General features: G+C 36.1%; 6 protein-coding genes across 6 annotated transcripts in view; 5 read left to right on the top strand and 1 right to left on the bottom strand.

Moving 5' to 3' along the window:
- The first annotated feature begins 12,456 nt into the window (after positions 1-12,456).
- LOC114352861 (myb-like protein AA) lies at positions 12,457-31,550 on the top strand. Its single transcript, XM_028304604.1, has 2 exons — positions 12,457-12,585; positions 27,549-31,550. Exons 1-2 carry the CDS (start codon positions 12,565-12,567, stop codon positions 30,918-30,920), a joined length of 3,393 nt encoding a protein of 1,130 aa, XP_028160405.1. The 5' UTR covers positions 12,457-12,564; the 3' UTR covers positions 30,921-31,550.
- A 310-nt stretch (positions 31,551-31,860) lies between these two features.
- CPG7 (cuticular protein glycine-rich 7) lies at positions 31,861-34,533 on the top strand. Its single transcript, XM_028304608.1, has 2 exons — positions 31,861-32,728; positions 32,817-34,533. The coding sequence occupies exons 1-2, from the start codon at positions 32,717-32,719 to the stop codon at positions 34,335-34,337; spliced, it is 1,533 nt and encodes a 510-aa protein (XP_028160409.1). The 5' UTR covers positions 31,861-32,716; the 3' UTR covers positions 34,338-34,533.
- Positions 34,534-39,056: 4,523 nt separating this feature from the next.
- CPG8 (cuticular protein glycine-rich 8) lies at positions 39,057-40,174 on the top strand. Its single transcript, XM_028304600.1, has 2 exons — positions 39,057-39,126; positions 39,203-40,174. Exons 1-2 carry the CDS (start codon positions 39,115-39,117, stop codon positions 40,082-40,084), a joined length of 894 nt encoding a protein of 297 aa, XP_028160401.1. The 5' UTR covers positions 39,057-39,114; the 3' UTR covers positions 40,085-40,174.
- A 4,137-nt stretch (positions 40,175-44,311) lies between these two features.
- Positions 44,312-45,662, top strand: LOC114352849 (uncharacterized). Its single transcript, XM_028304588.1, has 2 exons — positions 44,312-44,355; positions 44,583-45,662. The coding sequence occupies exons 1-2, from the start codon at positions 44,344-44,346 to the stop codon at positions 45,660-45,662; spliced, it is 1,092 nt and encodes a 363-aa protein (XP_028160389.1). The 5' UTR covers positions 44,312-44,343.
- Positions 45,663-51,370: 5,708 nt separating this feature from the next.
- On the bottom strand, positions 51,371-53,202 carry CPG9 (cuticular protein glycine-rich 9). Its single transcript, XM_028304594.1, has 2 exons — positions 53,110-53,202; positions 51,371-52,291 (listed from the first exon to the last, which is right to left on the bottom strand). The coding sequence occupies exons 1-2, from the start codon at positions 53,119-53,121 to the stop codon at positions 51,734-51,736; spliced, it is 570 nt and encodes a 189-aa protein (XP_028160395.1). The 5' UTR covers positions 53,122-53,202; the 3' UTR covers positions 51,371-51,733.
- Positions 53,203-67,539: 14,337 nt separating this feature from the next.
- LOC114352848 (uncharacterized) overlaps positions 67,540-68,350 on the top strand; it is a 13,424-nt gene continuing 12,613 nt past the window's right edge. Inside the window, exons 1-2 of the mRNA XM_028304587.1 lie at positions 67,540-67,737; positions 68,052-68,251. Of these exons, the coding sequence (XP_028160388.1) occupies positions 67,703-67,737; positions 68,052-68,251 (235 nt within the window). The 5' untranslated portion in view covers positions 67,540-67,702. The remainder of the gene's footprint in view (positions 67,738-68,051; positions 68,252-68,350) is intronic.

Genomic DNA, 68,350 nt, shown 5'->3' with positions numbered 1-68,350 from the left:
GCTATATAAATAGAACAACAAGCTGGAATAAACTGGATGCTAGTGGCCAGGGACAGAAATTGGTGGAAGGTTGAAGAGGAGGCCTACGTTCCAAGACGAACCCCAAAGGCTGTTATAGATAGATAGACATAATATGGATGGACCTGGTAAAGACGGCAGTAGCTATGTAGGTACGTTATTAGGGAATTTAATATTATTATTTTATAAGAGAATTTAATATTTTTGTTACTGTTATTTCATTTGTCAACCGATTTCAAAAAAGGAGGAGGTTCTCAATTCGACCCGTATGTTTTTTTTCTATGTTTGTTACGCGATAACTCCGCCAATTATGAACCGATTTGAACAAATCTTTTTTCGGCGTATAGGCACAGAATAATAATAAGTACTACGTACAGAAGTTTTACTTCGCGAAGGTATTTAAAAAAATGTATGCTCAATGTCATTAACAATATGGTGTAATTTAGCTTGTCTCAAGAGTCAAGCAAGTTTGTCAGAAGTTTTGAGGACAAACGTCAGTGATCGGTACTGCGCCGAAGCTATAGGGCTGACTTCGGTAAAATGATGTGACGTGAGGTGCCAATCTGCAGAAAATGGCGGAGGAAATACATGATTTATAGCCTGACCAGGAACATAAAAANGCCTGGTATAGGTAATACCTCAAGGGTGGTCCCATTTAAATTTAATAATAGAAAAAACAACCCCCAAGGGTGGAAAATTGGGGATGAACTTTTTTATACGCAATATTTTTAATTTTTGTTTTTTTTTTGTGTTCACGCATTTGTAGTCGGTTTTAATTTTTTTTAAAGTTAATTATCTATTTTAATGCTCAATTTGACCCCAATGTTTACAAAACGGAAGACCTGGCGAAGGTCACGGGGAATACAAATAGGGTCCTAGCATAACTACGGCATTTTGGCGCTTATAGCATGTGGCAGAGCGACCCATTCTTAAGCTCTACCTATGTGGCTAAGACCAATATGATGTGAAATGTAAGAGCCAAAGATAGGGATTGTTTTGGGTTCCCCTTATAAAGAATGTACACTAAGAAATCATTATTTAAGATAGATAATGAATAACGAGCCGATAGAGACATTATAGGGTCGATAGTGAAAAGTTTAACTACCTTATTAGAAAAGCTTTCACAAGTTCTCTTGCCAAGAAACTTTGCTTGTAATAGTCTTCTAGGTTGATAATTTGCGACCGTATTCACAAACGATGCTTGCTTAAGTGAAGCAGCAATCGAACACACAGCGTTGAATAGAGCTCTGTGATTGGTTCGTGTGTCACCCTGTGCGGCCACGCGCACTGTGTGACCTCCTCCTTCTATTTCTGAATACTTATTCAGATTTACATTTAAACGGGCATTATGAGTATTTTGAAAACAACACGCATTTTTCATACATATTTACCATGTTTTACAATTAGTGAGGCAATGCAAGTAAAAATTACTGGATCAATAGAGAAGGTGTCTACTAACATTTACAATTAAACATCCATCTCACTCCACAATCAACAAGCCCGACGACATTATTGTATAATTAAAAAATTGTATTTATATATTTTTTGTTTCCCCGAAGTGTTTTTCTCTAAACAACCATATAGTAATTAACACTGTACTGTAATTGTCTTCGCACGTGAAACTCCTTACAGTGAGCTGTAAAAAGAAATGGAGTCACAGTCCACTGGCCGTAATGCTATGCGCACAAAAAACTAATAATCCATTGTTCTCTGTTATGAAAGATGTGGTGTTGAGTATCGATCGGTTATGATAATCTGTTTCCTCTTTAAAGAATGTGGTGTTGTTTTACAAGTTTAGTCCATATAGGTTTGTGGAAGCAAAGGTGCTTCATGGTGGCATGCGGCGATAGATTGTTTAGGCGTTGAATGTCCACGGTTAATGTAGAGCCCTTGTTATTTCAGTCTCGTTTTCTTCTTTGAGGCGAAGTGAAAAGTGAAAGTTAGGAATTTAAGCCAATAAATGCAAGTTAGTAGCAGAAACCCATTTTTTTCTGAAATACGAAAAACAAAAAATCTAAATCAGAAAGGCAATCGAGTAACTCTCAATAAATTATGATAGACTATAGTTTATGCTACTAAATAATAGTAGGAAAATTATGATAAGTAGCTCTCACATCAACGATCATACAATTTAATAAACGCACAGAAACTGATTTTATAGAAGGTTAAAATTATATCACACATTTCTATGATTTTAGTAAGTTAGAGTTTAGTATAACTTGCTATTAAAAGCATAAACCATCACTAAGCTTTTGTAACACACAACCTTCACTAGTTAATTGAACTCTGTGCCACCAGAGAGCGTCACTGTATGTTCTACTGCAAAAGCTTGCTAAAGTTCAACAGTGACAATCAAATGAGGGTTTTCGCGAATGAAAAATCCGCCAGATGGCAATACGTAGACGCGAGGTCCAAATGCTGCATGATTGTCGGCCGTTTGGTGTAGTGGTTCAGAACGGACTACTATGCCGAGAGGTCCCGGGTTCGATTCCCGGCCGGGCAGAAATTGAAATGATGAATTTTAATTTCTGTGACGGGTCTGGGTGTAAATATGTATAATATGTATGTATTTAATAAAAAAAAAGTATATAAGTAGTATATCCGTTAAGCTAGCACCCATAACACAAGCATTGAGTTGCTTACTTTGGGGCCAGCTGGCGCTGTGTGAAATTGTCCAAAGATTTATTTATTTATTTATTTATTTATATGTCAAAATCCACCAATCACGCAGCAGTCAGACCCCACATCCACGTCCCGCCATCTAGCGGATCTTTCATTCGCGAAAACCCTCATTGTGATTGAATTTGGCTCTGCACAGTATGATAAGTTCATATTATTATTTACGGAATTACGAAGATGACTTTAAAAAAAAATGTGCTAGTGATTTAGATTTTTTAACATACATTATATTTGATTTTTACATGACTAGAAAAAAAGAAACCTTAATAGATTTTAAAGTATTTAGACTTTACTCATAAATCATTCATAGCCACACGTATTTATTCTTTGGTTATTATTAACCAACCAACAAGAAATTTGTCTGCTTATAAATTCATGTCCGCAAAATATTAGAATTTATTTATTATTCAAAATATTAGAATCGAACCCAAAACCTTTAACTTAAGACAATCCTTATCATTAACCACATCACTGGACTACAGTCGTGTAGATTACACCTTATATAGCTATTTAACATTATCATAGGAAGTAATTAGTATCGTCGATGTACATTTTATAGACAATCTCTATACATAATGCTCTCACTGGTAAGTTTTTATTGGCGGTCAAGCTGTAAAACCTAGCCACAGGAATTAGAACTTACGTGCTATAAAGTAACTTAAGTAACCCTTGTAATAAACATGGCGATGAGGATCAGTACTGTTGTAGAAAATTNATGATCTTCATAGCAATGTCTTGTAGCCTACGCAGAGTGTATCTGCCTCAGCTATACTTATTGTTACAAGTAAATAAATTAATATTTATACATTTTTATATTTTACTTGGACGAAGATATGACTCTACTAACAACACTTATGAACACTTTATTTGAATAAATCGCCAAATATACCACAGCGGAGACCCTAATCGCGTCTCCGCGTTCCATTGAATCGTATGAGCGTATGGATTTTTTGCGATATTTTTCACAATTTCTATTTAAAAAAAATACCTATCGATAGCTTACTTTATTCTGATGAATAAATGTCATAACAAGTTTTTCTCTATAACTGATAGTTTGGCTAGAAAAAAATATTTTCTATCCACGCAGTACGCCGGCAGCGTTCGGATCGGATATAGTGACGTCATCGGTCCCGCGCCGGGCGGTCAGTGAACTTTTTTAGTAATTTGGCCATAACTTCGTCAATTTTTATCGTAGAACAAAAATTTTTGGACTGTATATTAAGGATTTCTTAGACCTATAAATCTGCATTCACAGCTAAAAATCGAAATGATCCTCATTGAACCCACGATCTTACACTTAAGAAATGCTAAGTTAACGAATATTTCAAGTAATTATCTAGCCACTAGTGAGCCGCTTAAAAGCTAGTTTAGATATGTATAATGCTCAGCTTTGAAGAGGATAGAAAGGTATTTTCGGAACTGGATTATTTTTATTGTAGCTAGGCAGATGTTAACCCCTTTCCTTAAAGGATTAGAGATATCTAATCATCGAGATACTAATGCCCGTTTTCACCATCAATCCCTAATTTTTAAGTGACCCCTACGTAAACAAAATTCCTGATAAGTGTTACCATAGGGGTAACATAAAAATTAGGGATTGAGCCATAAAACAACTAAATTACTCATAACTCTGAAGTTAATTCGTTGTTTAGAAAACGGAACTATAGAGCCAGGATTTCCTCTCAATTTGTCATCAATCCAGATCCCAGGATATAAAATCTTCACGCATAATTTGTAATAATCGGTTCAACAATCGTTATTGCTAACGATTTTCCTAGTAATTACCGGTATTACCCACTAATTCACGGTGATAAAGGCCGCCCACAAGGGAGCAGCCTGGGCGGGTTGGTTTCACTCTCGGCGCTTCCGCGTTTTCCTGACCGACCCTACACCGGTTATGAGGAATCAGGAAGAGTGAGCTTGGCTGGTGAGCTATCATTAGGTGAGCGACATACGGCTGGATTGTGCAGCGAGCAAGAAAACCTACCTCTTGCCATAACTACATAACTTTTTGTTTGTTACTTTATGGGAATAAAATATAATATCCGTCAGAGGATTAGCTAGGTTGATGTGAGCTATTGTGAAACATCTACCGCAGCTCACAGAGTTTGAAATCAAAGGTGAGATTGTTAAACAGGCTGCCGATAGAAGAATAACGATTAAACAAAAACTGTTTTTTTATATGAAGCACCGCGTCGCACCGGCCTAATATTTTAAATAATCCCCACAATAAAAAGTGATATGAATCAAACTAATCGGGATATGTTCATAAAATATATGCTGACATTCTTAGACAGGAGACCCAGGGTTACAGCGATTGTAAGCAGTAAAGTATGTAGACCGCTTAATAATGACACATTTCTTCTTTATCTACATCGTAAAACAATGTTCGCTGAACGCACCGGCCGTGTGTCGCGCGGCGGGAAACGCCGTGGAAATCGCATGTTGTCCAATCAATTGTGCAACACTACAGGACGTATCGCGCTAATTGTGTTCCTGATACTTTAAGTTATCTCAACGTGTCATTGGGAGTGTGGTAAGTATAACAGTTTTTGTGCCGCAACAAGCAGGTTTGCATACTACTTTTTCAGATGATGTCGGTTTTTTTGGGCTCTATTCAGATAGTGCGTCAACTCAATAATACGATTATAGAAAGAAAGAAAGAAAGAAAAAATATTTATTTACTATTGCTTTTCTGAATATAGGTACTCACTGCTGTAAGTATCGACATCGCTCCGCATTTTACCACTTCATATAATCATAGTATTTAGAACATACCTAGGAAGTATTTTTTTTTAAGTGTAAGAGACCCTAGTTGTAGCATAAAAAATCGTGATAATCGTTCATTTTGCAATGAAAAAGAAATAATATGTGAAAAAAAAAAATAGAAAGTAAATGCAATGAATAAACATAAGTTTTTCACTTATTACCAATTTCAAAATACAAAAAACCGTGTTTTTCCTGCAATATGACGGCATGATTTAGTCATTATTGTATTTATTACACGCTTTAATGATGAAAAAATACTTCCGATCAGAAAAAAACAGATTTTTATGCCTCGCACTTGCTATTGAAATAAATAAAAGTACTAGAAAGCCTTACAACAACACTTCAATTCCATACGATTAGTAAAATTGGTAGACACTTAATTAGCAATTTTCCCTTCAATGAGAAAGGATATAGAGCATCATAATAGCATATCTAGATGTCAAATATTGATTCTATAAAATCGGACTAAATAAGTTTTGTAACAGTGCGAGTACCTACAGGAAAATATCTTCCTATGTATCTACACTTTAACAAAAGAAAATACGAGTATAATTTGTAAAAAGTACCACACAGAACAAAAAAGATGTTCATAAGGGCCGATTTTTTCAATCGTCAGATAACGTTTAACTGTAGAATAACTTTATCGTTCGTTCGTTCGTTCATTCGTTCATTTCAGCCGAAAGACGTCCACTGCTGGACAAAAGCCTGCCCCAACTTTATCATTTTGACTTATTTCCCATACCATAACTGTCAATGAGCCATTCAGTTAAAAGTTATCCGATGATTGAAAAATCAGCACAAAAGACAAAACGTGTCTAATGTTATAACATATTATGAAGGTAAAGACGTTCCAAAAAGGATTGAGTATCTTCCGCTGCTTCTTCTCAGCACAGACCCAAATTCCTGTTGCAATACCGAAGCAGTAGCAGTTAAATGTTACTGGGACATTGTAAAAGCGCTTCTTAGAAGCCTAATTCATCATTTCAGCTACAGGACGTCCACTGCTGAACATAGGCCTCCCCTAATAATTTCCACTTTTTTTAAATCATAATTACAAAAGAAAAATACAAATGCCAATGCCACTATCCAAGTAATTGTCAACACAGTGTGCATTGTTGTATGACAAAAACCAAATTATAGACGCATTTATTACCATGATATATGAATGTTCCGGTGAACACTGTGATGGATGGGTCTCAACAGTCGCTTCGGCAGGTATAATCAATGACGTACGTTATTGACCAACTAGGGACATACATTCATACATTCTGCTTCATGCATATACATTTGATACTAATTCACGGAGTAACGCATTGAGTAGGTAGCAATGTTGCAACTGGCCATATAGCTTAAGGAAGATATAATTATTGATAATTTCGATTTTTCTACAGGTTTTGGTGTTAACGCCTTAATAATACACCTGTTTCCTAATATTTTGTATGGGTGAAATTCAAAACTTTAATTTCACGAGTCATTAAATTTCAGTTATTTCATGAGTGAAAACCATTTACCTACAAAATCCACATCATCCTCACGTTTTTCACTGATATCCTATCTGAAGTCGTTATTACTTCCAAAAATTCATTTAATACTTATGTGTGACCTTTTATAAAATGCGTTATCTGCATTATTATTCAACGTCACGTTTGTCATTCAGTAATTAAGCCTTAACCAAGGGTTACAGATAGGCTCGCTCTTTATAAGGCAAGACTTTCTTCTAAAACTGGCCTACACAGTATTTATGCGGAATTTATTCCATTAGTTACCGCAGATACACCTTTTAAAAGCATAAACAAGTTTAATATCTGACTTTTAATTATGCAACGGATTTCTCCAGATGTAAATACTGGTCCTTAAGAGCGTTCGTTTGCCTTGTAGGATCATTGTTAGTGATGTTCGAATACTTACTGAAAACATACAAGGTTGTATTATTATAATTTCTATACATACTCGTAATATTAAAAAACTGAAGAGTTTGTTTGCTAGAACGTGCTATCTCAGGAACTAGGTATCCGATTAAAAAAAATATGTTGGATAGCCCATTTATCGAGGAAGGCTTTAGGCTATAATGACATCACCCTATAGCTAATAGAGATGGAACAGTAAAGAAAAATGTTGCAAATACGGGAAATATTTTCACGCGTACGAAGTCGCGGGCACAGCTAGTGTATCATAATCATCTTTATATTATATTGTGTGGGTTATAACTTCAAGAATGTGATCATATGAGTATGGTTTTATTAAAAATCTGTATTCTCGTATGAAACAATCTAGTCTCGATAAGATCACAAATCAATGGTAATCAGCTGTCGACCTGTTTAAATTTACTTTATCTAATGCTTCTGTAAATCACTGTATGTACAGCCTGTCGAATGAATTAGAATTACATTAGAATAACTTGCAATTACATGTCAAACTCAATATTGTGCGGAGTTAAGTATTGGCTCTGTGCACGATTACAGCGCCAACTAGCGTCCACAACTTTGTGGGCTCTGTCACATTGACATTTAGGTCGTATATTTGTGAAAAAATATCGAAATGAAAAAATAACAAATATTTTCAACTAATAAATTGTTGTGATACCACGATTTGGGTGGAAAAAAGGTTTTGAAATCATTTTGGTCATTCAAATCAAATGAGGTAAGTCCAAAAAGTGTGTTTAATTTTGATTGTGTCAGGGTTTGTTTACTTCATTTATAGTTGTAGTTTTACAGTAAAACAAAAAGAAAAAGCTACTTTAACGGTTTCATTATATAACAGTAAATATATTTAAATGTTCCTGTATCGCTAGTAATAAATTAAATATCGTTTTCAGATCGAAATGAGTATTGTTTTGAAGACCGGGTTTGTGAGTGTTACAATATCAAATTCCAACCACAAACCGTATTTAAAGGAAAGTTGTTGGTATTGGCTGGACAAGTCCGAGATGTAGAAGAATTAAGAACAAAACAAGGGCAGAGTTCAATAATTCACGCTCTCATCATAAGGCAAACATCTGTGCACAACAACTACTGTGACTCATTTTTGTACTACCACGTTGTATAGTGTAGTTATTTCCAAATTGTAAACGGCTATTAAACCAGCCCTATCGAAATACAGTCCACTCTTTTATTTTAGTTCCCAGTAGGACCCTTTTCATGCGATTAATTAATGATATTAAAATGTATTATGTAGAATCGCTTTGCCATTGACAGATACATCTGATGACAGAGCTTACATTATTTCTACTTTTGACCACCATGAGCGCTGCGATAGATTATGTTACCCCCACCTAGTACTTCGCACCCAGCGAATTGAGATGTCATTGATCAACATATCAATCACAATAGGATTATACGAGTAATTAATGATTACTTGATGTCAAAAACATATCTGAGTATGCCATTTTTGTCTAGACACGCGGTAGCGTGTCAAGCCAAGATCAAGTAATTATAATTAAAATTTTCATTTTCTTCAATCCTACAATATCCTTACAAAACTGGGAACAAAATTATGCAAAGTAATTTTTATTTTTACGTGTTTTTACTAACATAAAAGTTGTGAAATATCAAACACAATGTATATTAGCGCAATGGACAAATCCCAATCCCAACTTAATATTATAAATGCGAAAGTAACTCTGTCTGTCTGTCTGTCTGTTACGCTTTCCCGCTTAAACCTCGCAACCGATTTTGATGAAATTTGGCATAGAGATAGTTTGAGTCCCGGGAAAGAACATAGGATAGTTTTTATCCCGGTTTTTGAAACAGGGACGCGCGCGATAAAGTTTTTCTGTGACAGACAAAATTCCACGCGGGCGAAGCCGCGGGCGGAAAGCTAGTATACAATATGCTCGTACTTACAAAGGATGATGTTGCCAGTACTAACTATACCTATCGAAATACTCGTAATATATTCGAAATCAATTTTGAATCGTGTACATTCTCCTTTCTGTTAAATAAAACTATGACAGGGAACATCCCTAACAACGACTGTTTGTAAAGTTTAGTATTATTACAGCCCTTCAAGCTTACTTTCTACTTTGTTTATGCAAATATTAATAACAAAACGACGCCTCAAGGATAACTCCTCCCATTCACAATAAAGTTTGAATTCATTGTTGTGCTTCGTAATTTAGTGCTTAGATTTGGACGCGATAGTGATGTGAGGAAGATACTAGTTTGTAATTAATTTATCGAAATGAGAAATTGTACTTAATTTATTGTTTTAAGATACCCACGGGTCCATCCAAGGTTCAAGTGGGGCAGCAAGGTTCTGGATTGGAGGCCGCGTACCGGAAAACGCAGCGTGGGACGTCCACCCACAAGGTGGCTCGACGACACCATAAAGGTAGCAGGGAAGCGCTGGACGCAGGCCGCTACCAATCGATCAACATGGAAAGCATTGGGGGAGGCCTATGTTCAGCAGTGGACGTCCTATGGCTGAAATGATGATGATGATGATGACGGGTCCATCCTGCACTTGTAAGATTAATACAATAATGTAAATGTGAAATCATTGTGGCACGATTAACTAGAAGTCGATTGTCGATTGCAGAGATAAACGTCAAATATTCCAATTATTTCCAATTTTCTTTCTCACATGCTAATGTGAAACCTTTAGAGTAGACAGGGATTTAAGTAATATTAGGGATTTTATCAGCCAAGGCACACATTTATCCCAAACTATCGGATCGGATTGCCGATTCGAGATTCAAGGAACACCCACTACTAATATTTCATGATCTTTTTTATTAAATATTAATTTTTCTAGACGTGTAGAGTGTAATAGATCGTTTCATCCAAGAAGACGCGCCCCACCATTCTTCCGCTAATATTTGAGTGTTATCGGCACACGCTAAATTATCCATGAGTGCACACGCACACTTTATAATATTCTATCAAAAATTTGTGGTGCGCGTCTTCGTGGATAAAACGAACTATAGCAGCAAGCATGTACATTCTACATACATAGATATATCGTAGCAGATCGTACAATTTGCCCGATGCTAAAATTTTATCGTACAGTCAGGATTTACAGCTTGACGCCAATAAAACCTGCCCAATAAAATCAATTTTCCCACAATGCTATCGCTATCAAGTCTTGCTTGTGATTGCGGATCACCAATGAGTCTGTCACGAACTCACGACATACCTACCTACTCTTAATATTTATCCCTTTACTTCCAGTTTGACCCCATGTCACATGAGTTGTTTGCCCTGTCAACATAACTCTGACTCTACATCTAACCTCAGAAATTACTGTTATCGTAGAGACAGGCACAAGAGAGATATTTGTTTATACACTAGGTCTGGTCTACGTGGTTTGGACTACGAAGAGCTCGAGGGCTCGAATCTTGTATGGAACAAATGTTAAATTAATAAGTGGGATTTGATATATATAGTTTTTTAAAAGGCTCACGGTTCAATTAACGCTTAAATTAATAAACTTATACTTTTTAATAGATTTTTTTTAGTTTTTAATATTTGCATGACTTAAGTCAACCCTTATTGTCCTGATTCAATATCCGGCTTATTTTGTACTTTGAATAGTTGTCAGCACATCAGACTACACATTGTTTCAAAGTCACATTTATTACGACAACATACGAGTAGATACCACAGCTAATGAGCCACCTTCTGCAACTTAAACCCATGAATTAAGTCTAGATAATTGATACAATAATACTTAGATTGGTGGCTTAGTACGAGTACAATTAATAAATATAGAGCATTATTCTACTCCACTACTCTACAGGTTACTGTTACATGATTCAATAACGAGTATGTAGGTAATGAGGAAAATTAGGTTATTAGAATAAGATAATGGAAATAATCATCAGAAAATAGCGTTAAAATACCAAGAGTCTGCGGGACATACTTCATTTTTGGAATCTTATAAAAAAAGCAGATGTAAAAATAATATTCAGGTCCTTGTAATGGTGTAGGTAATTTCTGTTTCAGTGTTAAAATTAAAAGTAAATATTAATAGTGATAATGTCTAAAGGCGCACCAATAAAGACATTCTAAAAGACAGATGAAAAAATTAGTAAATTAATTCGTAAAGCAAGAAATTATAATAATTATTTGTTTCCGCGAGATGCAGTTTTAATTTACCATCTATTTATGAACTCTGGCCTAGTATAAACCTATTACGTAACGTGCACTATGGTCTAAGATCACTTTCATCACAACATGGCGTCATCGGAAAGCGCGTGCAATTATGTAATACATTTTCTCGCTGTAGATGCTGGACCCTCGCGGGGAAATGACAGCGATCCCCGCTGGGTGGATCAGTGGGCAGTAGTTCCCAAACTGTGTGTGCTGCTGCCCACGGTTTTAGATGGGCAGACAAACGCATTGGGCTACTAAAACGGCCATTCAAAGTGAAGTCTTTTTTTAAGTAAATTTTATTGAATGTTTGTTATTTTTATAAGGTTAGGAAAATATTCATTATGTTTTTTTCAATTGTTAGGCATTGTAAACATTTCGGTTCTCTTAATACTGTCGAAAGAGAACTAACATGCTTATAAAATAATTTGTGTAGTCAAAAATGTTGTAGGCACTATCTTATGACTGTCTGATAGCCGTTCAGAAATAAGCATCTTCCTACATTTAAAACATCTCAATTGAATCACAAGAAATGTTTATGTTGAAATTCTAGCAAAACAGAACCCAGGGGAAGCATCTTTAAAAATACCTTAAATTCTTTTCATACTTTGGATAAAGCTCTCAGAGACGCTTACAGCCACTCTCGTGTTATAATTACACCAGTATAAAAATAAATAAGTTGTTTTTTCTACGTTCAAGATCATTGCATTCTACTTTACATAACTCTTGTTTTCGAACGCGCTTAACTTCCTTACCGCCCCATCCCAGTCAACTCCTCCAGTTTGACAACCACCGGTTTTTCTTGCAAGTGTGCAACGGTGCATCTGAGCTGCACTCACACATTCCCGGCTTCACGGTCCACCACCCCCCTATATAAGCCTAGACTTGAGTCACCTTGAACTTCACTCAGCTCTGCACTGCGAACCACCCCGGGACGTTACTACGTTGGTGTGCTGTGAAATGTTGTGTTGGTTAGTTCAATGAACTGTGTGGTGAAATAAATATAAAGATGAAGGCCGTACTACAAACGGTGAGTTGTGTTTTGTTTTGGTTATTAGTTTAGGTTCTCCCTCTAAGGGCGGGTAGGGCGGAAATTGTGAGAGATGAAAACGTTTGGGTACGAAAATTTGTGAGAGATGTAGTCAAGTAGGACTCTTCAGGACAATATTGAATGTTTAGTTATTTAATTTTTAACGTTAAGAGTCGCATCTCAAACTAATTTAATTAAATAAACAAATTGAATGTTAGTATTGTAACAACTGAATTTTAGTTTACGAAATAATAAATTTTAGACTTTAGATAAATAGACAGTAATGCATATTATGAAATGCATGTCAATTGACTGTAAAAAAGATCTCGTAAGTAACTGAAAGAAAATACATTTCAGCATGTGATGATTAAACATCGAAAGTTTTCAAAACATTTGCTCAAACACGTTTTCAGCATTCCTGTAATGTAAACTGGCAATGACGTCATCGTTATCTCAAATATTTGATTTATGTTCTGTTGACAAGATCTGAGTAATTAAGCAATTATGTAGTATTTTGTACTTTCATTCGTTGATACAAAGAATGGTGATGTTTCTCTGTAAGAAGAATTCGTTTGTTCACACAATCATCCATCTCAATTTATAGAGCGTTGTCCTTATTCCATTTGTGTATTTAGTGCTCACTTAATAAAGCAATAATAAAATACTTATAATAAAGTAATAATAAAATATTTATTACTTGTTTATTTAATTCTAGTGAATGAACAAAAGATATTTTATTACTAATTAGAAATTATTACGAACGCAATCAGTGCACATCGGTAGACAATAAAAATTGTGTTAAACATAATAATATTCAAAGATTTTAAATCTTCGCAAACATGACATTTCGTTTACTTATTTCTTCATAGAGCTAATGTTTGTGACGAAAATTATTCTAAAGTTATTGGGTACGTTTGAAAATTATTACTATCTTAGTTTCTCTACAACATTCCACCAGCTCGCACTAAGCGTTTCGATGACTCTTTTATAATGCTAACAGCTAGGGACTGGAATTCGCTGCCTGCTGCTGTCTTTCCCGAAGACTATAATCCGGGCATTTTCAAGGCGAGAGTGAATAGGCACTTTATACATGGCAGATATGTACCATCCTAGACTGCATCCCACTTAACATCAGGTGGGATTGTGGTCAAATAACTACCATGTTATGCATTTAAAAAAACAACAAGAGTATTTATAGTTCTACACTTTCCCAATTAAAGCACATTTTTGTCATGAAATCAAACAATTTTTTCTGAAGTCTATGTAAAAGGCTTTATTTCAAAATTAGGACTATGTCATACTCGTAAGAGCTGGTGGGAAAGTTAATTTGAAATACGGCAGATGGGTTATGACGTAATAATTAATACAGATTGGTAGCAATAAATGTGTCCAACATCGTTGTAATTTATGTAATATCAAAGGTGTAAGATCCAAGCAATAAACTTTTCTTATCATGTTAAGTATACATCATATTATCACCGAGAGACTAAACTAGTAGTAGTAGTAGTAAAGTCAATTAGATTTATTTAATACCTAATGTTTTCACTTATTGATTATCAAATTATGATAATTACTTGTGTAAGTAATTGAGTGGACTTTAAGATGTGGCATTATCCTTAATAATAATTTGAGCTACGAGTATTTGACAGATTTACGAGTATAGTTCCAAAATACTGGACTGTCCTGTCGATGACATTGACAGTGGGGCGCCACCGTCAATACCGGATCGCTGGTTCAGATTTTTGCCATGTTGGAAACCATATAGTTGAACGATGGTAGCGCCCCCCTGTCATTGAGTTTGGCGGGACAGTTCAGCATGGGTCATCTATATTAGAGTTGGCAAGAAAGAGTAATAACTCATTTTGTTTAATTCGGGATCATGATCAGCTTAATTGGGATAGAGTTTGTTTAGAGTATGTTTAGATTTCTGTATTATTTTGTTTACTTAAGAGTAAACAAAATAATACAGAAATCTAAACATGTTTGGCAAAATGTGACAAAATTATGTATGTAAACCCCTTTGCTTGAATTTGTGTCTGTCTTGTTGGTCCTTAAATAAATAAAAATAAAAATAAATGTTAAAAACTATGTTTATTTTTTTCCCAAAAGCGCTTTATTTCTTAACTAAACGATTTCTGCTTCTTTACATTAAGTAGGTATTGTCTTTCTTTCAAAATATTTTTTTAATAAATATAAGTTAACGAGCTCATTCTGAATAATATTAAATATGAAACATGACATGTTTTAGCAATAAAAATCAATAAATTGTTTAAAACAAAAAAACACGTGGATAAGTTAATATGATATAAAGGAAGTTTCTACTTATAGTCGTACAACCTACTTCATTATGATTATCATTTCTAATGACTGTCACTTGTCTTGATGTCCGCTAACAGTCGCTGCTTCCTACCTTATTTATGGGAAACGATCATATCACCTTTTTAATAGACGACCCTATTGTTATTGTCTACCATTGTCACAGAAATTATCATTAATTCCAACTTTCACGTATTTATTATAATTGCTCATTAATTTAATTCACTTTAGTTAGCTTTGACAGTTGTACAAGTACGTTTTGTTTTTAAATAGTGTTGATATTATTTATTGGCGTTCCAGATTTATAAGCTCTTACATTATTCATGTTTATGATTATATTAATAATCTCTTTTTTTGGATCGATTTCTGATATACACGCATGTATGAGTATATGCATAGACCTATTAATACCAATTATATTGTCGCGCAAAAACTAATGTAACCCGGCCTATAGAATCAACTTCTGATACAGCAATTACATTGATTTACGTTAACAAGATGTGATTATTCGATTGTCACTCGAGTCGGTAATCAATCGGGTATAAATCATCGATTGTTGAACTCTAGTAATTGATCGTTCGGTCATCGAGATGCGATGCTTGAGTGGACACGATAGTGTCATTAAAATCACCCCTTTTATGTAAGATTGATAGCTGTCAATTAGAGGTGGGTTGGATGGGTCGAGAAATTTATTGCTGCTTGTTTGATTTGAGCTATCGTATCTATGAGAATAGTAGTATTTAACCATAAATGTCTGATCAGCCTGTTCTATTGTGAGGGTTGTGAGAGCTACAATTAGCGCTCCTGCACACGACGCCGGCGGCGGTTTTACTCGGCGCGTATGAACAGTGCAGGAGCGCTTAGCGATATCCGACGCCTAGGTATCGTCATAAATTATGACACTGGGTTTGTTACCTGATTTACAACTTACACGATGTAACAAGAATACTCTCAAAGCGATTTTTGTCCTTTGTTTGAAATATAATTTCAATTTTCCTATTCTTAATCCGACGATCTGGTGAGGGTCGCGGGAGGTGCAGGATGCAGGCGGCGCAGGACCGGTCTTTGTGGAAATCTTTGGTGGAGGTCTTTGTCCAGCAGTGGACGTCATTTGGCTGGAACGAACGAGTTCCTAATTACTTTAGATTATTATTATTATTGAAAGTCGAAGGTAGAGTCGAAATCATATCAAATAGTACGACAATGAGTGACATTTATTAATTCGAATGCTATAAATCAGAGTATTTAACTAAATTCACAATTTTTTTAATGTTGTGTCCAATTATTAGTGACAGGGAAAACGCTTAAAATTAAATCAAAACATTTAGTTAAAGAAAAAGAAATATTTTTTAGCATGTCATGGCCGTCAGTCCGATTTAGCCATTACATTACTTATAGCAGTTGTTGAAGTAGAATTTTGTCAGTAGGTAACAGTTTACTTTTTAACTTGTTTTGATTTACTGTAAGTTGAAATTTATTTTTCTATTTCTGACACACACAAATAACACACTAATAATTACTGATAGTCGGAGGGAAATTTTGACGTATCTTCCGAGATTTCATACTTAGCTAAGGATATGATCAGTAACCAGTAGTGATAATATTTTATATTTTTATATTCTATTAAATATTAAATTTAGCCTGGGTTGCACCATCTTACTTTAACAAACATCAATAATCTGTCAAACTCCATACAAATTAAATCGGTTTGTACTTATTGTTACTTTCGGTCAAAGTTAAGTAGTGCAACTCAGCCTTGCCTTAGCGTTACAAATTCGTATTAAATATTTTTTTATACATATTTGTTAAATTGTTTGTCATCATAACACACTAATAAAGCATGTCACAAACATAATTTATACTAGGCCTACTTCTGAACGCATTACGTCACTGTCCCTGTTTATTCTGGTGTTCCAGTTTGGCCCACACTAATAGAAATTACGTAATATTGCCTAAACGGGAAATATCCCATAGTAAGAGTGAAACCACCTAATGATATAACAGAACGAGTTGATTGATGGAAATAGTTTTTCCTTTTGAGTACAAGATTAAGAAGTATTTTAATAATACGAATTTCAATTCGCATACACATTACGATATGCACAAATCCTATATACGAAATTATGTATGATTGCTACTAATCCCATTTTATTATAATACCCGTGCTACTCGGAGCGAGAAGAATCAGCAAGAAGGCAAATAACAAAGAAGTAAAGTGTACTTACCTCGTAAGTGCATGGGATTGGGCAGTGGCTTCCGAGCGCGAGTTGTACCTAAGTATATTCACTTGATCCACACTTTTCAACAGCTTCACTACACACCGTTAAAACAAAAAACGTTCTATAAAGCAAATCACAATGATAAAATCCATCGAAATCCGAAAGAAAAACTCAAATTTTAAGGGAGCGTCGCGCGACCCGACCGAAGACATTTGACAACTCTCGATATCACAACAGATAACCTCCCAAGTTTTTGACAATTACTTACTACCAACTTTTAAACATTTATTATCGCAGAAATAATAATTTCTATAACAAAATAGGTCAAACTACGTTCTTTTCTTTTTCATGTATTCTTTTCGAGATCAGGTTACTAAAGACAAAAAATATTATTATTAAATATAGTCCCATGATTGATTGCTTATCTATTCTAAGTTACGAGATATCATTGTTACGAAGGTGCGTGGTTTATCGTAACTTTCTTTTCGTTATGTATTTAAAATAGCTGCGTTAGATGATAAGTTAAAAAAAAAATTGTGTACAATAGCAAAAGCAGAAGTTATGTTAGACAAAAGCTCTGCACGTAGAGTCTAATAAAACTTTAATAAATAAAATTTATTTAATGAAATCTTTAATATCTCAGGTTTTTAAATTATTAAATGTCTTATGGATAATAAGTAAATAAAAGTAATATTGCAAGATTTGCTACAGAAATATACTCTTTCCAACCTGAATACAAATTATTTAAGGCAAAAATAAAGTAAACAAGTAGGTAAAAGTGGGCGCTAACTTATCCTACTGTTGACTTAAACTACTTTTCTAAGGCACGTTAATTACCATTTATCAGTTGCCCTAACAATATTGGAGAGAGCAATGCATATAATTATAAAACTCAAAAGCTGTACCTGTTAACAGACGTACCTAATGCATACAGCTTTCAGCTTGACTGTCGTCTGTAAATGGCTTAATTGATAAGGTCTAAAAGCAGTTCAGAATTCAATCAGTTATCAGTTACGGCTAGAAGTTGTAGGTTTTACTTTTAGTTCCCACGGTGGCTGGTCAGTAACTTGGTTAAGAGCGACAGTGGTTTATGACAACTGTTTACCGTCTTATATCATCCTTACTATGTACACACTTCCTTATTATTTAAATAATAGTATTTAACTGTCTCTCGCTTTTGATTTTCGTTTTGTTATCTATATTGGATTGAGTTTAAAGCTTGTTTACAGAGCGGTTATTCAATATTAAGTTATTTTTATTACGATGATAAAAAGCTTCAAACCAATCATTTAGTTAGTTACGTAGCGGATATTATAAATTTATTCATTAACATTTTATGATTACGCGGATTAATCATGTATTTCATTGTGCATGTTTTACTTGTACTTGCAATACACAATTTCTAAATTTTTTCAGTGATAACCTGCGATTACTTCCTACTCTTTTCTGTTCATTTAAGCATTTACAAAAAATATAATTTATATGTACTTTTATTGAAACAGGTACACGTTATTTTTTTGTACCTTTTTTACTAACAATCGAAAAAAACTCTTTGTGACATACAAAAATATCTTTGCGAATAGGTATAGTTACTGGACTATTAGTTCCGATTTTTGCCACGTTGGACAACCATATAATTATGATATTTACAGGAGGGCGCTACTATCAATACTGGGTTATTATAATTGATTTTTGCCACCTTGACGTTTCAGAATCGTGGGACTATACATTTACATTATTATTCACGCGCGTATAGAGTTCGCGAGGTAGATTATTGTAAAGTTAAGTTCTTTATTTAGGCTTTGTTTACATTATAATATTCTATGAAATAATGCATAGTTTCCCACGGGTCGAGCCGGTAGTTAAAAGCGACAGTCTTCGGAAGCGCTTTCGCTGTGCGCATGGTCTCCGCTAAAGGGCAGAGAAATGGCGCGCCAGCGCATCCTAGGGCCGTAGGGCGTCAGGGCTGGCGAGGGCTTCAACTTATTTTAGTAAATCTGAAAATTAATTGAAGGTTGCGGAAAGCAATTGGATGTGGCCAGCGGACCGGACTTTGTGGAATTTCTTGGGGGTCGCATTTGTTCAGTAGTGGATGTCATAAAATGGCAAAAACGACCGAAAAAAGTACATTTTATCCCATTATTTTATTCTATTAACGAACGGTTTTCTAATCTCGGATATTTATTTATTAAATACACATTAAATCATCCATTTCCGGAAAAAAACATACAGTCGAATTGAGAACCTCTTCCTTTTTTTAAGTCTGTTAAAAATATTTTTCTAACTTTTGAAACTTTTACGAGTATAATAATTGCTAAGTATAAACCAAAACGATCGAGAAGATATTTTAGATGCCTATCTAAAAATGACATTACAGCTTCACGCTTCGCCAGCCCTACCAAAGTTAGCAAGCTTGTCACCACGAGCTATCGGCGGGGTACATCGCAACACGCACGCTCAGGGTACAAAATACAAGGTACCCTTAGAGAGCTGACCTTTAGCGAGCTTTTCTAGCGGGTGTGGCTGATACATTACTTAACTCCTTGGCGGAGCAGTGGAAAGTTATTATATTTATAATTATATAATTTATTTAGTTTAGGAGGATCAACGAATTCATACATTCTTAATATGCTGAGCTCTTTCGTTGAGCGTATTAATTTAGTTCAATTAATAGTTTAACTTAAGCAGCGTAGTAGTTATTGAAAAAGGAAGTTAGAGTAGTTCATGTCATATATAATGGAAATTGTCACATGCATGCCGATTGTTTCTTGCGAGATTGTTGAAAGTAATCTATTAAAGTTATTACAGGAAATATACATAAATTGTGCCTAAAAATTTCGAAAAAAAAGTTACGAAAAATCTTCTGGACTTGCGATTAAAAACACTTTGTATGTATCTTACCGAAAGCAAATAAAATAAATTTCTGTGACATCAGATAGTTTCTTCAACCGCTGTTTTAGCTCTACAACTAATAAATACGAAAACTCTAAAAAAGAAGGTTCAGTGGTTCATTCCGCGGCTTGAACGTTTCCACTTTCATTTAAATCTTCGTATTTACAATTTATAAATCGTTAAACTATGTACACAGCCTTGCCCATAACCCCTAGATGGTGATTATGTACTTGATCCATGACATCTAACACACGCTTTAGCTTAAGCTCATTATAATATCAGTATGGCATGGCAGGACGAGTTCACAAGCTTTCGCGAGCTGACCTTTGGAAAGGGCTCGGGATGATAGCTATTAAATTACATTAGGTAAGCTGCATTGAATAATTTGCATGCAATGGTGGGAAGTTACCGCAGTGGTTAATATTTTACGTTGTTTACTTTAACTTTATGACTTCCTGAGCAAAGTAAAAGTTTATATAGACTTCATTGCAGTTAAATGAAATGATATAATATTATTTATTTACTCAGGACCTTGGTGTGGTCATTTATAGTATTTACTTATTCGTGAATAGAACAGTAGTACCAATTACACTATTCAAATAAGACGTAACAAAGTTCAGAATAACATTTAAGTACCTACTTATAAACAATTTAACTTAGGAAAGCTACATAAATCAGATGCGATTATTTTCACAGTAACCCAGACATTCTGCTAGTAACGTACTCCACCCCTCTGCAAATACGTCACATTTTGGGTTTTGGTCCAGGAAACGATTGAGAGCACTTAATGTACGTGGTATGGGTGATTTCGATCTTGAAACCGTATGGTGATATAGAAAGATAGCTAGCCAAAGTAACCCTTGACTGTTTATTCTCGCCTAAGCCTCTGCACCAGTTTTAGTACATAGAGGTAGATAGGACTCTTTGAGATGAACAGGGGCTAAATTGAGTCCCACAAAAAACTTTTACGGGGTTTGGTAAATTCATAATATGTATGTTATTAAAAAGTAATTTTGATTATGGACAAGAGATGAATAATTTCTGTGACAGACTAAATTTCTGCGAAGCTGCGGGCATGACTTATTGAATACGTAATAAATAATTTCCATGGTTAAGTAAAAACTTAAAGTACAGGTAATTAATAATATAAATTATGGTTATGAATCTTCTCTCAACTGTTCACTTATGATTGCTTGATGAGAACTGCGTCAACTTATCATTACAGTGAAATGTTATGACTGATTGAAAACAACAAGACATCTATTTGTGTAATTCTAAATGATTTCCGATCGAAATCATGTAGGTGTGGTGGCTAGTAAATATTAGGAATTTACCAATAAATAAAAATAAAATGCATAATACAGTTTATTACTTCCGTTTGTAGACTGAACATTTGAAACTGATATTTTGATGTATTTGTGGGGTATTTTTACCTACTTTAAGTAAGATTTTAAATGCAGAAGTAAGCACATTATCAATAACTTTATTATCGATATGTAATTGAGATTTGGATGAGTCAATGAACTTTTACAATTAATCTAAACGTCATCAAAGTCAGAACGAGAATCAATTACGTAAATGCCAATCTAGTTAGAACAATGAGCTCCTCTCCAGCACTAACAAGGCCCGGTAGCACGACTGGCCCGTAACGCCTCAAAGCGAGTAAATCTATCGAGTGCTCACGATGATTTAGCGTGCGGGCGAATACTCGATGTATCGATAGCTGGAAACGGTGAGAGGTCACAGACCATTAAACATTGTTGGTGAAACAGACAATAGATTTTGAGAGACTAGGACGGCTATTTTTGATAAAATCTAACAAGACGACTTTTAATACCAGAATGTTTTTCTTTAGAATAGGTAGGGGAGAGTTCGGTATATTGTACCGCCGGGTAAATTGTACCACCCTCATATTTCGTTAAGTATTTATTGAATGTCTGTAATTGCAACACTCAGCGATACACAACTAAATTCAATTGATATCGGCCATGTGGTTTTTGCCGTGACAACGAACACGTGTGTTTTATTTTGAAAAGTATTTTTTCATTCTTTTCAAGTAACTTTTGACAATGCATGTTTAGTTTGTAATTTTGTTAAATTTAATCACAGGGTGTTTCTAATATGTTATTTAGAAACGTAAATTAGTGTGGATTACAATTATTTAAAACATTTTGCGGTATTTATAAGCTATATTTTTTTGCGATTTTTTAAAAGCACTATCACCTAGTCGGCTAAATTGTACCACATCAAGTTGTATGGAACTTTACCAAAGGATTTTGAAATTTTTTTTAGTAAATCATATTTTGAAGTTATAATAGCGTAGTTATGTTTGATTAACAATAAATGAAAGCAAAAGACTGGCAAAGTAGATTAGATACAAGTGTGCGTTACGATAATTGGAATTACAAAACTTTTACTCAAAATCGCGATAACGTGTAAAACAATATCAATTGTCTATGTTATTAAGTACTGTTCCTTTTCGTTACCTAATTTGTTAAGAATGTATCGTATAATATTTTGCCATAGTTTTTTTATAGGCTTGAAATTTATTGAAATCCATATTAGTAACCCTGTGGTACAAATTATCGAACCGGTTGGCTAAATTGGACCGAAGCTCTGAACTCGTAGTTTGTTGATTTGTGCTAAATATACAACAATTGTGTTGATTAATACCTACGAAATAGTAAGTTCAATAATTTCTCTTTAATTATATACCATGAACATTAGCAAAAACAAAAGAAAACTATGTGTAAAATGGGATTGAAAAAAACTGGTCCAAATTAGCGGACTCTCCCTTATAATTCAGACTTTTCTTTATAATTGCCAAGTTATTTGTAACATTTTCATGTAAAATGTTGCAAAGATGAGACCATAAATATGATTCTCACTGTGAAAAAGTTATCAAATATTATGTCTTGACTCTACTACTACTAAGTTTTAATTAGTTAGTGCTAAGTTAAGTAATTTTATTGAATAATCAAAATTTTGTTTAATGTTCAACGTACGGTTTACCACACAAAATTGTTGTTCCACGACACACGACTTGCTTCCGTAATTTCAAGTTTACACGCCCTGAAGATCACGAAGGCCTCAGATCCCGACTACTGAGTTTCTAAACCTGCTCGTCGAAGTATTGTAAGGTATAAATAACGTATGTTTCAACAGTATCAAGCCTACAATATACCTTTTACCGGGCATCGGGCGAAGACAATAAATCTCACGGCTCACCATACATCGTGAAGGGCGACCTAATATGTACAATCGACAGCACATACGGCTATCCATTTTCGTTGTGTTTCTCATGACATGCTGTAGCCGGTCGAGATGGCTAAGGGTTATGAAGTAAGTTATTACACTGATCGTAGAGAACAGACGATAAGACCTTCAATTTTCCATCTAATGCGATCTTATTAGAATTTATGACACACTAGCTTTCCGCCCGCGGCTTCGCCCGCGTGGAATTTTGTCTGTCACAGAAAAACTTTATCGCGCGCGTCCCTGTTTCAAAAACCGGGATAAAAACTATCCTATGTTCTTTCCCGGGACTCAAACTATCTCTATGCCAAATTTCATCAAAATCGGTTGCGAGGTTTAAGCGGGAAAGCGTAACAGACAGACAGACAGACAGACAGACAGACAGACAGACAGACAGACAGACAGACAGACAGACAGACAGNTATCCTATGTTCTTTCCCGGGACTCAAACTATCTCTATGCCAAATTTCATCAAAATCGGTTGCGAGGTTTAAGCGGGAAAGCGTAACAGACAGACAGACAGACAGACAGACAGACAGACAGACAGACAGACAGACAGACAGACAGACAGACAGACAGAGTTACTTTCGCATTTATAATATTAGTTGGGATTAGTTGGGATTACGTCTGTCCATTTAAATCGTATATCTAAGACATTTTATTAATCACTAGCTGACCCGGCGAACTTTGTACCTACTGCCTATGTTCATCAGAAATAATGGAAGAATCTCATGATTATGGTGAAAAATTTTTTCAAATCGGTCCAGTAGTTTTGGAGCTTATTCAATACAAACAAAATACCAATCATTCTCTTTAAAATATTGATGTAGTAGTGTAGTGTAAAATATGTATAGTTAACAAAGAATATAACAAATTAATTAATTCAAATCGTTATTATATTTTAAGTTTCAGTCAGAAAGCCAGAAAAACAAAACAGGAAAGCTTTCATAAAGCTTGAAAATACTTCTCCTGCTGCAGTTAAATAAAAACATGACTCGGAAAATCCGGAAGCAAGACAATAAATAAATGTTACCTTATAGAAATCATCAATTCATCAATGTGGCGAATTCACTTTCTCTCGATTCACGAAGAAGCATTGTTGGTGTGGGCGTCACGAAATCCTCGCTTGCCCTTTCGCCCCGGGTTCGCATGCATAATGCGCACGATGCACTTTCTATTGCAGATATCCTAGCTCAGATTACAGTCATTTAGCTCTAATAGCTAGTCGTTGATTTAGTAAGGTGTCGGTTGTCAGCTAAAGGCTTTATTTGATAGATGGGTTTGATACTTTGAACTTGGTTGGGATCGGTGCGAACAGATGAGCAATGTGCTTGCGGTTATGGGTTCTCAATATGTATTGTACAGTCGTATACAAAAGCTTTTTTCTTTTTGATAAATTAGCTACTTAAAATATTTATTGCTTTCATGAAAATGGGCTAACATTATAATAGCATTGTCACTATGTTTGTTGGAAAGATGTCAGCATAAATTCATCTTTAATTGATTTAATTTCAGTGTGATTGAGTTTTAAATCATGTGGGAGTATTACTATACTTTATAGCTTTTCTTGATCTCTCTAAATGAGTTACTGAAGATGAGTAAAAATAATAAAACAAACATTATTTTCTCTCACTAGAATTTCAACAACTTCAAGACGTATGTTAATAATAATCGGTAATTGACTGTCTAACTGTTCTACTATTTTAATTTAAATCTTTGAATAGATGATTTGATTATTGGATTTAACTTGCAGCAATTAATCGCACATTCTAAATCTCTTAGAGCCAAATCACACGGTGCGTTGCGGCGCCGCACCGTAAAGACATTTCGATTTCGCGACGCCGCACCACTCGTGTGCCTGCCACAGATATTTCTATGTAAGACGACGCAGCGACACCGCTTCGTGTTCGCACCGCAGCCGCAACGCATCGTGTGCTTTGGCTCTCAGGCTAAACCACATGCTAAATGCAAGATTTATTGCATAGAAATGCAATTTACGGTGTTAATTATACAATACTTGACTACCGATCGGTAGATATGGTCTGGTAATCACTATAATAATAAACAGTATGGGCGTGGAACAACGACACCTTGCTATGCATCAGTGTGATTTACGATATTTACTTATATGGTATATCATGCAGATCAGTATGAAGATTTAATAATTACTTATTTTGTGTTTGCTTGTTATATTCATGTAGCTTATAGTGTCGTAAATAGCTAAGATACTTTTAAAAAGACTGATTTCATTTCTTTATTTACTTTTCGGTTCAAAAATGTATCTCAAAAAGAACATTACGTGAGTAATATGTACCTAGTGCACTTAATGTATTATGTTAGTAAGTACAAAAATAATTGCACCCTCAATCACTTTTAATTTTATAATATTGTAAATTAATCAAAGTCTATCTTTCTTTTTGAGACTCATTCATGCAAGAGGAAGCATAGAGTCGTATTATATTCTAAAAATCTGTTGCATAACGTGATTTTTCGCGCTCTATCGCGAAATCAAACCCGATACTTCTAGATTGAAGATTCTAATTTAATCCAGTAGACCGTGGAGGCTTTAGTAAAGTTTAGATAACATCGAAGAGCTCGAATGAATGACTTACTTGACTTATGGTCCTATGTCCCCTAGATGGATAGGGCAGAGGGCGTCCACAACAGTCCTCCATCGCGTTCGGTCTTGAGCTATGTGTTTGATCTCGCTCCAAGTCTTGCCGATCTTCCGATCTTCTTCGCCTCGTCTGCCACAGTGCGCCGCCAAGTTTGCTTGGGGCGACTACGTTTGCGAAGGCAGCGGTTGACGAAGACCTGCAGCTGGTGCTAGATGACCTTGGTGACCTTCCACGTTTCACACCCATAGAGCAGCACGGATTTAAATGGCTCGAATGAATGGCGTAACGTATATCGCAGTCGTAGGAAAACTGTAAATGCAGTGCGTATACTCGTAGTCTACGCTTCACGGCTGTCGCGTATGCTGTCATAATGTCACCATTCGCTTTCTATAGAGCACTGTTATGTCGAATACACTGTTGTTTTAATTTTAAGTATAAATCAATCAAAATCAAAAATATTTATTCAGTTTAGACCACAAGTGGCACATATGAACGTCAATAGAAAATAATAAAAATAGAAAAGGTAGCCCTTATGGGGCACTTTACATGTCTCCTTATCTTTTGGGCCCTACCAGCGCTTCGAGACAAACATAATTATGGCAAGTGCTGAGAAGCTATTCGTGATAATCGCAGTATGTAATAATATAAAAAGGGAAAGAATTAGTAATGGATCGTAGGGTGACTAATACTCGTTTTCACCATCAATCTCTAATTTTTAAGTGACCCCTATGAAAACAAAATTCATATTAAGTGTTACCATAGGGGTCACTTAAAATTAGGGATTGATGGTGAAAACGGATATAAGTGACTCTACTTGCTACTTTTTATTTCCCATTTAGTCAAATAATGGGAAATTAGATGTTTCATTTTTTTTCAAAATGTTTATTTGTTACAATATTTTATTTATGGTCGACTGAAAGGTCAAAGGTCAACACTGACATTGAAAAATAACTTTCCTTAAAAAATATGTCCAGTTTACTTTCCTAATATTTGGTGTCTCTCATAATGCCCATAATTATGTTTTAACGTCGAATACCGTACACTGGTTTTCCGGCCATGCCAAACGATATTCTACCTATCTATACTCAGCCTATGATCTAGACAAGATTCTCAAAGCTTCCTACATTAGATACTACTGACACTTCATGCCTCGTCAAAGGCTAAATTGGCGCTTGCCCAGCGAAAGTGGTTATGGTTTGTAATTTCCATACTATAATTAACCGCTCATCAGCAAGTCGCAGGTCGACGCGGACCTAAACACGAGACCTTACCTTAAGTGCACTATGAAGAGAAAACTTGCACCCGCCTTAGGAAACTTGTAAAATGTAGGAAAACTTGTCCACTGTTGAATTCCAATGAATCCAACGGTTGTTTTTATGCGAACATAATTTGTATAGAGGTTCTTGTTTGCGAGATAGACTTGGAATTATGAAGTTACTTCGAAATATGTGGGCTATTCCTTGAAACCTTAAGAAGTTATTTTAGTGAAATAAAATATCGTTTTATAACTTATTATAATTATAAGAACAACTGATGTATCGGTCTTCGACATTGAACATTTTTTTAAATAATGAGTCAAACTTCTTATAATTAGGTATGAGGTCACGTAGTACACATATTTCAAGCCGGTATTAAGTATTAACAGAGATTTTTCTTCTTCCAGATACGGATACTAGTCATAATACAAGTAATTCAACACGTCCGCTGTCAAGATGGGTTCAGCAACCAGGACCTCCTGCGCCTGCAGCAGATCGCCTCCAACGAAGGGCAAGTGGAAACCATCACCAGCTATAGCACCAACATCATCCAGAGGGACCCCAACACGCAGTCCATCAGCTCTGTGAGCGTCAGGTATCAAATGGCAGACCCAGACAAAAACGATGAGTACAATAGAGCAGATCGTGCTAGACCAAGAAAAATCTACCGCATCAAAAACCCCTTCCAACGCCCAGAGGATGAGGAAACCAGACAGCCAGAACAAGAAACACAAGACAGCGGCACGGGGGCTAGTAACCAGTACGCGTCAGTACAGTACTCCTTACCACCCGAAGAGTTCCTACAACAGATGAGGGAGAGAGAAAACCAGTACTACCAACAGCAACAGCAACAGCTATCCACCCAAGCTTCCAACTTGGGTTACACAGCAACACCACAGCCGCAGTACCAGTACTCTACAGCAGCTCCTTCCAGTTATGAAAACAATAACCAGCAACAAAACCAGATCCCACAGTTAGAACCGAAAATGTCACATGTCCCAACATTTATCACCAACTCAAATCCGTACCAATATGGCTCATCAAATACGTTCGGTTTAGACACCATTCAAAGCACTCCATCTCCTATTCCTTCATACTTATCAACTGCTTTACCTAGTAATCAATTTGTAGGTACACCATCAAGCAGTTATGTTTCAAGTTCATCTCCTATTTATTTATCAAGTCCTCCTAACTTACAACAGTACGTGTCATCACCCTTATCTAATATTCAAACTGGAACGTCCGATTATGGAAATAATAGGATTACTTCGACACTTGGAAGTAATTCGCTAAATTACGATAACGAAATAACTAAAAAGATGCAAATTGACCACTATGACAACTCCGCTAATGGAGTAAGATATCCCATAAACGTACAGCAATATCAAAATGAGTATCCTAGTTCCACGCCAGCTCCTTCTTCGTCTCCTTACTCTGAATCAGTTCAAGAATCCTGGCAAAATTCATTGCAAAAGTCTTTACAAGATATGGCTACTCAGTATCAAAATAGTCAATACAACAATAACCAAGATAATAATGCTGATAATTTGAACGCTGAAACTCATCGTATTTCAAATATTCCTCCAGCAAATAATGTATTTTTAAATCTTGTTCAACCTGATTTCATGATGAACAATTTAAAGTCACGCAATAGAGAACCAGAGTCAGATAATGGACAGTACACTTATTACTCTCATGGCGACTATGGTTGGAAAATGCCATCGAAAAAGCCACCCAGTAACCAAGAGGTATACACACCTGCGAATTATCGATACCAATCATTTGGTTCACAATCTACTGAATCACCAGCGGTTAGTCAAATGAGTTTTCAAATGGATATAGGAAGGTCACACGGCTATGATCAAATATCTAAGTCTAGCCCTGAAACTTTAGATCCATCTGATTTTGCGAAAGCTGCAGCTAAAGCTCATGAAAAGCAAATGCAGCAGCAGCAGCAACATCAGCATCAACAGCAACAGCAACAACAACAGCAGCAGCAACAACAATATTATAACAGCTTTCCACCTAACTACAACACTAATAATTACTTTGGAAATATATCCCCAGGTAGTAGTAGTAGTACTAGTTATGGAAATAATGATAAACAAAGAAACAGGTATCTCGATAATACAAACTCTAACTCTTATGCATATAGCACACAATCAGTTGTGTCGGGGTCGCCGTATGTTTATCCTAATTCAAAGGATAATGTAGAAAGCAAACCTAAACAGCCATTTGATCATGATAAAGCATTGAAAAATATTGTTCCCATTGACGTTTCAAATGTAGTCCCTAATTCTGATTCTCAAGGTAAAGTTGTAACAGGAATAGATAACAACAATAAATTCGGGTTATCCAGCTATGGAAAAGAACAACCTGATTTGAAACAGTATTATCGATCTATAACTGATTCTTACTACAAAGATAAAAATTCCATTTACGGATTCAATATTAAAGCAAAGCCTGATGAATACAACATTGGTGTAGAAAACGCTAAACAGGCTGAAAATATACAACAATATTTTGGAAAGCAACAATCACAGGATTCACTGTACAATCAAGCTATGAACGAAAATAAGCGCTACATAGAAGGTACCCCACAACCAGTTAGTTATGTATCGCCAAGTAGTAACATTTATCAGGACAGCATTCAATCCTCAGCAAACGTTCAACAACAAGGATTACAACGACCCCAAAACCATGTTTCTGATATTGCAAGTATTTTGAAACTTAATGATATCCCTTACCGTTTAACGCAAGGGCTATCCAGTGATTCATTAAGGCTGAATAATTATGACCAAGTAAGTTTACCAACACCTTTACCGATGAGACTTAATCAAAATGTAGGCAGTCATCAAATCGACGTTGCTAATGGTCTTCTGAATAAATTACTAAACAAACAGCAAAATCTTAATTTAAATAGACCAGAAATAGACACACAAACAGGTGGGTTAGTGTCAACGATCAATGGTTTTAAGGTAGCCAATCCATTCAATGTGGATTTAAAATTAGTTGCAGAAATGCTAAAAGGTAAACCATCAGTCGACGAATCTCATATTTTATCTTTACGAGACCCAATTAATAAACCACTGCCGTTAAAGATTGACATGTCACAGTTGCAGCAATTACTTCTAAAAAATGAAAATAATGGTGGGTTTGGGGTTATAACTGATGGCCTTAGTGCTGTGTCCAGTCCTTATTTGGAAATTTATAATTCCGGGCGCTTCCCGTATCAAGGAGTTAAGTATTCTAGAAGTCAAGAAGAAGAGGAAAGTATTATACCAATTGCTGATGCATCAAATACTCATCCCATAGGAGCGGTAATTGAAGAAGCGGATATAGCAAACGTTCGAGAGGCAAGCACGGGTACTGATATAACTGCACAGGATGAAGATGCCATATTACCATCATTTGTTGAAGACAGACCAAAAAATTCGTTTCCTTCTCGCGACAGGCTGAGGCATCCAAACGCACTAATACCAGGCCGTCATTCGTTTCAAAGAAAACATCCAAAATCTGATGTTGATGAGCCTTATCCCCTTCTGAAACCACCACCACCACATTCACCAAGGAATAGAGGTGCTAGAAGTAAATATGAAAAACATGGGCGAAGGCGACGCGTGTCGAAGCCTAGAATTGTTAGAGTTTTAAAAACAGAGCCATTGTTTGAATCTGGAAGTGATGTTGAAAATGATGAACCTGCTTTGCAAACCGTGTTGCAACCACCATCACAAATCGCAGAAGCCAAATCTGATGTGGACAAATTAGAAAGTACGTAAGATGTTCGCAGAAACAAAATTCTCTAATAGTTTTAACGTTTGCCAATTCATGTATTTTCTTTAAGTGTATTTAATATTTAACTTATTTTATTGAATCTCTACGAGGATTTTCAGGATGTCTAAGTCCTGAAAACTCTTCCGTATATTTAATCTTGTTAAGGTTCTACTTTAACGTTATCAATGTTATTTTTTAATTTGCAACATAGACATACTTTATTGTTTTTGCATCCCAAGACTGCTTGAAAGATGCAATATAGTATTTACTATAATCAAGGTATTATTTGAAGGCTTGAAAGTTATGGAATGAAATACTTACTCGTACCTAAGTAGGTACCTAACTGTCATTCATAAATTAAGTAAAAACTGAAAATGTTATTCAGTTAAAATTCTCAATTGATTCATACAATTGCAGTGATTACTGTAAATAAGTCTATGGCCCTAGATCTAAGTCAGAATCTTTATCTAAAATGTTAAGTTTTGTAAATATTTTATACTCTAGTTTAAGATAAATTAATTATAACCAACTTTTTTGTGATAAGTTGACGTTGTGTTAAGTTTTTGGGCGAATAAGATCAACTCTTACCGCTGTTAGATTGTTGATGTTACAAAAAATAAAATGTTTGGAATAATTGTCACTAGTTTTTATGTGGAGTCTACTACTATTGATTGACTTGTTTCGTGCGTAATCGTTATACACAATTAAGTGTGTTACGCATCTATGAATACTATCATGTGTTCATGTACCGAAAAAATATGACATCATATCACGTTATTTTTCAATCTCTCCAGCTTGATTTCACTTAAATAATGCTAATCTGTTAGCTATAAAGATTAATGTCCGCGGAATTGCGCAATAATTGACCAAAGATAATCGTAAGTAAGTACTTGATTTTCTTCAGCATTAGCAGTTCTTTTAATTACTGTACCGTCATAATTGATTACCGTGATTATCTTCAAAAATTCGTACAATTTCTGGAAAATTGAAAATAATGAAAATTAAATGATGCGAATTAGATGAAAATTAATTGATTATAAACGAGAGAAAGACTTGGTCGGGGACGTTTTCCTCAGTAAAAGACGTGCTAATATTATTAATAGCTGGAAGTCGATCTTTAATATTCAGTAATTAGTTTTATTGTTCAAACAAGAATTGGCGAGTCGGATAGATCGTGTCTCGCCCGTTGCGTGTGTCGCGCTTTCTGAACGCATGCACCATACTTCTACTTCTGCCGATCACTGCAGATATTTATGTCCAGATCAAATTATGAAACGCGGCGTTTTTGCAGACCATTTTAAAGGCCGTATCTTCATTTGTTGCGTGTAATGCAATTCGTTAATTAATCTGATTTATGAACGAACAAATTGTGATTAGAATCATCTTACGGATAACAGCTTTTCAGTGGCGATACTAACAATTATAAATCGATCTCGATTAAAGTACTTATCTACTTCATTTCAGACGAGAATAATGTCACGCCTTAAAAAAATCTTTGCCAATTTTAACAACATTAACATAATTTATAGAAATCGTTAGTCATTCATACTGATGCGCCCATAAGCCTCCAGCCCATTAGGTATTAAGTAATCCATCGTTGAATTAATTCAGCTATTTCCGTTAGAAAAGGAAAGATGTATCCGAACCGGTTCCTCGCTCGCGATCTCAATATTTTGTTGACCTACAGCCAGCCGGCGACATCGATATAAATATGAAGAAAACATTTTGACCAACACAAACAAGCGAGGCTTGTGGTAGAAGACACAAGTTCACTTCGGTGGCCAGCGATTAGCTAATCGAAATGGCTACTTTTGTAAGTAAACAATACAAAGGCAATAAATAAATGAAAATGTTGAAGACATAATAAGACAGCAATACAATTAAATCATTTTTGTTCACAGGCAAAATTGGCAGCTCTTGCCATACTAGTTAGCAACACCCACGCAGGATACCTACATGGCAATCATCACCACGCGCCTCTAAGCCATCACGATCACCATGACCATCACTCTAGTCTCCCATCGTCGTCTCTCAGCGCCCCTAGTGCTTTGGACAGTTTCTCTCCTAGCAGCTTCCCAGCTGGCTCCTTACCGTCAGCCACATACCATGACCATGGGCATGGACTTGGAGGTGGGTATTCCAGCCACTCCGACCTCTCTCACCATGACAGTGGACTTTCCAGCCACTCTTTAAGTGGTGGATTCTCAGGCCACTCACTTAGTGGTGGCCTTTCCGGACATTCGATTAGCGGTGGACTCTCCGGCCATTCCATAAGCGGTGGTCTCTCTGGCCATTCGGTAAGCGGTGGTTTCTCCGACCATTCTTTGAGCGGTGGGCTTTCAGGCCATTCCTTGAGCGGTGGGTTTTCCGGTCACTCTCTGAGTGGTGGAATTTCAGGCCACTCTTTAAGCGGTGGAATCTCAGGCCATTCCCTTGAAGGCGGGCTTAGCGGTGGCTTCGACAGTGGCTCGTCGTACGACTCTCACCTCCCAGCAGCACCCCTGCCATCGTTGCCAGCAGCGCCCCTTCCATCAGGACTCGATTCACACTCTTTCTCGTCTCCTGGCTCTAGTTATTTGCCACCATCTGACTTATCATCAGGATTCGGATCATCATTGCCTTCTCCACCTCTCTCATCAGGTCCTCTGCCTTCTGGACCCTCCTTTGGTGCTGGAGGTATTGGCGCCATCGGCGGTATTGGCGCTGGTGGAGATATCGGCGCCGTAGGAGGCGCTATTGGAGGCGGTATTGGAGGCGGTATTGGAGGCGGTATTGGAGGCGGTATTGGAGGTGCTATTGGAGGCGCTATTGGAGGCATTGGCGCCGGTGGAGCTATCGGTGGTGGTGGTCTGGGCGGCGGAGCCGGAGTTGGTGGCGTTATTGGAGCGGCCGGTGCGGGTGATGCCCTTCCTCCGGGTCCCAAAGCTCCCGTCATCACTGAAATCCACGGCCTGGCTAACGGCAACGGTGCCCCTACTCGCTACCGCGTGCGCGAAGAAACCTACCAAGTCTTCCGTGAAGTGACCCACAGAGTTCCCCAGCCCGTTCCAGTGCAAGTTCCCCAAAGGGTTGAGATCCCCGTGCCACAGCCTTACCCCGTACAAGTGCCACGCGTCAGAAACGTCCCTGTACCAGTGGTTAAGTATCAGCAAGTGAAGGTTGACAAGCCAGTGCCTTACCCCGTGGAGAAGATTGTAAAAGTGCCCGTGGAGAAGGTGGTGAAGGTGCCGGTAGACAACCCCGTGCCGGTGGAAAAGATTGTGAAAGTACCAGTTGTGAAGCTTATTAAGGTGCCGGTACATATCGAGAAGAAGTACGCCGTACCTCACGTGAAGACTGTCCACCACCACGCACAGAGCCACGGCCACAGCTCGCATGGCCACAGCTCGCACGGCCACAGTTCCCACGGCCACGGATGGTAGACGCCAAACAAGACAATTACCTCATGTAATATATCATTACCATTCCTAGTCCTTTTGTAAATATATTTCGCGTCATGGCTCATCGTAGGCTGCAACGTAGGGTGATAACTAAGTCATTAGTTAAGTTGTATTATTGTTATTGTTTGTCTCGTTTGTGTATAGTAATATAAGTTTATTACTTTATTAAAAACGATTTTCCAAAGAATATTTTATTTTATTTTGAGTTAAGGTGCTTCAACTGTTTCCCATATCCAATAATTCAATCCTAAAAAATTCTGACAAACATAAAGCTTAATAAATCATATCGAAGACAGACATTATACTCGTAGAGTTGTTAGAAATTAAATTGGATATCTTAATACGTAATTAATTATCATTTTGCATTTATTATTATTTACAAGAAGAAAATACGTTTAGGCGAGAACTCTGAATATTGAGATAAAGTAACGAATTTATACTCGTATTTACCTTATTTACATATACCTACAATACTAGGTACTTTGTGATTATATTATAAGGTGGCTGGTATTCATGAATCAAAGTTACTTACGTAAATATGTATGATAGCTAAGCTAGATTGTAACTGGCCAGTAAAGGTAAAGGAGCTACAAGCTGTGTTCTAATTTATTGTAAGTATGAGTTTATTCAGTTAACACTTTTATAGGTATATTTCCTGTTTAAATCAATAGTGACTTAGTTTATTCTTATAATTTATTAGAGGAACATTTCCATTGTACAATAATGATCAATATTAAAAATAAGCTAGAGTTTTTGGGTTCGAATCCCGCCCAGTTTCATAACACAAAACAATTAATGAATCTTCATTATACCGACTCTTTATTCTGATAAGCAATATAAGAGATGATGACCATTAAATACTGTTATTGGGTATATGTATTATGATTTTCAGTAGCTATAAATCTGATGAAGCCGAAAAAAAGACTTCAGGCTACAACATTGTTCTGTAAAACGACTACGATGTCGCAGTAAAAATCCAACCTAGGTCTACTGGTGTGTGTGAACTAGGAACTTAACTGGTCTAGCCTTAGCTATGACATCGGAAGTCCGATATCTGACACATTCCAACACAATAGTAAAAAAGCAGCATTTTTCAGCTGTGGATAGAACAATTTTAACTACTTTATGTATATTATATGGTTCTTGCAACTCACGAAGGCGAGTGAGTATTCTTGTGTCTGTACGTGTGCGTGCATGCACATAACTATAATGTAATGTCTATCAAAACTTTTGAAAAACGAACAGTAGCGAGCCACCACCAATGTAAAGCTCACTCACCTTCGTGAAATGCAACAACTATTGTACACCTGCGTAGGAACTTAAATGCATTAATATTGTCTTGTAAAGTTGGTTACTAAAGTATTTCAACCGTGGCAACTTTTAGCTATTGATAATGTGTAAGGTATTAGCTACTGTTCTAACAAGAACGAAGCAATAGAGCTTAAATGTAGAGCTACAGAGAGGTAAGTTTTTAATTTACCTAGGATCATGTATTTTCAAATTCAAATAGTTTGTTCAGTATACATAGGCCCTTTGTAGGGCACTTATACACGTCCTAAATATAGCTTGCCCTACCACCACTTCGGGACAACATATGGGCTGGTGCTGAGAAGAAGTGGCGGAAGAAACTCAGTCACCTTTGTCAATTGGAAAATTAGTATAAGTAGCAGATATTACTAACGTTACTACGTGCAGTAGGAACTAGGTAATTAGAAACTATTCAATTATTCATTCTTATTTTCTTACATCAAATGTATGTATAGATGAAGATAGTGACACAGGTCAGGCTCATAACTGCCTAGACTGTCACCAATATTTACGCAACTACTGTCGAAATCAATCCGGAAGACATCGGAGGCAAAATCGGTCACCATAATGATATGTTTATTGCTCATCTGCATTTAAATCCAAGGACGGAGAAAACTGGCGAAGAAACTGCCTATTGCGAGACGAATGTTAAAAATAACTAATTCATAGAAATACATTAAGGGTTAGGCGACACTTTACATAACTGCTGACGAAACGATGGACACAAATCAAAATTTCTTAAGTCATTATAAATTATTGGACTATGATACCATTGTGAGATGATAAAATTGGTTCATTAGCAACCTCTTACTTAACCTTCTTCACTGGTTGTGTTATTAATAATTTATTTTATTTCAACTTTATTGCACTAATAAAGTACAAAAAAATATTTTAACAATAATAGAGGCATACAATATGATGAATACCAAGAATGGCAAAATGATTGAACCCTTCAACGTGAAACGCTGTTTCAAGTAACTCGTACCATTTTAGGATGCAGGAGTCATCACCATCATCATTTCAGCTACAGGACGTCCACTGCTGAAGACAGACCTCCTCCAATTTCCATATTGGCCGGTTGGTAGCTGCCTGTATCCAGCACCTTTCTGTTACATTTATGAGGTCGGCGGTTCACCTTGCCTTGTAGGTATCATAGATGATAATAATGTAGATCCATTATTGGGTTAGGCCATTGACATCTCCAACACTCGATAGATAAAAAATCGGTAAATAAGTAGCCTCAAAGTAAAATTATTATAAAAGCAATTATTTTCTTCCCACTTTCATAGTGTGTATACAGGGTGGAAACGATAAGTGATCTCACTCGATTATTTCTAAATTATACCTACAAGATATCAATAAACTCGTTACTGATTTTAAAAGTGCTTCACAAGCTCTATATCTAATGGTATCAATAATAGATTACAGAATAAACTGGATCTATCCAAAAATTCAATGTTTCCTTCTTCCATAGATTGTGTACTACCACATTCATGACACTCATCTCTTGACAATATTATAGCAAACTAGCTTTCCGCCCGCGGCTTCGCCCGCGTGGAATTTTGTCTGTCACAGAAAAACTTTATCGCGCGCGTCCCTGTTTAAAAAACCGGGATAAAAACTATCCTATGTTCTTTCCCGGGACTCAAACTATCTCTATGCCAAATTTCATCAAAATCGGTTACGAGGTTTAAGCGGGAAAGCGTAACAGACAGACAGACAGACAGACAGACAGACAGACAGAGTTACTTTCGCATTTATAATATTAGTTGGGATTAGTTGGGATAAAGCTTAAAACCAATGCTTTCCATGAATAATTTAAAATAAGAATAAAATTTACGAGTTTATTTTAAGAGTCTATTATTAAATAAATAAAAAAATACACTTCTAATAATGTGTGTCTGGCATACATTTAGTATGGAAGCTGGAAACATTGAATTTTCAGATAGATCCAGTTTTTTTCTGTAACCTATTGTTGGTACCGTTTGATAGAGCTCTTGAAGCACTTTCAGGATCAGTAACCAGTTTTTCAATATCTTGTATAGTTTAGAAATAATCGAGTGAGATCACTTATCGTTTCACCCTGTAGATACCTAAATAACATTAAAAATAGGTCACTATTCAAAATTCAACTATGACAATGCAATTGATAGGTCTCTATATACATAAATAGACATATTATAATTAAAACACATTAAACCTTAGTTTCTGCAATCAGCTAAAAATAGAATCAATTCATATCAAGGACACACACGACGATAAAATCAGACTTAAAAGAGATTTGTTAATGAATAAGTTACTGAATTCTAAGCACCATAACGTAAATCAATTTGTAACTTTTATTCCTTCATAATCATTTTAGAGTTAAAATTTCGCTATGAAATGGCATAAATTTAATGACAAGGATATGGAAATTTGTACGTTTTATGGAATTTCTATCGCTTTCTAGAGAAACGTAAGTAACGTTTATGTCGTTGGAAATGGCCAAGCCTACGGAATAGGCGTTTTGAATTATTGTTATGGCAAGGATTACCTAAGTTAAGAAGATAGATGAGAGAATAGTGTGCAGTATAATGTATGGCATGTACCTACCTGCAGTACTGCATGTCTGAACATGGATTACAATAACAGAGTTATGCCCGTTTTCATCATCAATCCCTATTTTTAAGTGACCCCTATGAAAACAATATTCCTGTTGTGTAATTTTAACTAAAGACATTAAGAATGTCTTTAGTTAAAATTACGTTACTTTGATATTCTGAATAATGAACAGGATAATTTCATTTGAAATGTACACTTAGTGAAATTAAATGTGCCATGACATTTCATCTCCGATTAGTCACTGCGTGATTGTAAGGATAAATACTTACACCTAATCATAAAGACATAACACCAATACATAGAAGCATACAAGTAGGAATAATCCAGGCAATTTACCTACAAAAATATCATTAGTTTAAGCTTCCACCATAACTTTAAGTTTCCAACAAACCAATGACAAAGAAGGTATTACATGTATACCAAAACTTATGAATACTTATCTGGAGGCAGTTCTACGAAATTACGAAGAAATACCAAAATACGTAACAGCTTTCAACTAAAAAGGCGCATCAACCTGCCGAGCCTATCACAAGTGGGGCAATAGAACAATGATGGCCCCGTTGGACGACCAGCTGTCTCCCAAACCACCTCATAAATCATCCTTACGTAATCTTAGGAAATACCACTCTTATTGAGACCACAGATTAACATAGAAATTTAGTGACGAATCGGACGCAGCGACATCCGCTAAACCAAACTTTAATTTATTCATAGGCATCGCATCGGCAGAACAACTTTGATTCCGTATAAATATGCGGGCCCATTACGTTACCGATTCACAAACCACCAAAGCTCGGAAGAGACAACAACACATCACCCGATTTGGCTTCAAAGCGATTAGCTAAAAGCCATGGCGTTTGTTGTAAGTCCTGAGATGATACACAAATCAATTTAGCAGCCAATCGAAAAGATATCAATAAGCTTTATCATTGTTACAGGTTCGGACGCTCTTCTTGACGGCGATTGTGTGCAGTGTCAGAGCAGGATACCTATCAGGTCATCACCATCATGATTCCGGCCATCACCATCACGATTCCGGCCATCACCATCACGATTCAGGCCATATACATCACGATTCATACACAGATTCAGCCCATAGCGCGCCGTCAGCATCATATGGAGTTCCTTCAAATTCCTACGGTCCTCCAGTGCACTCAGGAGGCTTGATAGCTGACGCGAGCCTTCCCGCGCCACTTCCCAGCACTCCCATAAGCAGCGGCCCTATTGGATACCCACTAGCAGCGCCGGCACCAGTCTACGGACCCCCTGAGACCTCAGGCAGCCTCAATCTTGATGAAAACCGTCCACCCCCACCGGCCGGCGGTGGCTCCTTAACCCTTGGAGCACCAAGAGTGATCGGAACCTCCGTGACGGTTGGAAAGCCTATTGCTGCAGCGTCAAGATACGAATTGAAGGCAGTCGTGCAAGACGTCGTCAGACGCGTGCCAGTTGAGGTCGTCCGTCACGTGCAGGTCGCTGTGCCGCAGCCTTACCCCGTGCCTGTTCGTCAGGAGGTGAGGGTGCCGGTGCCTCAGCCTTACAATGTACCAGTGGATGTCGTGAAACAAGTGCCTTACCCAGTGTACAAGACCCAAACGGTCGAAGTAGAGAGGCCTGTGCCTTATGAGGTCGTGAAGCACGTGCCTGTTGAGGTCATCAGAAAGGTTCCCATCCCCGTGGACAGGCCATACGAGGTCATCAAGAAGGTACATGTGCCAGTAGAGAAGCACGTCGAAGTGCCAGTCCCCGTATGGAAGCCGTACCCTCTCCACATCATCAAGCACGTCACCCACTACCAGAAGAAGAGCTGCTGCTGGTGAACCATAGAGCATAAGTTGTGATCATACCAAATAGTCAATACGTGTAAATAAATAGTCACTAGTTGTAAATAAAATAGGTGTACAAAGAATAAAAGACGTTACAAAATATAATTTCGTAGATTTAATATCCTACCTAATCCTTTGATCTGCCCGTATAACACATTACTGTAAAAGCCCTTTCCTGAAAGGCTCTCTTGAAACTAATGGTATATCACAGATAATATATTGTTATACGTAACTAACAACAGTTATCATCATAACAAAACTTCTCAAAACAAGTACACACTTATAAATTATTATTATGGGTAAAAATATTGTAGGAATATTATACTCGTAGTATGTATTACTGTATAGTAGTACTGTATAGCATACTGTATAGCAGTATTACTGTATGTAGTGCTCGTAGTTAATAGACTCGTAGACTGAAACAACAATGAGCACAAAACTTTTTGTAATGGGAATTATTTTGTGTTTGATGTAATTAATCTTCATAGTAGTAGTAATAATTATTTCATATAAATTTATGGTAGGCCTATTTAAAAAAAATACAAGCCAATGTTTATAAAGTGAACTTTTCATGGTTGGCGTGGCGTTGCTGGTAAAATGAAGTCTCATGGTTTTAAGCCAACTATGAGAACATCATGTAAACTACTTGAGAAGCACAAGTGAAATCAGTTGATACAATAATCAAATGAGACGGCCCCTAAACATACCATCAGCCACACGGACGGACACGGACGTCCACTGCTGAACATAAGCCAGATTTATCCAGTGGCTTATTAAAATCTTTATAGGATCATACGTCTTGCACGACTGCCTTCAATTCGACGTCCTACGCTGTGCTTTCCGGTGTGTAACCTCCATTCCAGAACCTCATTGCCCATGCGGTGCTTCGCTTGTCAGACTCTAAAAATGACCGACGCGGTTGTGGATTCTTATCTCGCAAGTATAATCATAATCAGCTATGAATAGGTATCTTATTATTTATTACTATTTCTACAGGGTGTTTGGCGCATCGTGTGCCAAAATGATTTGGCGGATAGAATGGGTCATTTCCTATATTTTCAGCCCCCATAACACGTTCCATGCCAGATGGCTACTTTTACATAAATTTTTAGTAATTTCACCAAAATACCCAAATCGCATAATTTAATTTCAATTTAAAAAAAAACTACTAGGCGTAGCCTCAAAGTAAATATTTTGTTAAGTTTTTACCTGCTTTGAACTTATTGTAAAGTAAAAAAAAGGTTCAAAATTCAAATTTTGAATATCAGTCCGAGTAGAGTCAATGCACTAATTTAAGGAATTTGTGAAGTTGTTGTTATTATTTAAACANGCCCTAAACACACACTCGCCTTGGGATACCACCTTCGACGCACGATTACCGCGTAATAGTCCTAAATAATTGATTGTAATTAGGCTGGCGAGAAGAATTGCTAAAATCAAGTGGCAGTGGGCGGGGCACATAGCTCATAGAGACGATGGCCTTTGGGGCAGAAAAGTTCTCGAGTGGCGACCACGGGCTGGAAGACGTAGCGTGGGCAGGCCTCCTACTAGGTGGACCGACGTTCTGGTGAAGGTCGCGGGAAGAGCCTGGATGCGAGCAGCGCAGGGCCGTTCATTGTGGAAAACCTTGGAGGACGCGAGGCTGGCGAGAATTAAAGCACGTATTTTAATACAGTCCACTATTTTATTTGTACTAATATTCGTTAGGACCTTAACAAAGAAGCTTGTAGTAATTAAAGACTAACTGTAAATGAAACAAATCGTGGATTTTCTTTATAAAACCTGCTCTACATTTAATGAACGTCATGTAAACACGACCCAAAGCAACTTATTAGTTATTATTAGTCATTAGACCGTAATAATGTTGTATGCGATTTAATTATGATACGGAAGTCAATATTGTGAACTTAAAACATCAAAGTTCGTGTAAAATCAAAGAGGAATAGCAATAAAGAATTGAATTAAGGACAAGGTAGCGTGTTATGTCACAGGCGTTATTGGGCGTCATATAAATTCAGAGTGTAATAAAAGATTATACGGTTCTCCCCTAAGGCTGAATTGCACCAACTTCATCATCAACAGCCCTTTACAGTCCACTGCTGGACTATATGAGCCTCCTCCACTATAATGGAGGATTTTGCCATAATCCCCACGCTCGGCAGGCGAGGGGTGGTGATCGCAGTTTAAAAGATTGATATTTTTCAGAGAGCGCTGCTGCCCGTTCTCTGTTTGATATGTAATCCCTAAGTCACCTCTTACGACACCCGCGGGAAGAGTTATAGGGGTTAGTGACAAATGTATTCTACTCTACCGACCAACTTACTTTGACCAAAACTTTAACAATAACTTGTTAAAGTCAAAATAAGATGGTGCAACTCAATATAAATGTAGTGTTAGGACCATTATCAGTCATCATGTATTTACAATGTCTGTTATTTAAAAACAATAATATTTAAAAGGATTGTCTAGCAGGAGTGTAGAATATAATATATTTACGGTCTTGTTATATTTATCTTAAGGTAGAGCCAAACAAGCTTTATCAAACTTAAAAGCTTGGTCATCTAACTAAACTGTGAGCGCCACCTATTGACATATAAATGAACTTTGTATGTACTAATACAAGATCCAAGATCCAACATCACTACTATACGCAACTAAAAAGAAAGGCATTCGAGTTGGTAGAGATGGCGTTGATGTATCGATTTTATTAAAATTTATAAAATTAATTTATTTTCTGTAAGATAAGCTTTTAAACAGGACTTACAACTGCTACGTCCTAGAATTATCCTCGAAAACTTCCAAGTTTTTATGCAAAAAAAAAACAAAAAAAAATTTTATGCAAGACAAGTAATTGACCACAATCGCATCTAGTGTTATTATAATAAATGTTTAATAATAATAATTCCTATTATGAGTGAAGTTAAAACTTGAAATTTGGTTTACTATTTTATTTAGTTTATATTTCAATTAAAATATTATTTATAATGATTACTTTAATGATTTTTCTGTAACACACTCGTATTACCTCCACACGGCAGAGACATCATTAAGGGTTGTCAATTTGAGTTTATTGCTTTAAAATAAACCATACTTAATACATAAAATTAATTATAATATTGTAGTAACAACAAATCAATAATATGATTATTTTCAATTTGAATAGAAGTTGTTATTTTGCATAGAAGTTGTTCGTGGAATTGTAGAGTCGTTTCCGTTTGTATTTCCAAACAAAAAAACAATACAAATGAGCCATAATTTTGTTTTAACATTTTTTCTACTAATACTTTAATATGAAAATATCACTCTTCTAATGTTGCTATTGGCAACCCTATCATGCTAACAGTCCAACGGTTTCACCTAACATTAACATAAATGTTACATCTTTAGGCTAACGTGTTTCCAATTATACTAATAAGTAGCTTTTATTCACAGAATGAAATCAATTTACTCGCCAATAAATGGTCAAAATATTTATATGTGTAGATTTAATTGTCAGATTAATCACCTGTTATGAGAGGAGCTTATTTTTGGTATGAGTTATGGCTTCATTGTTACTATTCTGATTTTAACATATTATTATTTATAAATGTTCTATGTTTCAAACAGGGTGAGATCAACAGTAACTACACATCTCGAAGATAGAGTAACGAAACTGAAAAATAAAAATTGTGTCTTGATAGGCATTATAATTATTTGTCTCATCTCGTGGTTAACACGACAAAAAATAGATAGGTTACCTCTTTCTTTAATTTTAACTCAATTCAATACAATTTTTTTGTAGTTTGGCGAGGGGTGAACCAGATCCCTGATTTGAAGTAGATATTTTCATCGATAAATTTTCTCACTTATCACGCTTTTAAGTTTTATTACTATTGGGTAAACTAGAATGTATAGAATTAGTTCAATATTGCTTAAGGTAATCTGTATTTTAAACAAAAGTTTCAAGATCGAGCTACTTTTGGATCTGCTTTTTGAGTCATTCCTTTAAAAGGAAACTTAACTGTGTAAACCTAACAAGAATTGCAGCAAACTAAGTGGTTCAGAGTTCATATCGAATTAATAAGCTAAATATTTGCATACGCGGCCAAAGTATTATAATATGTTTCCTCTCTTTATTTCGTAACCTCATTGATTTTGATCTAATTGCAAGTCAAATGGCGTTTCCGTGGTAGAGTGATGTGTATAAAGTATGTGGACTTAGGAGACGATGCGCAGATGCTCGTACGCAACGCAGCGGGTGACAAAGCCACAAAATGACCTCAATAGTAAGTTAATAATCGAATTGTAAATTAATTTCTATTAATAATAGATAGAAAACATTGGAATGATAGATTTTCTTTATCAATAGTAGAGATTTTGAAATAATTTAAATTAATTTGAAACATGATATCGGATGATACCTTCGTAGCGGACTCTACGCGTTTGTCTTTATACAATATGAGCGACATCAGCGCAAATCAGTTCAGTTAAAGTGTTTTCTTATTGTTTTCAGAAATGTCTTCTGGTGTCAATATGCTTGGTCACCGTACAGGCAAGCACAGATGATCCCGGACCATACAAATTTGAGCAAAGCTCACCAACAGCCGCTCCCAGCAGTGACCGAGGATATGTCATGAAAGAAGTAACTCTATATTTAACGCCAAGCCAGATCCGGGCCTTAGAAGCGAGTCAAGCTGAAAAAAGCCAAAAACAAAGCCAAAGCGTAAGTGAACAAGATCTGGAGAAGTTGGATGCTGAAATAAAAAGACAGCTGGAGCAACAACACATTTTTTACTATAAAGACCAAAGTGATGTTCAAAAACCAGCTTCAAACTTACATAATGCACCACCACCAGTAGAAGAACCTGCTAACGAAAACGCAGCCGATTTTTTGCCAAAATTCCAGCAAAGCTGGACACCGATACCGAAGATTTCGGACGATCTCAAATATTTTGCGCCTTTGGAAAAATTAAACCAGCAAAACCCTAACACAAAGTTCCCTGAAAGTTACTCGTTCATAAAGATTTACACCGATGAGAAAGTTCATGAAACTCCGAAGCTCCAACTGTTCCATCCGATACCTCATCAACATCCAGACAATGACGAATTATCAAAACTTTTTGAAGTTCAACAGGACCCGTTACATAAGAAGCAGTACAAACTTGTCCCGTATGAATATTTGCCTGACTACTCACCCGAGGCTCCAAAACCTGAAGAAGTGAAGGAAATATCAAAATTCGTAACTGAATTTGACAAGTACGAATCTCCGTATAATCGTAAACCTTCAAACCCACAAGTGACAGAAGATAATCAAGAGGAGACAGCTACCCAGAAAGATGATTCTTATTATCAGAAATATACTCCTAGTATTGAGGATCACAAGCAATCAGCTGAGTATCAAAAGTTTGTGCTCAAGTTGGAGAAGGAAAATGCCTTGGCTAAAGCTCAAGCTATCCTGAAATCCCCTCCAGTGGTTATAAGGAAAGAGGTCACCACCAAACGACGCCCCATTATTGGAGGGATTAGACATGTAAGTATCATCCCATCTTTGCCTACTGAAAAACCAATTCTTCGACACGGCTGGAAGCACTAAACTATTTTGATTCTATGGTAATTGTTTTAAAAACCTGTTTTTGTGTTATGGGATGAATTATGATTTGTGAGAATCTATTTATTGTTGAGTGTTATTAAAGTGGGTTTGAAAATTTAACAACTTTTTATTCCAATCGCCTTCATCAAACGAAACATTAATTTCATCTGTGTACAAAATCGCTGGCAAAGAATTCACTAGGCGCTTGATTATTGTTTCTTTGCTAGAAGAAAACGAACAATCATATTGTTTAAATTATTTGTAAAGAATGAAATTGCTCTACCTAAATCACACTAAAGTTTAGGTTAGCATAATTGCATAATATCTTTTATAAATCCTGAATTATGTATTTGTAACTACAATCAAAATATTTGCTGATTTGTTTTATGGCCAACAACGATTAGATGATTTCAAATTTTCAACATTACTTACTTTAATTTTTATCATCATCCCGACTGGACGAAAGAGCACATTCTTCCTATTTTTCCATCCAGCCCTTCTTCTTTTCTTGAGGTCGTCGGTCTTTTGTGCATCAGGCGTCCTACTTTACATTTGCTGAAACATGATATCCACTTGAGAACACGTTTACTCCACTTATTATTTCGATTTAATAATATCTACTAATCTAATCGTTCGTTAAAGTAACCACATTATTTATTCAAGTTTTCCAACTAATCTACAGGTGTGGTAATCCTATATAAAGTAGTAAATACTCTATAAAGTATTCAAATGATGCCTTCATTACTAACATGATATCATTGATATTCCAACGTAATCGCCGCTTTTCTTTACTAAGAAATTACATACACGCACATACTATCAAAGCCAGCTTATTTATCGTTTGGTTTTCACACGTTCTCGTGATCTTCCGTCCGATCGAATTTCAACGACAAATGTCGTCTACGAGGTAGAAAGCAAAGCCTGAGTGAATACTAAATGAAGTACACTCGGACATAAAACATTAACAGTCTGTTATATTTAGAGTGACCACACAGAATGATGACATAACACTTTAAAGACATACATGCAGAATGTTCCCATTACTATTGTAGTGGCCGATGGCTGCTGGGGCAGGAAAGTTCTTGAGTGGCGACCACGAGCCGGAAGACGTAGCCTGGGCAGGCCTCCCACTAGGTGAACCGACGATCTGGTGAAGGTCGCGGGAGGTGCCAGGATGTGAGCGGCGCCGAAGCGGTCTTTGTGGAAATCCTTGGGGGAGGCCTTTGTCCAGCAGTGGACGTCTTGACGAACGAACGAACGAACTATCGTAGTATATCGTAAGTACCTAACAGTTACAAGTCAATAATGATTCAATCTACCACATAATTATAGGTATAGGTTTTTGGTCTACCAAACGAACTTTTTATCAGCAATGAATTACAATTTTTTATATTATTTTTTATTCGTTCTTTTCTTTTCTATCTTCTTGCAATATAGAGCAGTTTAGTCGCAGTTCCGAGTTCCCTAAAGCTCAAATTAAAACTCCTCAATGTATTGCTGTGGTTGTAAATACATAATTATATTCAAGTCTGACTATACCAGGAAGAGATGTGTCCGCAAAATTACGAGATTTCTGAGACTTGCGCAAACGCTTTTCGCCATACTGCCCCGTAAGTTGTGACTTGTTAGTGCTTTAAGTTCACGTTTTGTGATGACTTATGATCTGGCCTTTGACATATCAGTGACTTACCGCGGAACTGCTTTTTATTCTTCTACAACTGGCACCTAAAATGTTCACTATTGTTGTCTCTACATCTACTTATGCATGCATAGTACACTTTTTTGTCTTCTAAGCCTGGCGCTTAGTGTTTAAACGCACAGTAGTCTTTAGGGGGAGCCTTTGTCCAGCAGTGGACCTCTTTCGGCTGAAACGAACGAACGAACTACGTATTAAGTATATAATATTATACTAAAACGTTTGTTTTTATTTGTATAGAGAACAATAGTGTCTAGACAAACCTAAAGAGGATTTAGGACGCTATTTGGATCAAATGTGTAATTGCTCAATAATGAATAATAAATAAATTAAAAAAAAAAGTAACTGCAAAATAAATGACCACGTAATTAAATTAAACATTAAATTCATTGATAAGGAGGTATATTTTCACTGAACGTAACTGAACATCGTCTAGCTAGGTCAAGCAAGTTGCTTCAACACAATCACATTTATTGTCTTCCTAATGATGTGTGTTGCACACTTTAAATTTGGTGTAGCGAAACAAAACTCGTTGACAATATAATATAGTGTTGATTTCATTTTGATTGAATTTACGAATTAATGAAATATTGTGGTATAAATAATAGGCGTACCATGATTTTTTTCTGGGGCGTTTGAATTCTAGGATGCCATCGAGCTAGCGCATTTTGACCTTCTTCGGCCAAGTATCTCGGCGCAGTAATGACTCCATAGAGCGTCTCGCAGTGCAGGGAAAAGTTGAGGGCACCAGACCACGTGGTAGATCACCAATGAGATGGACGGACCAGATCAAGGCCGCAACTAAGTGTTCGGTTAGCGAAAGTGCCCGGAAAGCTGTAGTGAGCGAGGTATGGCGCCGTATTGCGAGGAACCACTCATCGTGATTCACAATGATGACCACGACCACTCTGACAAGAGTGTACCGACTGAGAAGAAGAATCGAGTTAGCGATAGGTTGCCGTTGAAGAGAAAATATCTAGGCTAAAAGAAGCAGCTTTTAAATGAGCTAATGTGATCCATATTATGCACATTGTGACGAAAATAGCTGATTCAAAAAAGTTTATCATATTTCTGAATCACATAACTCATGATGAGCTATCGTCTTCATAAAGACATTTACAAACAATGAAAACAAGTATTTTTTAATCAAAATCGCAAACAAAGCAGTTGCAACGCCCCCAATTGGGGCAGTTGCGGGTTTTTAGATAAGCAATCGGTATTGTCTTCCTAATGGGCAACATTACGTAGCCGTAAGCAGAGCGAAAAATCGCTAATATCAATATAAGCAGCCAACATGCCACAAATTAAAAAACAATCTAAAGAAATTTAATGACTACAGGTTTTAAATACTCTACTTATGTGCAAGCGTTATTTTATAAATATAGCGATGCTTCAGACTGAATTTTCCAGTTTCTGTTCAAGAGTTATTTTCAGAAATTAATTTCATGAAGTTTTCATTTCTCATTACATCTCATTTCTTCTGAAATTAACGACAACCTGAAGGGGGATTTTAGCCCACGAGCTTTTCATCATCATCATCATCTCAGCCATAGGACGTCCACTGCTGAACATAGGCATCCCCCAATGATTTCCGTGTTGACCGGTTGGTAGCGGCCTACGTCCAGCGCCTTCCTGCTACCTTTAAGATGTCGTCGGTCCACCTTGTGGGTGGACGTCACACGCTGCGTTTTCCGGTACCCGCCCCCTACTCTAGAACCTTGCTGCCCCATCAGCCGTCAGTTCTGCGTAATATGTGCCCTGCCTAGCCACTTCAGATTGCTAATCTGTCGGGCTGTGTGAGCGACTTTAGTTCGTTTAGGGATCTCCTCATTTCAACCTCGTAAAGAAACGCCGAGCATAGCCCACTGCAACTTTGAGCTTTACACAGCAAACAATATTTTTTTAAATAAAAAAAATAAGTGCCAAAACGCTTGTCAGTATTAATTATATCAGCATAATAATATTAATACGTTTTTAATGCAAATTAATTCATAATTTCCTGAAGAATTAATTATTCAGTCGATAAATAACGTCAGTTCTCTATTATTCCGGCATTGTTATATATTCAATTAATTTATTGCTTTTACTTTGTATAATTTACTCGGATTACTATAAAAATATGATTACATAGGCACAATATGTACCTATAATTTATGATTACTATAATCATAAGAGTCGGAGTGTTTGTTAGTAAAATTTTACAACCAATTTTGGGGCATGCTCTACATAAGTAGAATAACTCTACATGCCCTAATACATATTAATAAAAAAATTGCAAAAACAAGGATTTATATCGCATAAATTGTATTCTATATAGGTACTTCCTTAGTACTGTAAAGTTTTTCAAAGTTCTTCACTTCAAATTAACGCGAGAAAAGACGCGTGTAAACCCTTGTTACAATAGCGATTAATGAAAAAACATATCTATTTAATTTATACTTCATAATTACTTTAAAAGCTAATAAACTTTTTTTATTAAACTTTTTTTATTAAATTACATATAACGAGGAATCAAATAAATTGTGAAATGTAATGATTCGTAAACAACAGGTTTTTAAAAAAAATAAAACGTTTACTATTATTTATTAGAAGAACTACATTTTTTTAAATTACTAGATATTTAAACCTACAAGCCTTTTCATGTATGGATGACGGCACATCGAGGTAAACACTGTTATATTACGCAAGTGATAGGTGCGATATTGCAATAAAATGTAATATCTGATGTAGTGTCGGTTTGTAAGTGCTTTTCACCAATTAGGGCATAAGAAAATAAACTATGAATTAGATAATGTTAAGGTAATAGTTAATTTGTTTTTGAATTTGTATTTATCTAATCTCTCGTACCAAAGAAAATAGCTTCAATGTATATCGGTACTATGTTGGTACTATAATTACAGAACTATTATAATATAATACCTTTACTAGGTACTAGGTATCCTCAAATGTAATATTGAAGTTTAAAATACTGCTCAGTGGCAGACATAATTATGGTTATTTCAAGCCAGGAAGTCGTTGAAAAATTTTAAGCTACAATATGTTATCCCCAGTTGCCAGAATGATGGCTGTATTAGGTACATCGGCTTATTTGACTTTATTCTATTTGATACTCTGCCTGCTAACGCTCTAACATTATAGAAATTGGGCGTATCCAAAATGTGTAACAATAGTAATTTCTAATGGTAACACCAGATTCATATTGCAACACTGATTGCCGCAATGTCTTTTATTTAAGCTCATAACTTACATAACACGCCATATTCAATATTAACCAATTTAATTACTACATTAGCAGAGCATAAAAAGTGTAATGTAATCATACAGTCTGAAGGAAAGCAATGTAAAAAATTGCACGATCGGACTTCTAGGCTTTCGTTACGTGCTTAGCAAGTCATCTGGCTGCATAACAGCGCTGTAATCTGCTGTAATACATCATTATGTGTATTCAAGCGGTGTTCAATTATTGACTCTACCTCTTTGATTGTCATGTAATTTCTTCACCCTGTAATTATTATTTAACCAGATCAATTGTCTACAGCCTAACAGCTTAAGCAATACCAAGAAGTAAGATTTAACGAAGAAAGACAAGAGAATGCTGAAATAATCGATACAGCGTGTTCTTAATTTCTTTGCTCCTGATAGAATAGTGTCGCTGTCAAACGATATTGCCCGCTGTCAATCATTTTGCTTTAAAAACCGGTTGCATGTTATCTAATAATAATTAATGCCGGTTTGGAATTCATAGAACTGGAACCATTTAATTTGACAGTGACATGTGTGTAAGGTTAGTGTCCTAGTAATTAGTTTACTCTACATATTTAATGACAGCGTGAAATCATTTCATGTATTTGATAAACAAACGACTCGAGGTGTAAATGACTGAATAATTTCGCCATACTTGTGAGAGGGTTAAGTGAAAAAAGGATTAAGTTAAAAACAAACATTTATTAATATCACAATTTCAGGGACTCATCCAACGAGATTTCACATACAGGCAAATCTGGCGCGAGACTAAACACACTTACTACGCCACACACCGCTTTACAATTTCGTAATAAAATCGCAACGCAACGCGTTACGTTTCAACATAATTCGTTGAGAAAACAATTTCTAAGTCTACATCAGGTACATTAAAATAGAGCACTTCCCGAACTTAAGCTTATGAGTCTTGACAATCAGGCACTTAGGTCTAGTTACAGACATTTAAGTTGCGCAAGAAACTTTACATTCATAACCAACTCTCATCTGTAAGCTTCCAGAAAACTGCATCTTTAAAATTTCCTGCGCAAAATAAATGTACGGTTAAACTAATATCAACAGGCAAGAGTTAGCCCATTCCCCTAGTGGTTGTCCACGTCAGGATCGGGCCCAGGAGTGCTTAGTAACCGCCGTGTTTGTAGGACTCCTCGCTGTAGCCAGAGAGGCCATGGCCTTGCTCGGCCACGTAGCCGTGAGAGGGCTGGAACTCAGCGTATCCTTTGAGCCCTTCTCCGCCTTCGTAGCCCTCGAATCCTCCTCCGTAATGCTCGAGGCCACCTTGCTCGAAACCTCCATGCTCGAAGCCTCCGTGGTGCTCAAGGCCGTGGGCGTGGGCGAGATGCTCAGTGTCGAGCCTGTGGTCTTCGAGCACGAGACCGCCACCATGACTATGCTCAGTCTCAGGGTGGATCAGCTTCAGGTTCTGTTCAGACTTGCCTTTCTCCAGCGGGTGTTCAAGCAGATGCTGATGTTCCTTCTTCACGTACACAGGGACTGGGTGGAAGTGCTCGAACTTGATGGACTGGTGGGACTTGGCGTGCTCATGTTGGATGTGGTGGTGGTGGCCTGACTCGCCGATGAGCGCGTGGTCATACTTCTCTTCCAGCTGGGGAGCCTCGTGATGCTCGTGGACAATGCCGGGGTACGCTGCCGCAACGGCTAGGAATCCCAAGAAAATCTGCAAAAAACAACTTTTGTTTATTCATCGATCCAATCAATTAAACTGAGCAGACAGTTCTGATGTGCAAAGTCTAATATGATGTTAATAATTGAACGAAATAATGTATTCATGCGCTGTTCCATTCGTTTTTGTAATGTGCAAACGTAATAGCTATCTATCTAATGATATTATTATGAACTCATAGGTCAATAAATACGGAATTGATTCCTAACTGTTCGACTGTGTTTCGAGTGTCGACAATCAAACAATTCTGTAATACTTGTATGTAATAACAGCCAATTAGATAAGGGATTATGGCTCGGTAGCCGTTCTCTCGAGACCGGTTTATTTCGCCAAGTATAAGGAACACCGCGTTTAGGGTTATGCAACAAGAAAGTCTTCCTATAATATTGAGAGCAGGAAGACACAAAGCGATCGCTGCTCACTGAATGTGCACATAAATGAATTTAATCACGGTCTTTATGACTGCCGATTGGATTCGGATCGTTTCATCTGCGTAGACAATTCGTTTATTTAATTTGTTTTCACTTTCAATTGTTTTGTTAATTGTTATTTTGTTTTTAGATACAGTTAATTAATGAACATTGATGGACAGCTATTAATTCGATTTAAAATCGATAAATATTAAATTAGAAATGCACTGCTTTATTTTCGTAACAGAGGTTTGAAACTGTAGTATTAGAATTTTTTTTTATAATTGTTATTTTTTTTTTGGAAAATTTTAAATTTTGAACTTTTTTTTTGGAATATCACAGTTAGCACTTTGGGAACACATCACGTCACTGTCCGTACTTAGAACACAACACAATACCCACGTGGTACTTCATTTTGGAGTGGTTTGTATGCGGCCGGGACGGTAGGGTAGTCGGTTATGCCGTACTCGGTAATTTGCATCGCTTATATACGCGGTTTCACCTGCGCACGAGTGTGTGCGCTGCAATACACACGCATTGACAATCTATCGACGTCTCAGACAATAGCTAGAAATTTGTTGGGAGCATTTTTGCTATCGGAGACAATTTCTTTTGTAATTACAACGTAAGTAACGTAATTGTTCGGTAATTCTGGATTTACATGTAGGCTTTCTAGTCTTGACTCTTGATAACAATCGAACGTGGTGACAGAGGAAGGCATTTTACAATGTGTTATGTACCTGCCATGCTACTTTATTAGGTACTCACGTAACTATTTTAAAGTGATTTCTTTTTATAATATTTCTACCGTTAATTTCCCTGAGAGTATCCTGATTTCAATATTCATTGAAAAGGTTATATCTCTACCTTTTCCCAAAGTAATAGTTCTCTTTGTCAAGCATTAAATTTAAATAGGTTAGATTATAACTTAAACTTGAAGTAGAAACTCTATTACTTATAGAATAGATAAAATACATACAACGTCTGAGAAATTATTCCTGAATTTCAGCTAATAACAATAATTTATACCCATCAAATATTTCTGAAGGATTAGTATTTTAATTGGGTATTAGCCCTATTAAAACTGTGGTATACCTACTGTATACCTACTAGTACCCTTCATTCGAAAGGTAGATTTTCATTAATAAATACATATTTTTAAGAGCAAAAGAACAAGAAGTTCGAATCGTCATTAACCTCAAACTATCATAATCCTCTCACGCATTAAAACTGAAAATAAAAATTAAGAGCAAGGACGACAAAACTTTGCGAAACAGAGCATCGGTACACAAACTCGGATAACTATAGGTTGCGTACGCGCATCCAGTTATAAAGTTGTAGTTATTGTGATCTGATTGTGATTGAGCCATCCTAGGCGCATAATGTTGTAGTTATTGTGATTGAGCCATGCCAGGCACCTAATAAAGTCGGACACCAGAAACATAAAGAAAATTCTATCAGATGATCGGTGTGCCATTAAAATGGAACGAAGTTAAGTACCTTGAAATTCAAACTTAATTATGTTTGTTACAAAATCGTTCTAATTACTTACAACTTAAGTGTTCATATGAATTAAACACTCTAGATCGGCATATGCCGATCTTCCGTAATGACAAAATGAATAGGTTACCAAGTAAGTGGTTGACAGAAATAAAAGACGGTTTAATTCATACCAGTAAGTATGGTAAGGCAAACTTTAGTTGGCAGATGTATTAGTAACCAGCCTTATTCAGGGAATTTACGTAAAAGTAATATAAGTTATATAATAATATCTAAAATCTAATATTATTTAAATGTGAAGTAACTAACCTACTGTTCTGATGTAGAGGTTTGGAACAAAATGGTGGTAGAGAAAGCTACATTTTAGAAATGTTCAAATGTCCTGAAAAGCTAGTTACTACTGGTACTAAAACTAATAAAGAATTCAAAAAAATCAACAATATTGTTTCAATTTGCGAAATTTTAATTATTAGATCAATTGTCCCGTACTTTGTGACCTACTCTGGCATTAGCAAACTCACTTCATATTGTCCCTTACGTGTCAGAGCTTTCGAAATCGAATTATTTAAACCGCTCTATCATACAATCATCTCGGCGTAAGCGCACAGTAATTAGTACACTTATCAGATCGCTGATTGAATTTATCAGATCGTTGATTAAATTGAATTTTGCATCCGTGAATGCTGTTGTCGTGAAGTAAAAGCACTTAATTTCTTTCGTAAAAAGGAAGCTTTTGGCAACCGCAATGCCTGTCGGTTGCGGTTATGTTATAATTGCAGAAATGTTATTTCTGTTTTCGATAATACGTTATGAGATGATAAGATAAAGCGTTATATTTGGCGCGCTACATTAATTTAAAATATAATACAAGCAATAAAGATATAAAATCTCTGAATTACTTGCCGTGACAGTCAGTGTTGACGCTGATTTTCAGCTGTAGAGATAAACCTGGTGAAAATTTCATTTACTAACCCTAACTAGTTTATAAGTAACGTGTTAACTGTGACTGTTACTAACACAACATTGGATTATTCTGGTCCGAAATAAATAAATGTATTATTATTATTTAGTCCAATTGATCTCTGTAGAAGGGTACCTACCGATACAGGGAAGAGGCAGAGCAATTATAAAGGTTTAAGCTTAAGCTCAACTCGAGCTCATCAGTTTAAGTTTAAGCTCATAATCAAACGAGATTATCTCAAGAATGGCGACTCTATTATTGAGTGTTATTAAGACTTTATATTAAAGACTCTTTATTTATGAACTCTTTTGTGAACTCTCTCCTTTAGCCTCTTTCTCGTAAGTTACCTACTTCACGATTTTTGAGAGGCATTTCGTTTTGTAACAAAGCTCTTTATTTGATAACGAAATTATTTTTATTTTACTGGAATTAAAATTTATGGTGATTATCGTGACTGCTCTACGTAATTAAAGCCCGTCACATGCCATTAACGAAGATCAATAAACCGAAAGGGAAGCGAAAGTAGATTTTGAGGAAAGGACATCGCGATTCTTGAAGGCAAGTGCCTTGTTGTTTTCATGTTTTGGAATTGTAAACATGTACAAAAGAGGGCACTTTAGGCTAAATACTGTGGCATCTTTTGCAGTGGGTTTTTAACAAAAATAGGTAATGTGAGAAGCTGTTGACTGTAGAGTCAGAGTCAAATAGATCGTGACACCCAAAGTGGCCAAAAAGTTGACAACACAATCTTATTTCAAAATTGTAACAAAGACGTGCTGCGAACTTTTTGGCTACTTTGGGTGTCACGAACTATTTGACGCTGACTGTACAGTGACACTCATCGTCCCGTTATTCGGTCATCATCATCATCATCTCAGCCACAGGACGTCCGCTGCTGAACATAGGCCTCCCCCAATGCTTTCCATGTTACCCGGTTGGTAGCGGCTTGCGTCCAGCGCTTTCCTGCTACCTTTATGATGTCGTCGGTCCACCTTGTGGGTGGACGTCCCACGCTGTGTTTTCCGGTACGCGGCCTCCACTCCAGAATCTTGCTGCCCCATCGGCCGTCAGTTCTGCGTACTATGTGCCCTGCCCAATGACACTTCAGCTTGCTAATCCGTCGGGCTATGTCAGCGACTTTAGTTCGTTTACGGATCTCCTCATTTCTGATTCAATCTCGTAAAGAAACCGTTATTCGGTAAATCGAATTAATATAAATCTTTTTATTGGGATTATTGCAATGTATCTAATGCTAAATAAAACGTAAAGTGTGTTAGAAAAATTTAATTTTAGCTAATAACCTAATACTGAATTCTAACAAGCAAAACAGTTGCAAAATGTCTTGTCTTTCGGGAAATACAACTCAAATGATACACGCATGACTGAAGATAAACCAGTTAGTTACCAAGAGCTAGAATAAGTCTAGCCCAAACACTAAAATAGGTTCATAATCTTGTACTGAAGTCATTTTCAGGGCACGTCTCATCACTTTAAACTCTGTGTGGAAACTTGTTATTATAATAAATGAATAAGGCTTTTTTATGGGACAGGACAAAAGGCAAACGAGCAACGTAAAAAAAGGTAACAATTACAAAATGGTTCAACTAAAATGATCATAATTAAGTATTAATAATAGATTTATTTCCACAAAGACCGGTCCTGCGCCGCTTGCATCCAGGTACTTCCCGCGACCTTCACCAGATCGTCGGTCCACCTAGTGGGAGGCCTGCCCACGCTACGTCTTCGGCTGAAACGAACGAACGAACGAATAGATTTATTTATGCTCTACTAAATAGCAAAGCCCCTATTTTACACATGTTTAGTCAATTATTTTTATTTACTTGTATGAGAATTTACACTGTATATCATAGTCAACACTGAAACTGTGTACTTTATGCAATCGTAACAGATGCGATTTTACAACACCAATATACTGACTGTACCAAACTGTACCTAATATACTTCCTTAAATAAATAAGTGGTCTTCAAGTTATTAATTAAGCCCGAAGACTGTAATTAGTAAAGCAAACTACACAAACTTTTCATTAGTTACTTAATTAATCAACGATTTACTCAATAAGTTTATTTATCATTTAATTCCAATTTAGACTTAATTTATAAAACATTAGCTTTCAAATATAATGAAAAGAAAAAAAATAAGTACCTTAACTTACTTTTACCGTACTTCGTAATTAAGGCTGAGTTGCACCACCTAACTTTGACGATAACTATAACGATAACCGATATTTTTTGTATGGAGTTTGAAAGATTTTTGACGTTTGCCAAAGTTAAAGTAAGATGGTGCAACCCAGCCTATTAATATAATATCATACTGATGGCCAAAGTTACCCAGATTTACTATTAGGTACCTATTACGATTCCATATTTTCTGTGAAATAAAGTTATTTTCCATGTCGTGATAGTGAAATTGCTATTATTGCCAATCGTTCAAAGCAATTGAGAAATAAGTTATTTCGTATTTTCGTTTCCTCGATCATGCATCATCTTTGATTCGTGATCAAGTGATGAAAATTGTGACTTTTACTAGAGGTAGAAAATGATGGCTCATGATTTGATTAAATAACGAGTATTATAACGGGCATGATTTCAATATTAGATAGATGTTTAGGTATCCTTCCGTTTGGCCAAATTACTTTTCGCCAAATTTCACTTCGCAAACAACTTATCGCCAAAGTTTTATTTCGCAAATGAACTTTTAGCAACTGTACTTTTCGCAACTAATTCATTTGGTCAAACTATCATTTGGCAAAATTTTACTTGGCAAATGTTTAAATAGCAAATGTTTTATTTTGCCAAATATTATATCCCAAATAATTTGTTTGGTCAAATTGACACTTCTCATACTTACCCACCGTTACCCACAAATCAAAGCATAAGGCACATAATCATGGTTTTCACAAGAATTTTATGTATAACAAAGAGATTGCAAAAAATAGTATGGTTGCAAAAAGTAGGTATTGCAGAAAATAGTAGGTTAGGTTAGGTTAGAACAGTGACCCTTAATGCGCGAAGGCGAGCGAAGCGTGCCGCGGCAGCGGCCGCCGAGCGCTAGAATCACCTCTATTTTGGAAATTTCGATAAAAATAATGAAATAAGAAAATTAATTTAGAACAAATTTTATATTAACTACCCTCTAAACAAAATAATAACCACAAGCTAATTTATATTCCATTCTATGCACCAATCAAATTATTTTGTAAATAGTTTATCGTGGAACATTTTTGCCAAATGAAACATTTGGCAAACCATACTTTGCCAAACAATAATTGTCTAAACAATAATTTGCCAAAAACGACATTTGCTAATTAAAAGTTTGCAATAAGTTGTTTTGCCAAATGAGAATTTGCCAAATGAAAATTTGCGAAACGTTGTTTGCGATGTGATAATTTGGGAAACGTTTTTTGGCCAAACATTAGTAATCCGAGATTACTGCTGAATTAATTAAGTATTTAACTGATATCTGCCATTACGTTTGGTAGAAATCGTTGTAATTTATAATATTTTCGAGTAATTTGATGAAATGTGATTTTTCCTCAATTCCGTGGATCTCAATTCCGCGGAATATGGGGCATCGAATTGAGAAAACACGTACACCGAATTGATATTAAATGAAAATAGATACTTTTACTGTGCTATAAATTGTTTGTGTAACTTAAAATAATAATGAAATCAATAGAGCATAATAATAGTGTGAACTACCAATCATTGGACCGTACCAGTCATTGGACAGAAGACAATAAAACCAATTTTTTGAGGTTTCATTAAAAAAAATACACTGCTAAATTGCTATCTTATTAAAATAATTCTTCCAGGTTCTTCGCTCGACCTTCACCAGATCGTCGGTCTACCTAGTGGGGGCCTGCTCACTGGTCCGTGTTTTCCACTCGACAACTTTTCAGTCCCAACAGCCATTATCTGTACGAGCTATGTGCCCCGCCCACTGCTACTTCATTTATGCAATTTTACGGGCTATGCCGGTCACTTTGGTTCTCTTATTATTATTATTATTGGTTTTTGGGCCTTTATTTGCGCCAACTCGACCAGGTTTGATCTATTGTGGCAGCCCTTGTCTTTAAAGTTCACTGCTTAGTCCCGTTGAGTCTATAAATTTCCAGATTCTTTGGAGCGTGATATCTGCTATCTCATCCGGGTGCATGATGTGTCGCCCGAGATGGATACTTCTTTTGCTCATAAGCGGGAAGCATGAGCAAAGAACATGCATGGCCGTTTCTTCTTCTGTATGGCAGAATCTGCACAGAGTTTCCTCGGTCATGTTCATGTTCGATTTATGTTTGTTTAAGTTAGTTAGTTAGTTAGTTAGTTTGCAGTGGCCGGTCAGTATTCTAGTCACTGCACAGGCTTTGTATCTTTTGAACTTTAGTAGTTCTTTAGTTACTTTATTGCTATATCCCTGAATGAGTGCTTTTGAGTGGTTTTGTCCCGATGTAGACTTCCACCACTCAATCGCCTCTTGTTTGCAGAGGGCGGTTAGTAGGGTGGTGGCTCNAATTTGCCAAAAACGACATTTGCTAATTAAAAGTTTGCAATAAGTTGTTTTGCCAAATGAGAATTTGCCAAATGAAAATTTGCGAAACGTTGTTTGCGATGTGATAATTTGGGAAACGTTTTTTGGCCAAACATTAGTAATCCAGATGTTTAACATAATGAAACTGCCGCTCTAATAATGGCTTTACTAAATTTTTTCTCCTCAATCAATATTTTTAGGTTATCTTGAATAGTTTTCATGAGCGCGAAAAAAAAGTATAGTAGAAAATTACCGCTAGAAAGCTAGTTCTTGGAATACATTCGAAATGGCTAGCACTGCTCAAAATTAGTATTTGTAGGTATTCATTAAAGAAAAAAAATTTTTTTTTTGCCATGGGTTTGTTCATAATATTTTATACTCTAGAGGTGCAGACGCAGCTATGGTAGAGTGAGTTTGCCCAGAAAATGTCTGAGATTATTTTAAAGATAGCACGAGAATTCCTACTTAGTTAGCAGTTCAGATTGCGAACCAATATCTAGTCTACCAAATTGTACAACTATTGAAACACACTTTCTCTAGATCCTGTTGATATTCACCTACAATAGCAACTCAGAGGCGTGCATAAAAATCAGCTATGCATCAGATTACAATAAGCCTGCATTCACTGGGATCAGCGTGGAATAATAAGAGCTGGGTGTTACTATAACTTATGTAAGTTCTTGGTAATAAGTGTGAGTTTAGTTTGACTTGGTTTTATTTTGCATCTTATTGCTGTCTAACTGAAAATACTAGTTTAAGGAGTATACGAAATACGATTATGTTAGGCTTGTAAGTTCTTAATACATTTTCTAAATAATCTTGACTTACTTTGTCTGAATAATTCAATTGACAGTTTAAAGTTCCTCAACATCATCATCATTTCAGCCACAGGACGTCTACTGCTGTACATAAGCCTCCCCCAATGATTTCCACATCGCTCTTATAGTTCATACTATATTATAATCACTTATTAGTCCAGTCATTATAGTAAGTTCACCTCGGAATTCGAGATACCCAGCTGTAAGTCTGTAAATACGTGTATATTGACACCCTAAAAGTTGTCTCAAAACCTACATATGGTAGGGTGTAAGCAACTATTAAATTTCAAGGTCAACGGTAACAAAAATCGGTTTTTTGCGCTTTTTTTAGCAATATCTCATTTCCTGTGGGNGGTATTTCCAAAAGCGCAAAATACCGATTTTTGTGACCTTTGACCTTAAAATTTAATAGTTGCTTACATCCTACCATATGTAGGTTTTGAGACAACTTTTAGGGTGTCAATATACAAGTATTTACAGACTTACAGCTGGGTATCTCTAATTCCGAGATTCTTACCTAATTTAAGCTTAAATGACTGGACTATATCTACTTCTATCGTAGTTACATAACTACGATACATATTTGCATTGCCCACATGACAAGAAGAGTTATGCTCTTTAATCCATTTTCCACCTCGTGATCACTTAGTAGTAAGGCTTCTACACTAATCTTACCAATTTTCTAAACTGATGACAATGTTTATTGTAGTATCATTTTACAAGAAATCAGCCTCGTAGTTTCCCAAAGTCCCAAGAAAATGTCTAGCATTGCTATGAATGTTTAAAAAAGATCTTTACTTGAACTCTTAGCATTTCAATCTTGACTTTCTAAAGGTCTAATGCAGGTCTTAACTTACTCGTAAGTAGGCAATAAATTGTAGAGCACACGCAAGCAACAAAAGTATTACACCTTAAACATTTGAATACCCATATTTTACTTATTCAGGAAGAATATCGTAGTTATATGCAATATTAGTTACGTTATATAGGCGCTAAAAATATAGCGAGCACTTAAGTAATTTGAGCCCAGATTAGTCGCTCTCATTTTCGTAATTTTATAATTTATTTTAAAGCGTTTCAGAAAAGAACGCAGCGTAATCGCAGCGATTCGGCGGCTATTTAGGTAATTGTCTCAAGTTTACGCAAGCGTTACGCACTTAGGCCGTGTACTCACTGATGAATTCGCACTTATTTCACATAAAGGCCCACACACACTTCGAAGCACAAACATATTATTTTTATCCGCTAGTTTCAAATAACTTGAAAACATCGAATTGCCTAAGGTGAAAATTGAACGCATAAATCGAACTTCATCAATTTTTTTTCTGATTAATTAACTGATCGAAAAACTGACATTAATTGGAAGTGAAAGAAAAAAGTAAAGTAGGTAGTAGCGAAGTTAGGCCCGGTTTCCACCAAAGCGGAGCGAAGCAGAGCGGAGAAATGTTTTGGTGGAAACCAGCCGCTTGAACAAACATTTATTAAGTAAACGCGTAGGATAGTAATTACTTTAAACATTAATTAAATTAATTAATTGTCCTTACACACTCCTTGTTCAAATATTTGCACAATAAATTCACATTAATCGCCACTATTTCATTATTTGACGTTAATGTTACATTTGGGTTATTGCAATTTTTCTTTGAATAAAAATCCAAATAAGACCTAACTAATTAGGTATTTAAAAATGACTGCTGCTGACAATAATGAGTGAGCTTGCTATATCTAAACAATATTAATACACATTCATTCATATTTTTGTAATCTGCTTCATATTTAGTTATAAAAATTTTTTTGTTTCTACTTATGGTTCCCAAAATAAGGGTTCCCAAAATTATTCTACTGTAAGGAGTCGAAAAGTTCTTAGGTATTTTTCCTAATTGAGAATTTAATATCAATTTGATTTAAATACGCTGATAAATTTTACCTCAGAATGTGTTCATAGCCTTATTTTTCGAGTGCATTTGATTCTGCGCGCGCACACCGATAAGATTGTCTCGTGCGCAAGCTCTTTGTTTTGGAACACCATTGTTATCTCTTTCAAAACCCATAAACACCTCCATGACGCATTATGGATTTTGTTATTCGTTTGTTAAAAGTTTAACATGTGAAAATGCATTTTAGAAGGGCGAGCGTAGCGGTATATCGTCGCTACTTCTAACTCTGTTCGTTCAGATGTTTCGTTCGCTGTGGTTAAAAAAAGTCATTTCAGTCATACAGTCTTACTTACATGATTTTCACCTCCAAAAATCCTTGGATGGGCCTTACCTAAACCCACGACCTTACGTTTGTCTGAGTTCATTTTCAACTGACGGATCAACAGTTCAACGTGTTTAAGAAGATTTAATTGAAAATCCAATATAAATCGTTACGAGTCAAGTTTAGGACTGTAAACCCCGAAAGTATTTCTAATATCCGTCAACGAAACTTGTAGTTAGTTTAGACCATAAGAATTCTAATAGGGGTCGATTTTCGTCAATCCTTCATAAACTTTGTAGAACGCACATCCGCCAGCTGACCTTCATCAACGCTATGAGTTCAATTAAAAACAACACTAAACATATTTTTTCGCACTTTCTCGTTATGATTCAGCCGAGAGGACGTAAGACCGCGAATATAACGGCTCGGGATTATTCGATTAACTGTATGTGACGAGATATGGTAATAAAAAACCTGGGTTTCGCTTTTTACAACGTTACGTAGTAGAGGTGCTACATGCCGACCACTTATGAATACATTTTTTTTTCTCTCAGTAAACGAAGAAGTTAGTAACGAGTGTATTAAGTGTTGAATATACATAGCTGGGCATTAACTCGTTAATCCGTTAATCGTTAATTAACGAAGTTAACATTTCTATTAACGGATTAACTTTTAAGTTAACTTTAAAAAATGTTAACGGACTCGTTAACTTCCGTTAAATTATCCTAAGTCCGTTAATCGTTAATCCAGTACCTTCTATTTACCAAAAAAAAACAGCAGGCACGCTGAAAAATACTAGAAAAACGCGTTCTGACAAGTACGTTCGGGCTTCCAGAACTTCCAGAACCCAAAACAACAGTTTTTGTAACTAGAAAGAAACGGTATAAAAATGCTTATACAGGGTGGAATTTTGTAATGCCATCTGGAGGGAAAGTACTCTTAATACTGCAGATAGAAAATTTTACTAAAAGAAAACATTCCTTTATTTTTGACAAGAAAGAGAACTGCATTCATAGATTTTCGAAAATTTTTCGAAAATTCACTACCATACCATTACAATTTCTGTACATAATTTAAATAATTTAAGATTTTTTATGGATTTCCTTTCATTTGATTTATCAAGTTTTTTAGAGAGATTTCATGCTTATACTTGAATCTAACGATCGATGCAATAAAAATACAGGGTGTAATTTTTAACAGATTTTAGTTGGTTCGATTCCCGGGTGTGGCAAATATTTTTTGGAAATATTTGAATGCAGTTCTATTTGTTTTCAAAAATAAAGGAATGTTTTCTTTAAGAATTTTTTTCTATCTACAATATTAAGAGTACTTTCCCTCCAGGTGGCATTACAAAATTCCACCCTGTATATTGACTTCACTTGTGTACGTGTGTGGTGTATGTGTGGGACAAATCTTGTAGCTGAATTTAAGACCAGTTCTCCTCAACCGATTGAGTTGCAATTTGGTATACTTATGTAAGTACGATGAAAATGCAACGTTGTGGTACCATTGAGCTGGTCTAATGATGGAGTCAGGAGGCGGCCATAGGAACTCCTAAATGAAACGGCGGAATCGCATCGAATTTGGGTTTGTTGGATTTGTCTTTTAGAGCACATTGGTGCTAAATTGTATTATAATTGAACCAAGGCTCTGAGATTGAGTTGAGATACTATAGACTAAGACCTGAACGCCAGACCAACGTCATTTTATAAAAGCTGAAAGTTTGTCAGCGTATGCTCCCAATATAGGTTAGAATGTTGGTGGATTATGAAGTTTGGGTCATGGTGGCTTTGGCAGCTATCCTAAAAAACTGTCTGACAAGGAGTTGGAACTGTCAAAACTGTCTGGCTAAAAAGAGGAATAAATTCCATGCGCGATGCAAGCTTTCGAAATTATTTGAACCTTGCATACAATAATTTTTTTCGTTTTATTATAATGTGTTAACGGATTAACGATTAACGTTAACTTGCGTTAAATCTTGCTAAATGTAACGTTTTAACGTTTAACGAAGTTAATTTTTTTATTAACGGTTTAACGATTAACGAAGTTAACTATTTGATTAACGGTGCCCAGCTATGTGAATATAATACCCACTTTGCACTTAAAACAAAGTGATAATGTTTACAGTAACTAAGGTAGACCCAAACCACCTGGTTGAAGAATGTCCAAAAGGACGTGAAGGTATTAGGACTCTATGAAACAAGAAGAATAGGGGTGTGGTCGGACTGGCAGACTCTTGATCCGGGGAACGCGGTTTCGAATCCCGCCGCCGCGCCGCTCGACTATTGTATTGTCGAGCCCACTCGCACAGTAGAACAAACTTGAGTTGGTTGAGTTTTTATTCGTAGTCAAGCTATAGATCAGTGGTTCTTAACCTTTATGTCACGAGGGACCATTTTACCAAATTTCTGTCTTGTCAGGGACCACATATTTTTTTCAAAATCCTATGAAAGGGGAGGTCGATTTCTCGTTCACAGTGCGCCGTTTGAGTTGTGTTGATTCGACTCATCACATCACATCACTTGTTTATTACGATGTCTTCGTGGACCACTTGGAATGCCTCTAGTGACCACAAGTGGTCCGCGGACCACCGCCGGTTCAGAACCACTGCATAGATCCTGGCAAAAAAACAGGAGTTGCAGAATTGGGAACGAGTGGTGGGAATGAGTGGTGGGAATAGTCGTCCATCAATGCCAAGGATAAACACGAAGCAGTTTTCGTGAGACTTTGTATTCGATTGCAATATTGATTGGTTTGATTAATGCGTTTTGTTAGGTAGAACATCATTAATTGTGTTACGAAGCAACTAATGCTTAATTGAATTAGGTACCGTAGGTAGGTACATAATTCATGCAAATGCAATGGTTCATATAAACGACTTACATGACAGGTTTTACAGCGGGTTTACTTCGTAAGACCGGCATTCATATTTTCGGCACTTGAAAATGTATTTACCTACATAACTTACTAATTTATTTTTGTGTTAATTAAAAAGCAGCTGATAGATGTTCTCGAAATTGCCTGTTAGCAGCATGCAGCCTCATCATTTCAGTTCAGCCATAGGAAGCCCATTGCTGACCAAAGGCCTCCCCCAATGCCATCTTAGTGCCCAGTTGGTGGCGGCATGCATCCAGGCATCTTCCTGATACCCTATACGAGGTAGTCGGTCCACCTTCGTGGGTGGACGTCCCACCTCATTTATACAAAGTGTACACCCTGTATACAAAGTGAACGAGAACAAATTTATATTTATATTACATTTTTGCTTAATAATGTTAGATTTGTTTCTTTATCACTTTGTATGATGGTCTTGATGGTTCTCATGAAATGTAACCAAAGTTACCAGAAGGTAATACCCATCGCCTAAACTTACTTTGAACTTTATTTCTTTGACATAAGAACTTTATGACGATAAAAACAAGTAGCGCAACTTGTACCGGTTTGAGTGGGTGCGGTAATGAGAGTTTTTGTTTGTTTAGCAAATTAATAGCGTAATACGAGTATAAGTATTGAAACATTCACTTACATTAGCCTAAATATTAATCTTATTTAGGCTAATGTCTGTAAGTTGTCGGTACATAAATACTCCTATTCAGTCAGCTGTTGATTTGACGAATGATGCTTGAACATTGAGTTCACATTAATGAATTAATGAAATACCTAATAAGTAAGTAGGTGTTTAAATATTTATAATTAGGGAATTCATTCATTTCTGTACAATTAACTACATAAATGAGACTTTAATAAGTTTTTTAGAAAAAGTAGGTATTTAATTTTATGAGAGGGATTTTTCTTCTGAAAGAAGAAGTCACGTTCATAGAATTATCTTCTGTAATTAATAGACTGTCGCATCCACTTACTAATTAGGTAAAGAATTTGTCAACTATACCACTTGAATTACTTAATTTTCAATTCACCGCATCGGCCCTAATAGATTTTATAACGCCTTACTAAAAAGATTAAGCAATATCAGACGCGAGTGAGATTCTGCTATAAGTTCCCTCGGACCCCGATTCAGACTAAAATTTATTTTGACAGATTTTTACAAAATTAAGGGGGTCCTGCACGGAATCCTTAAAATTGTCATATTTAGAATTAAAATTGTCATATTTAGAATTAATCGCAATTCTCTAATTATCATTAATTACACTGGTTATCCTACGCAGGACATCTCGTATTTCAAAAACCATGGCAAATGTTGGCATGCTAATTGCATTGCATCCGTTGTCATCAAGGGAAACCATTGTTGCATTGAGCAACATCCATTTGGGTAGTTTGCTTGCCTTGCATAGCGGTACTACAAAATACCTACTTCGATCGTCTAATTATTAGACTCTAATAATACAATAAAATCTATGAATACTCATAAACATGCCTTTTGTGTGTTGTTTTGGGGTGAAAATAAAATTAATTACGACCTAACGACAGAACATAGCGACAGTTATAAGTTTTAACACTCAGCAAAAGCAAATAATTGATTTCTGAAAAAAATCTAACAATACCAAATAAACAGGAACTTTTTACTAGCTTTTTTCAAACTCATGTTTGTAAAATATTTTAAATTAAAACATAAGTTACTAATAACTGTAAAATAATAATAATTTTTTCAAATGTATTGTCTACATATTATCTCCAATTTATTTAGATAGTTTTTCTACCTTAGGTTCGATAGTACGAATCGTTATTTTTTCCAATACCGATAACGTTGCTCTGCATGTCGCTAAATAAGCTGCTGTGACATTTAAATTTCTAAACGATTTTTGTGCGCACCAATCACAGCGCGTCCGTGGTCATTTTGTTTTGTAACGTCTTGATTTTGAAAACTTCAAACGTTTTTCGTTCGTTGTTGCATTGGTTGTATTGTAAATGTAATTCTAAAATAAAATAATTTTGCAAGACAAGTGCTATAATTTTGTGCGTTTATTACATGTGACTTTTATATGTTTATTGTGAAAGTGTAGTTTGAGGAAAATGATTGCCCTAACCGACGACGTTTACAAATTATTGTAAGTGCTGCTAACGTTCTTGTATTTGTCGTTAAAAACGTAATTCCCATCTGCCCAAGTGATTTCTTAACTAATTTATTGTATGTTGCAATGTTTTTAAACTATCAATGACTATTTTTGATTGATATTTGACCTTTCGGTTACCTAGAAATATTCATGAGAAAGAGTGGTCATTTCCTGTCTAAAAGGCGTTACCTACAGCCATCCTGCATCATTAACCCTCTAACTGTGTTTCTTACTCTTTAATTGTATCAATTTCACACAGGATTAATTTCAAACAATACCATGGACATAATTTTTTTAATCTATTCTAGTGATGAAGTCCAGGACAAAATTGCCCACAATGTCCGCGTCATGATGGAAGAGCTATGGCTGAACTGGTCGCACCTAGGAGTCGAGGACTCCACGAAGGTCAACAACATAAACAAACTGGTGACAATCGAGACTGAGCTTCACAGAGATGTCATTTCAGAGACCAGACAGAAACTCAAAACAATGCAAGCACAAGTGGACAGTGAGTACATGTTTTATGTTTTTCTTAGAAATTAAAATGATTGTAATGAGCCCAATTTGGTTAATTTTCTTGAGCATGTAATGGAAGAGAATTTACAAT

This window comes from Ostrinia furnacalis, unplaced genomic scaffold, assembly GCF_004193835.3.
Source record: "Ostrinia furnacalis isolate ACB-3 unplaced genomic scaffold, ASM419383v2 OfSCF1459, whole genome shotgun sequence".
Taxonomy (NCBI): domain Eukaryota; kingdom Metazoa; phylum Arthropoda; class Insecta; order Lepidoptera; family Crambidae; genus Ostrinia; species Ostrinia furnacalis.
The sequence above is the reverse complement of the archived record's forward strand: the minus strand, read 5'-3'. Positions and strand labels throughout refer to the sequence as shown.

What these genes read in the sequence shown, in the direction of transcription:
- LOC114352861 (XM_028304604.1), top strand. Translation starts at nt 12,565, where the DNA reads ATGAAGGCCGTACTACAAACG. An exon ending in TGAAGGCCGTACTACAAACG is followed by an intron (nt 12,586 to 27,548) that starts GTGAGTTGTGTT and finishes TTCTTCTTCCAG; the next exon opens with ATACGGATACTAGTCATAAT.